We start from the raw sequence: 70,018 nt of genomic DNA on the forward strand, positions 1-70,018 counted from the left end.
TCCTGACAGTTTGGTCAGCTCGGTTGGAACAACATTCGGATGGGCATTCCTCGTCTGCGGACTGGCGGGCTGCGAAAATGCGGCTTTTATTTTATTCAAGTTATATGGAATAGATAACTGAACCGGATTGATCAGTTAGCAAATGTCGTTGCCACTTTATCAAGTTCATCTCGCTTTCGCACGCCACCAATGTAATTTATAAACTCCCAATTTTGCACTACTTTAACAATAAAGTGGCAAGTTCGGGGTCGATCCCACAGAGAAGCGAGTGTATCAAGTGTGTGAGTAGTGAACAGGGGGTTAGCTGCTGCCGCACTTTACTTTTGGGAGTTTTTAACTACTGATTTTAACTTAGGCAGAAAAGTATCTAACTACTTGATCAAGGGAACTTTAACTACTAGGTCAAGTAAATCTCAGACTAGAATGAAAATTAACTACCCAGAACAATAAACACGATGATAAAAACGAAAGCAACTTTGATTAAAACTAAAACTCAGAACAATACAGCGTGAAATTTAAACTAAGCTAACACTTCGGAACTACGGAAGCAAGTAAACCGAGGAGATCCTCGGCGGGAAACTTAAGAATACGCCGACAAATATCAAGTATTCTGCAGCGCTCCTTCAATCGCCCTTTCTAACTAAGCATTACTTTATCTAAGCTATCTAGGGAACTGAACTAGAGAGCTAAACTAAACTAAACTAAAGACGAAAAGTAAAGGATCCCCCCTTTTTAATGTGGTGGCACATCCTCTATTTATAGGCTCGGCATGACCTCCAGCTGGATAACGATCTTGGCAGGGAATATTCGTTCATGCTGAGATTGAGCGACTCATTGATTGCTACGTGCTCTCCTTCTAGAATGACGACGCTTTTCAGTAACACATTCGTGACTCAGCTCCGTCCTTGCATCTCATATATCAGCACGTGTCCCCTTCTAGAACGTTGTCCTTGATAATAGAATGATGCGCACCACCAGCTCATAACCTCATGTGTCTTTCTAGAAACAGTGGTCCCCTCCTTGACTGCTTGATTACTCCCCTTGATCAACTCCCCCGATATTTGGCATTTTTTGCCTATTGTACTCGCTTGATCAATTTGGCCTTGTTGCCTTGGTCAAGCGGCATTCCTGCATATTTAACACTTGCTTTGCGCGATAAACTGATCAAGTAGCGTACATTTTACCCCTAAACCGATGCATGAAATGAGCCTTATTAAACTGCTCACACTTAAAACATATTTGTCCCCAAGTATAAAGAAAAAGATAAGGCAAATTTCAGGCATGGTTTACTCATTTCAAGAACGTAAAAGAAGATGAAAAAGAAAACAAGACTCGAAATAAAAACACATATTCACATAGATGCATTAGATCGAATAAATTTCCAACAATCATACCCGAGGTCGAGGTCAATCCATCTGCCAACAGCTTATGTTTCTTCCTTTTCGCTTTAACTTGATCAAGGTGTTAGTTCGTCAAGATTGCTTAATTTAAAAACCACTGTTGGATTCACTCAGTCACTCATTTCTCACCAGAGATGTTAGGACTGTTCACTCGGTATTGCCACAAATTTAATAGTTCCTTAAGGTCTTTGTCTCGGGTGTAACGGGGCTTAAGGGTAGTAGTGTATTAGGGTAGGGTCCTAGGGGTTCTAAGTTAAAAATATAAACTGTAAACAAAGAAAAACACATGAATCAAGAGACCAAGATTTGAACTATTTATTTCACCACTAGATATCTTACTTGGTCAAGTGGCGACTTCTAGCCTTGAATTTTTGGCTCTATTCTCTACCTTTCGACTTGCTGGGTTAGGTTACAATTTTTTCTTGCCCTCTTTTTCTCAAACTTTTCTCAGTAACAACATTTGTTTTCTTACTTGATCAACCTGATTGACTAAATCGCTCAACCCGACTACCCTTTTATTTTTACTTTCTATCGTACTACCCCTTACTTTGAAATGACTCATCTCTTGACCTCTTTTCCTCACGTGTTTGTAAAAGAAAAGGTGTATGGATATGGGTTCTGGTTTCAAAAGAACGGGTCAAAGTGTATGGGCTCAACTTGGTTAACTAAGGGGTGTCTTGCTTGACGAGGCGGGTTCGTGGAGAGAAAGAAGAAAAGTCTCAAATTGGTTAAGTCCTAATGCCTTTAGTCCTTACTACTTGTGCAATTTTCATCTAAATATCAAAGATTCAGCCTCTCGTAAAATTTTTATTTTTTTTTGTAAAAATAGTAGAAAGTGTTCTACGTTGGCTTATAACTCATATATGGAGATGTTTCACAGTAAGTTTTAAAAATTGAGCATTTCCATCATACTTGCATCGTTCAAACTGATCAAGTTTTTGCAATCAAGTTTCTACATGTAAACATACTGATTCATTTCTCTAACTCTTCCCAAAGTAATCAAGTCTTCCACTTATCCAATTTCATGCATACTGCCTATTTATTACTAACTGAAATTTTGAATTTTTTTTTTAATTTTGACATGAATGATTTTTTTTTTGGAACTAACCCTCCCCCCCTCCAACTGCATATGAACTCGTCCTCGAGGAACTTGAACTCGTACAGGCAACGGCACAAAAGAAAAAGGAAAACTTCTCACACTTAGACCAGACACAGGACTAAGTGTGAGAACGGAAAAGAAAACAACAATTTACACAAATAAACTGAGTTAAGGGTGATACTACAGCCTTTGAGATGGTTGAACAGGGGATGTTGCAAGCCTTCCTTATTGCCTCCATTTTGCAGGCCTTCCTTATTGCCTGCAAGACGTTCACGTTCATTGGAGCTCCTACTTCTTGGTATCTTTTCCCCCATCTCCTTCGCGTGGAGGGGCATGCTGGTTAGCGTTGGTAAACCAAATACCTTGACTGGTAGGGTGGCACCTCTTAGGAGGAGGAAGAACACTCCCTTCCCCTTGCCTCTTGCTCTCACCCGCCTGTCCTTCACAGCCTTGCTTGGCTACACCGGCCCCTTGAGTCGCTTGTCTCTTTTCATCCATGTGTCGCCTCAAAACCGCAGGGTCCTCCAGCAGTTGCCCTATCGTCCGGAGGCGCGTCTTTCCCGGGACAGAGCCATCCTCCACAGTCGAAAAGAGGTTCCATTCTGCCTCCCTTCGTCGTAGTAGGAGATCACTTGGGAGGGGCAGAGAATCCTCCATCTCATCATCATCATCGATATTTACAACCTCAACCGGTTGCGGCAGCCCCTTGGGAAGGTATGTAAGGTTCCCGCCACTAGGTGGTGACTGGATGTTTTGAGTGGGCGTGCCCTCTGCTGGTGGTGGCGAAACGGGGTCCTTAGACCGAGAAATTCCTAGGCGAGCTTTAAGGGAGGTGGAAACCTCCGCGGGGTCAGTGCCGGTGGGAAAACTTCTGAGTATGGAGTCTAGACGCTTTATGCAAGCCGGGTCCACATATTGGAGTGGACCGATGAATCTGGAAGGCGATGATGGGATTCTGGTGGTCGGTGGGGAACGGTTAGGGTTTTCTGGTTTGGCTGGTGATAAGGATCTCTGGTTACCACTGCTGATACCGGCTTCTGAAGCAAAGGAATAAGAATTGAGTTGAGTGCTCTGCATTTTTTTCTGGTGATGATTGTGGGTGATTCCTTGAAGGGGATTTGAACTTAGAGAAAATTAGATGAGGGTAACACGAATGTTCTGAAGGCAGTTGATGAGAAGCGGGATCAGAGAGACCCCTTTTATACAGAAATCTCGACTGTTGAGATCCATGTGGCTGTTCAGATCCTTGCGACTCTTCGCGTACAGGCGCGCCTTTTCAGAGTGCCAGCTGGCTTAGCTTCTCCGATACGCCTCCTCTCTCTCTCTCCAGGACGTCTTTTCACTGTAACAGCTGGCGTCGCCTGACATCTTTTTAGTGGTTGCGCACGTCCTTTCATCACTTGCCCCGATCAACTCAATCACTGTACCACCAATTAAATTCAAATTGCACTGATCAAGTGGATAATTAATTCCAGATGAAAACTCAAATAGTTCTACTTGATCAGTTTCCTTCCTTTTTTCCTACTTTTAATTACCTAAGAATAATAACTTAACACAAGAAAGACTATTTACACTAACTACAAAGGACTTGATCGAGTTCCCCTAGGACGTCACTTGATCAGTTTTAATAGATTAAGAATTTGTTGCTTGATCAAGCAGACAACCCATGAGTACCCGATCACTCCTCTTACCTACTCACTGTCGAGAGTTAGGCATGAGTAGTGGAATGTCGTCCACCACAAATGCCTCCATTCCTTCTCAGTACGGCTTCACCCAGTGACCATTCACCATGAAGGAAGGCGAATCTGGATTGCTCCCCTGGAGCTTCCCTGGCATCAATTTCAGTCTGGACTGGAACAACAGTACCCTCTGTCCCACCGTGAGTTCCTTCTTGCGAAGGTTCTTATCGTGCCACATCTTAGTCTTTTCCTTGTACCACATGGCAGAGTCGTAGGCATCCAGACGGAGCTCTTCAAGCTCTTGTAGCTGCATTCTCTTCTCTGCAGCTCCAACCTCGGTATTCATATTCATTTCCTTAACTGCCCAGTAAGCTTGATGCTCCACTCCCACCGGCAGATGGCACATCTTCCCAAATACCAGCCGGTATGGGGACATTCCGATAGGCGTTTTGAATGTTGTCCTTTTAGGCCCAGAGTGCGTCCTCCAGACGACGGCTCCAGTCTTTCCTCGTGGGATTGACCGTCTTCTCTAAAATAGCCTTGATTTCTCTGTTTGATACTTCGGCTTGGCTGTTGGACTGCGGGTGGTAGGGTATGGAGAGGCGGTGGTGGACTCCATATTTTCTCATCAAGGCTTCGATGGTTCTGTTGACAAAGTGAGTTCCCTGGTCCGAGATAATAGCCCGTGGTACCCCATAGCGGGTAAAGATGTTCGATTTTAAGAACTTCGCCACTTCTCTGGACTCACGTGTCCTTGTTGCCTTTGCCTCGATCCACTTGGACACATAGTCCACCGCCACTAAGATATAAAGATTGCCTTCAGAAGATGGGAAAGGTCCCATGAAATCCATTCCCCATACATCAAATATTTCACAGACAATAATGGGGACCTGAGGCATCTCATCTCTTGTAGATATCCCTCCAGTAAGCTGGCATCGAGGGAACCTCTTGCAGAACTCATAAGCATCTCTATGGATGGAAGGCCAGTAGAAACCGCTGTCCAGTACTTTCCTTGCTGTTTTCTTTGGTCCGAAGTGACCACCACAAGCCAATGCGTGGCAGTGGACCAGTACGTCTTCTTGCTCCCAGTCTGGTATACAGCGTCGGATCACTTGATCTGCCCCCATTTTCCATAGGTAAGGATCATCCCAATAGAAGTATCGGGAGTCGCTTTTAAGCTTTAGCTTATGTGCCCTTGTAGCTTCATCACTTCCAGACAGCTCACTTGTCACCAAGTATTTGGCCATGTCTGCAAACCATGGCTCTTTCCACGTGTGTTGTCTCTTGCTTTCTTGCTCGGCTTGATCAACCTCTTCCACTTGGTTGACCCACGGTCGGTCAGATGTTGACTTGATCAAGTAGAGGTGCTCCTCAGGGAATGCGTCTGGAATAACTTCATCGTTATCTTCTTGTAAAATTCGGCTTAAGTGATCCGCCACTCTGTTCTCGCATCCCTTCTTGTCGATTGCCTCCCAGTCGAATTCTTGTAAGAGGAGGACCCGTCTGATCAGTCTTGGCTTTGATTCTTTCTTAGCCAACAGGTACTTGATCGCAGCATGGTCGGTATAGACTATCACTTTGGACCCCAGCAGGTACGGCCTGAATTTCTCAAATGCGAAAACCACCGATAGCATCTCCTTTTCGGTCACGTCATAGTTCTTCTTTGCCTGATTCAACATTTCTGACGCGTAAAAGATGACGTAACTCTTTCCTTCGATTTTCTGACCTAATACTGTCCCCACCGCATAGTCGCTAGCATCGCACATCACCTCAAACGGGTGATTCCAGTCTGGGGCGCGTATTATCAGAGAACTAATCAATCTGTCCTTAAGAAATTGTAACGCGGCCTTATAGGCATTAGAGAATTCAAACTCCACATCGCTCTGGAGAAGCTTCGTCAGAGGCTGGGCTATCTTTGCGAAATCCTTGATAAACCTCCTATAAAACCCAGCGTGGCCTAAAAAGGCTGTGATCTCCTTCTGATTAGTAGGATACGGCAGCTTTGCAATGACCGCTACTTTTCCTGGGTCGACCTCTATTCCCCTGCTCGACACTACATGGCCCAGGACTATTCCTTCAGTAACCATAAAATGGCATTTCTCAAAATTCAGCACCAAGTCCTTCTGGAGGCATCTTTCCAATACCCTGTTCAGGCTATGCAGCCCTTGATCAAAGTCGTCCCCATAGACAGTAAAGTCGTCCATGAAGATCTCAATGCAGTCTTCCAACAGGTCAGAGAAAATGCTCATCATGCATCTTTGAAAAGTGCCTGGGGCATTACAGAGGCCAAACGACATCCTCCTGTAAGCGTAAGTGCCAAAGGGGCAGGTAAACGTCGTCTTCTCTTGGTCTTCTGGATTCACCGCGATATGAAAGTAGCCACTATAACCATCAAAATAGCTGAAGTGCTGCTTCCCTGCCAATTTCTCCAACATTTGATCAATGAATGGCAAAGGGAAATGATCATTCTTTGTTGCTTGGTTCAGCTTCCTGTAATCTATACACATCCTCCACCCCGTGACCGGCCTAGTCGGAATCAACTCATTTCTTTAATTTTTCACGACTTGGATTCCTCCTTTCTTGGGCACCATGTGTACTGGGCTGACCCAGTTACTATCTGGGATGGAGTAGATAATTCCGATCGATACCAACTTGACAATTTCCTTGAGCACTTCTTCCCTCATGTTGTGGTTGAGTTTCCGTTGTTGGTCGCGGTGTGGCTTGGCTCCTTCTTCCAGTCGGATGTGGTGCATACACAAGTCTGGGCTGATGCCCACCAAATCTGTCAGCTTCCCGCCGATGGCCTTCTGATTCTTTCTCAACACTTCCAGCAATCTGTCTTCCTTCCCCTGGGTCAACTGACTGTTGATGATGACGGGCATTGTTTCTTCCTCCCCCAGGTAGGCGTACTTAAGATGTGCTGGAAGGGGTTTCAACTCCTTCGCGGGCTTTGGCTCTTCAGTAGGCAGAGGATTTTCTGCCGCTTCTTTTTCCAGTGGATTGCCTTGATCAAGCCGCTTCGCTAGGCTAGATACTTGAGCTCTCCCACTTGACCCAGCTGGCTTCGGGCGCTCACAGAAATCCGTTATTGCTTTCGCAATGGCCTGGTCGTCCATCTCTCCGACCTTCATGGCATCATACCACTCTTCTACTTCTTTTTCGACCTCCTCGTCTACAGCGGAGTCAGTGAACTGCCTCTTTAGGATTCTTCCTCCAAAAATTCCTGTACTAAGGGTTCCGTCACATCTACTGAGTATATGTTCTCGTTGTCGGCTGGCCTCTTCATGGCTTCATCGATATTGAACGTGAACTATTCTCCATTGAAGTCTAAGCTTATCGTCCCATTACGGACGTCTATAATGGTGCTGGCCGTAGACAGGAACGGTCGTCCCAGTAGGACTCCACTCGACTCCCTTGCTGCTGGCTCCGTCATCTTGATTATGAAAAAATCGGCTGGGTACAGAAAGTTATTCACCTTCACAATAACGTCTTCCAGAATTCCTTCAGGGTGAATACACGATCTTCGGCCAACTGGATCATTATGTTAGTGTCAACGAGCTTGGCCGCTCCCAGCTTCTCATAGATAGTATATGGCAGCACATTGATGGATGCTCCGAGATCGCACATCGCGTGCTGAATATCTCCGATTGAAATCGGGAGAGTGAACATCCTTGGGTCGGTCTTCTTTGAAGGAAGATCACTCCGCTGGATCACGGCAGAGATTTTCTCATCTGCAATCATTCTACCCTCCTCATTAACCTTCCCTGCCAGGTAGTCTTTAATAAATTTGCTGATCGGGGGCATCTTTAACGCCGTCAAGAGCAGCACCTTCATCTCCACGTCCTTGAACATACTTGCCACATCGATTGTGGCATCCCTCTTTCTTGTCACCATTCCACGGTACGGATATGGCTTAACTTTCTCAGCTTCCTCTCTCTGACTTTCCTCTGAGGATTCACCTCCCACTTTTGCCTTGCCCTTTTCACTCCCTTTTGTTTGCTCTGCTCCACTGGATTCTCCTTCTTTTTCATGGCTCGGCCCAGACATAGATGTTGGATATTCCACAGGTGGAGTAGGGCCCTGGTAGGCTTTTCCTGATCTCAGGGCTACTTCGCTAATGTTTTCACGACCAGGTGGCTGCACAGCGGCTGGAATCCTTCCTTTGTTTCCCCTCAGCTAGCCCAGTGACATCACAACTTGAGAAAGTTGCTTTGTCAGCATCTCCAACGCCGCCCGCTGCTCCTTCTGAGCCTCTTGGATTTCTCGCATCGCATCGTTAGGATGGTGCGGTACTATCATATTTCCCTGGCCATCGTTGGGGTGTCGATTGTATCTTTGATTCGGTGGTCCCCCGGTGTAGTTGGGCTGCGGGTAGTCATATTGCCCATAATGCTCTTGCTGATATTGCAGCTGATTGTGCTGTTGATTTCTAGGGTGCAGATTTCCCCGTTGGTGTGGTGGAACGTAGCTGACCATCTGGTTGTTTGGCTGTCTTCCCTGGTTGTTTGACTATAGGGCCTGAAGTCTGTATCCCCAGTTTCCCCCCGATTGTCTGCTTGACCAGTTGCCTTGAGGTACGCCTTGTATTCTGTTCCCTCCAGTGTTTGGTCTATCCTGGATCCGAGCAGGCCAGTTGGGCTGTCCTTCAGAGGGTTGCATCTGCTGTGTTGAGGGTTGAGGTAGCTGGCTTTGACTCTGATCAGTCCACCTAAAATTGGGGTGGTCTCTCCATGGAGTGTCTCTCTGTTTTCCCCTGGATCCAGTTGCCATTCGCATTCCAATGGCCCACAGCATTCACTTGATGTTGCAGCTCTGCCTCAGGAGAAAACTCGCAATATTAATAGTGATGCTCTTCTAGAGGGGGCGGTGGCGGGACATACTGCGTCTCTTTCGGTGCAGGTGAGGGGGCAGTCTGGCTTTTTCCACTGCCTCAAGAAGCTTCTTCTCCATCTGCTCAAATCGAGCCTCCAGCTTTTTGTCATTCCGCGTCTCTGGTACGTGTACTGTACCTCTTCAGTACTGTACACGGGACGTCTCGTACGAGCGTTTGGCTTCAATGAGCCTCTCCAGGATGTTCTTGGCTTGGCTGAATGGGGTCTTTGAGAAGTCCCCCTGAGCTGCGATTGTCAGTCCACCGTAGAAGATCGAGTAAATCTCCCGCTCCCCCAGCTTGTGGTTAGGGCATGCTTGAAGCAACCCTTGGAATCAATCCCAGTACTGGCTGAGGGGCTCGTCGTACTCTTTTCTGGCTTCTGTAATCTCCCGCTTGAGGGCACTCGTTTTTTACGCTGGAAAGAAGCGATCGAGGAATATCATTCGGAACTCGGCCCATGTTTTGATGGACCCTTCTGGCAGTCTCGACAGCCATACTCCAGCTTCACCCTTCAAAATGAAAGGGATGGCTTTCAGCCTATAATCTTCAGACGTAGATCCAGCCGGTACGGGCTGGATATCACAGTATCGGCAAAATTCCTCCAGGAAGGCGTACGGACATTCTTTTGAAAGGCCATAAAAATGGGATAAAACAGCCAGTACTCCTGACTTGATCACGATGGTCCGCATCCCAGGAGTAACGGCAATGGCATATGTGGGCTCCTTCTCGTCATGAGCGTGCAGAGAGCCAATTCCTGAGTCGTTGTCGACGAGGGCCATCTCTTCTTTTGCTTGTTCAAGTGGTGGTGGTCTAGGTTGCGCGTTCTGCTCTCCTTCTTCTTCGTTGGTCAGTTGATCAGGGCTATTGCTGTTGCTAGTGCGGCTACGCCGGCTTCCTGGACTCTCCAATGAGCGTTAGTGCCTATGTATATAAGAGGGTGATTCCAGTGGTTGCCGCAGTGGTACCTTCTCATCAACAGAAGAAAAAACAAATGAGAAAAGAAAGAAACAAAATTATATACACCTCTGCGCTACACACAGACATAAAATAACACCATGCTTCCCCGGCAACGGCGCCATTTTGGCGGGCTGCGAAAATGCGGTTTTTCTCTTTTTTTCGATTCAAGTTATATAGAAGAGATAACTGAACCGGATGGATCAGTTAGCAAATGTCGTTGCCACTTTATCAAGTTGATCTCGCTTTCGCACGCCACCAATGTAATTTATAAACTCCCAATTTTGCACTACTTTAACAATAAAGCGGCAAGTTCGGGGTCGATCCCACAGAGAAGCGAGTGTATCAAGTGTGTGAGTAGTGAACAGGGGGTTGGCTGCTGCCACGCTTTACTTTTGGGAGTTTTTAATTACTGATTTTAACTTAGGCAGAAAAGTAACTAACTACTTGCTCAAGGGAACTTTAACTACTGGGTCAAGTAATCTCAGACTGGAATGAAAATTAACTACTCAGAACAGTAAACACGATGATGAAAACGAAAGCAACTTTGATTAAAACTAAAACTCAGAACAGTACACCGTGAAATTTAAACTAAGCTAACACTTCAGAACTACGGAAGCAAGTAAACCGAGGAGATCCTCGGCAGAAAACTTAAGAATACGCCGACAGATATCAAGTATTCTGCAGCGCTCTTTCAATCGCCCTTTCTAACTAAGCATTACTTTATCTAAGCTATCTAGGGAACTGAACTAGAGAGCTAAACTAAACTAAAGACGGAAAGTAAAGGATCCCCCCCTTTTTAATGTGGTGGCACATCCTCTATTTATAGGCTCGGCACGACCTCCAGCTGGATAACGATCTTGGCAGGGAATATTCGCTCATGCTGAGAGTGAGCGACTCATTGATTGCTACGTGCTCTTCTTCTAGAATGACGACGCTTTTCAGTAACAGATTCGCGACTCAGCTCCATTCTTGCGTCTTATATATCAGCACGTGTCCCCTTCTAGAACGTTGTCCTTGATAACAGAATGATGCGCACCACCAGCTCATAGCCTCATGTGTCCTTCTTCTGGAAACAGTGGTCCCCTCCTCGACTGCTTGATTACTCTGCTTGATTACTCCCCTTGATCAACTCCCTCGATATTTGGCATTTTTTGCCTATTGTACTCGCTTGATCAATTTGGCCTTGTTGCATTGGTCAAGCGGCATTCCTGCATATTTAACACTTGCTTTGCGCGATAAACTGATCAAGTAGCGTACATTTTACCCCTAAACCGATGCATGAAATGATCCTTATCACGGACCTTGCACCGGGTAGATGATTGGTGTGTACACTTGTTGGAATGTTTCCTTGGAGTAGATGCTTGAAACGAAGCATTCCTCATTCTTCGATGTCTATCTATTGCGACAATCGCATGTGGACACGGTAACCTCTTCAGCATACATCACCTGCAGTTGCATGTTCGGTCTCACAGGTGCACCACAAACTACTCGTCCCGAGCCATATTCACCAGGTAGATCAACTCTCCAACCTCTCTCACCATGCATTCTCCTTTCTTAGACTTTTCCTTCGCCAGCTTCTTCTGGATTTTCGGGCAGAACATATCCTCCATTCTAGCACCCATCTTCCTCCTCACAGTAAACCTTTCCATCAGGTACATCTGAATGCACTCTAGCACTCGAGCAAACAGTAACACCTTGTTATAACATTCATAAATGTTATTGACAAGGATGTTACAGTTTGCATCGAACCCGAAGAAGGCTCTACTCCAGTTCTCCTTTCTTGTGTGCTCCATTAGCCACTTGTATGCTCCATAGTTTTGATTGTTAATATCTTCAAATCGCATTCTCAAACCCGTAAATGTTGGTCGCTCGAGCCTCCTCGCAGATATTGGCCTTCAGTTTGGATGAAGGAAATTGTTTTTTAAAGTTATCCTTCGGCATGTTCAACGCGGGACCTCATAGCGGCAATCAGCCCCTGCTATCAAAGAAAATGACCACAAATAAAAAAAATCATACTCCCTCCGTCTCATAATAGATGGCACACGTGGGGATTGGCACAGGATTTTAGGTGATGTTGTTTTGTGTGTTAGGTGGAAAGATAAAATAGTATATTTATATTAATGTGTGAGAGAGTTTTTTCCAAAATAGGAAATGTGACATCTTTTGTTGGACAAACTAAAAATGAAAGTGTGACGTCTATTATGGGACGGAGGGAGTATTTTTTTATATACACAGAAATCCTAATATGGTTACACAAGAATCAGATTTTATAAGATACGCAGAAACCCTACTTATCTTACCTTTGATTTATCCGAGATGAACGTCCATCTGCTAGAGTCGGTAATTTCCAAATCCATCACAAAAAACGAAGGTATTTTAAGTATGTAATTTTAATTTTTTAGGATTTTAAGTATGTAATTTTTATTTTTTAGGATTTAAGTATGTAATTTTTATTTTATTTTAATTTGTAATAGTAGTACGAGTATTTTTAATGTATTTTTATATTGTATAAATGTTTTTAGTAATTGAAGTATTTAAATTAAATAATGGAATGGTGGGACCCTTGAGCATGTCCTTGCTGAAGAATATGGATGTGGGTGTTTTGCTCTTGGGGAAGAGCAGAGAGTAAAAAATTAATAAATATGGGTCCGGGCCCGCATCCATGCTCTTTGGCAAGAGCATCAATAGCATGGATGGGGATGCTCTTAGGCCATCCACAACGTTGTCTCTATACCGTCTCTTAAACCGTCTCTTAACTACTATTTGAGCACTATTTGAGGGCCCCACTGTCCTTTTTTCCTCCATCTCTTAACTAAGAGACGGAACCTGCAACGCTCCGTCTCTTAACCGTCTCTATACCGTCTCTTAATTACTATTCATTCAATTTAATTTATAATTTTTTTTAAAACCCAATTCAATTTAAACAAACACACTTTATTAATTGGGTTATCGCAGAAGTAGTCGCGTACTAACCGTGCGGCGGCTTCCTCCCGGTTCCGATTGATGTACTTCCGGGAGCGTCGTGGGGGTGGTGCGGCTTCCTCCGCCTCTCGTCGTCGATCTTCTTCGAGTGATTGTTCCATTAATTGGCGCATTTGCTCAAAAGGATCCATTTGTTTGAGTTGATTGAAGATGGAAATTGGAGTGATAGAGAGGATTTGAGAGGAATAGATGTGTGTTTGTGTTTGAAATGAGTATGGAATAGAATTATTTATAGAGTAAAAAAATTAAAAATTTAAAAAATGAAAATAAATATTTAACGGTAATATTACCGTTTGAAAAAAAAAATTATTAAAAATCGATTTTTTTAAAAAAAAAATGAATTATTGCGTCATCAGTGACGACGCCCACTCGCGGGCCAGCGAGTGGGCGTCACGCACGCATGGGGACGTGCCACGTGTCCCTGGCGCGTGGCGAGACATCTCGTCTCGTGTCTCGCCGAGACGAGCTACGCGACGAGACGGTCGCGAGCTGGAGACGAGATGGGCGCTGCAACGCGTCTCGCGGGGGTCTCGTCTCTCCGAGACGAGACGCGAGCCCGGCGCGAGACGCGTTTTGGATGGTCTTAGTACTTAGAATTTTGACCAAATAAGAGTTTAGGAATGTCTTAGCTTATATGTTTATTGTTGATGAGCTTCCCCTTATATTTGTCAAATGAGATGGCTTTCAACCCTTTGTGTCTATGGCATGCCCTAATTAAGTTTTTTTTTTTTCATGCCCTAATTAAGTTTAATGTTCCATTTAGATGGACAATTTAATATGATTGCTGCTCATGACCTTGTTTAATCGACCAACCAAAGAGTGTGTTTTACCACATACCAACATAGAATTCTATTCAAAAAGGGAATTAATGTTTGACAACTCACTATAAGAAATTATCAATTTTAGTCCATTTTCTAATTGACATTGGTTAAGAAATTGAAATTGCTTACATGATTGGGGAATTGATGAGGAGTTCACTGTTATTATTGATAATGTTTCCTCGAAGGATGAAGGATGTTGCATTAATATATTTGGAAGAAGCTAGTATTAGTTAATAGAGGAAAAATATTAGAAATGGTAACCATATGCATATGAGCATTAATCAAATATTTAATTTAGTGGTGCAAGATGGCTTGAAAGAGATTAGGTCATTTGTAAAAAGAGTTAGAAGTGTTGTTTGATTTGTTGGGTACTCAAGTCCTAGGTTGGATTTGTTTAAGGCGTATTGTAAATTGAAAAAAAATACATCAATTAAAATTTTGTTGAGTTTAGATGTTCCTATTTAATGGAACTCAACATTCTTGATGTTGGAAGCTGCAACAACATTTGAGAAAGCTTTATTATGTTTGTTCTGCTAGACCCAATATACATAATTGATTTTGCATCTAATGATGGGGTGCCTCGTAAGGATGATAAGATGAAAGCAAAACTGATGTTGAGTTTCATGCAGATTTTTTAAGAAGGCAATTTCTATATCTTTATGTATTGCCTCTAATTTATTTTTTCATGAGATTCATAAAGTGCAAATATTGTTGAAAGCTTTTATAGAAGGTGGTGATGATGAATTGTGTAGTGACAAAAAAATGAAAGAAATGTTTGACAAATATTGGAGAGGTTTTAAGAAGGTGAACACGTTAATATTTATGGTTGTTGTTGTTGATCCTTGATAGAAATTGAAGCGGCTTAATTAGTTGACATATGTTGTGATTAAAAACAACCAATTTGATTTGTATTTGATTTGTTAAGGAAAAATATTGATGGGCATGGAGAAATGGAGTTAACAAATGTGAAACTTGATGACAATGATGTCTTAAAGAATGTGATGAAAAAGTTAGGATTCGTTCATGAAGGACAAATGTGAGACTTGAAGCGGATGATTTTAAGCATTGTGAAGGACATTTATTTTAGAATTTTGAACTACTTTTGTTCTTGGATTTGTTATGTTATAGTAATTGTTTTTAGTTGGTTGGATACGTGATATTTGTGTTGGTTGAGATGTTATTTCCTCCAATTTTTAAAAAATAAAAAATAGAAATTTTAAAAATAGTACGAATTTTAATGCAAACTTAGTAAAATAAGAAAGATGAAGAGATCAAATGGGTAAAATAAGAAAGGAAGTTGAATTAGTGTTAGCGGATCGTGGGGTCCATTTCCTAAAATGAAAAGTTTCTATTTCAGGAAACAAAGCAAAAACGAAAGAGTTTCTATTTTTAGGAAACAGAGGGAGTATTATTTTTTCATATTTTGGATTATCGACTTTTGCATTTTTGGATATAATTTTGATTTTACTAGTTCAGATCAATTTTCGAAGTTTGGATTTTTGGATAATTCGATTTGATTTGGTTTCAAAATTTGGAAAATTCAGTTTTTAGTTGGATTCAATTTAGGATTAAAAAACGTATGATCACCCCAGGAATTGACCACACACTCCCTTAATATATAATGTAATTTTGCTCAATATAGGTGGATGTAGTTTTTGCATTGCATCTGGCAGATGTAGTAAATGTTTATTCAATAAGAAGATTGCTCTAAGATATTAGCACCTAACTTCATGGAAAACAAATATTTGGAGGGGAAGTTTCTCAATACGAACATTTGTTTTATTGCTTCAGTTCACAGTCAAAACTTGTGTTCAAATTTTTGTGATGATTAACACATTGAGTTTGTATGTGCATAGTAAATTAAGACCAAAGTTTGTGATTCCATGATCAACCACACCAACAATTCAAACATATGGAGCAGGCTTAGGCAGGTTTTGGACAATTCCACACAATTGCTGTGTTTCAGGCAGGTTGTACTCATCCCTCAATGAGCGTTCAGGAGATAGAACACTAAAGTAGAGTTGTTGCCCCAAATAAGCCCTCTCTTGCATCATCGACCTTAAACTCCACATGCCTGCATTGTCCAGCGTCGTCATCACCGCCGCCCATGACTTCGGGTACACCTGAACCGTGTGCCTGCTCACCGCGTCCAACAGATTGTAATTCTTCCTCTTCTCCGGCGTCCACTTCCCGGCCTCCACAGCCACACCGAAAAACGAGTGCCCGTCCAAATGCCATGTCTGGATGCTCTTCTCCTCGTTCTCGAAGATGATCTCTACAAAGTTCCTGAATGTGGCGTTCACCACACTGGGAGCCTCAGTCACCTTCGTCTTGTCTGTTGCCTCTTCATCCTTCACCAGATTGTATTGGAACACCTTCTCTGCCTGTCCGAAGTACTCCGCCAGCTTCAGAGGCGTCTTCCCTTCAACGTGGGATACTCCGTTGATGCCAAACCTCAGCTTCCCGCCCACCTGGTACCGCGAGTTTGCTAGTTTTAACGTGCGGGTGATGTTGATCTGTCCGTAGTGGTACGAGCCCTGAGGGTTGGGCCGTGCTGCGCTGGCTGTCAGGTTCCACCTGAAGGACCGGAACTGGTTGATCGACCAAGCAACACCGGCTGTGTTGTCTGGAGGAGGTGGTGGGAGCTCCGGTGAGGCCGGGGCCTTCCCGTTGGCGTAACCGATAATTACAACAGTTTGGAGTTTCTTCTTGGAGAATCTGCTTGAGGCAACCAAGTAGTAGTCTTTGGGTTCCTGGTCAGCAGTGACTAGGACAGACAAGCACTGGCCGACGTGGAGGTCGAGCGAATCGTACTCGTTTTGAACCGTATGGGAACCTTCTACTTCCACAAGTTTCATTGAATGCCCCTGGAATTTGAAGTTAACAGAGGTCCTCAATCCAACATTGCAAACTCTGTATCTGTAGGTTTTGCCGGCCTCCATGGTGAAGATGCGTTTCGTGTTATCATCACTAACCTGACCCGAGTTTCCATTAATCTGGATGCCATCGGGAAGGCCGATGCTTCTCCCGCCATCCAGTGTGGCCTTAAGAGCCTTGTGGTTCTTGTTATACCAGTCCCCGAGGAGGACGTCGAACTCCTCAGCAGGGGTGTCGAAAGGGACGGGGATGAGGTCGCGGCTCTGTATCCTCAGCATGCCCATGCCTCCAGCGGCCTTGTGGAGGGCGGTGGTGGGGTAGTAATAGTAGGAGCCGATCTGGTCCTTGACCTGGAACTTGTAGGTGTAGTTGCGGCCGGGCATGATGGGGCACATGGTGCCGAGGGTGCCATCCTGCCACGAGTTCTTCCTCTGCTGGACACCGGACCAGGTGAGGAGGAAGGGCTCGTCGAGGTGGTTGAAGACGTTGACGACGATGTTGTTATTGGAGGTGCAGTTGATCATGGGGCCGGGAAATTGGCCGTTTATAAGGATGCCTTGTTGGGGGACGCCGAGAGGGGAGATGTTCCCATACTCGACCTTCCATTCCAAAAAGATGTAAGGGTCCTCGGCCAATGTCCCTGCCCACAAACACATAACTACTGCCAAACAAATTATCTTCTTGGACAACATTGTTATGCCTTTATTTTGCACCCTCATTCAACCCAACCCCTACTTATTTTTATATATATATATTTATTTATTTATTTTTTTTCGACTAGCTTACATGTATATATGTATCTTGGATATATATATATATATATACGGGTAAGCTAGCGTTGGTTTTAGCTGGAAGAAGGTTCACCTTCTAGCAAGAGAGGTTGGAATGGTGGTGGGGTATAATATCATTTGTGTGAGGCTTTTTATACAAGAGATGAATTCAACACAACCACAACATGCCTTGGTTTGCGCTATTCCCACCATCTCTTAATGTTCTCCACAAATCTCGCGGCGCCACATTTGCTCTGTTACCTACACCTCTCATCTTAATTATGTATTTCTAACCATCTACTAAACTATTTTCTCTACTAATAATTAAATTATCATCTATTACATGCTACGTCTCCTTATAGTAGTACTAATATACATTTATTTACTGCATGTCTTTATTGACTAGCTCACCATGCCTGGTATTTGATTACGTCATCAACTTTATATACTTACTTCCTTCGTTCCATAGTAGTGAATGTGTTTCTCTTCAACACGTGATTTCATAAAAATTGTGTTAATTGAGTTAAGTAAATGAAGAATAAATTAAGAAATGAAAAAGGTAAAGAGATGATGAAAGAATAAAGCAAGAGAAAGTAAAATAAGATAGAAGAAATGTGTTGACTTTTGCTAGAAAATGTAAGGACTCCACCATTATGTAACGTACTAAAATGACAAAATAACTTTATTACTATGGAACGGAAAGGGGGTTTTATGCATTTTTCTTTCATCTACCACCCAAAAAAATTCGCTCTTATCGTCCCTATCCCGGAAAGTTTATTTTTCCATCTCTTGTGCTTGTCTTGGAGTTTGAATTTGATCACTTGAAGCACATTTTTATAATTTTCCATGACCCCCTTTTGACATATCAACATAAAAACCCAAAATCTCAGATGATAACCATTAAGCGTGACAGATTTGAAAAAATACATATAGTTAATTTGCTTGTTATGCATGGAAAGTTTCAATCCTATGGGGCACAAAATTTTTATCAAAACGAACTCAAATTTAAGCATACAAAATTGTATATCCATGCTAAAGATTTATCTAGCTAAGACTAAGAAGCTGCGTGGAATATTTAAATATGATTTTCAAATATACTTTCCTTAATTTAAACACACCGGAGAGAAAATCTCTGTTTTTCAAATACAATAAGCAAAGCAAGCGTAAGGAGATACAATTAAGTCGACAAAAATAGGAAAGACGCATTTACAATAGCAATAGAATGGCATTATCATTATATAACAACACATTTGAAGCAAAATGGAAGTGTAAAAATCCATGCTCGAGAAACTCCTGGCTAAGTGGAAGCCATTTGCATTATTCATCTTACTCCCTCATATAATTATAAAGTGCTGTGCACAAGCAGAATGTTGCTTGTTCACTCATAAATAAAAAAAGTTGGATGAGGTTAAAGAAATTACATAGCAGGCAGATAACCATCATCACCACTACAGGAAAACATAAATCCTTCATAGGTAACTGACTCAAGATGCTTCGGGAGTCTCGAATCTTGTAGGAGTATCAATTCCCATCATGCAGCAAAGGCCCGATATCAAAATAATAAGCAACACAAACCCCTGCAACATATTGGATCAATATATTATAGTAACACTTAGCTGTCCAGCTTCAGTACCCAACTTTTTTCAAAAAATTCAAACGAGTGGGTCAAATGCAATCTACTTACCACTAGAAGTCCCTCCAAAAGAGATGACTTAATCTGGCAAACTTCATCACAGCCAGTGGAATTAGATGAGGCATTTCCAACGGTACCTTCAGCGAGGAACCTTTCTATTCCCATGTGCGAGTGATACTCAACAGATCTAAATGGATCAGAAATGTAGAGGAACGAATATTTTGCACCCATCTCACTCACTGCATTGAGTAGTTGAGAAAGAATGTTTCCTGCATATGCAATTTACCTGTTAGTTTACTCCATTTTACAGATTCGACACAATAATAACAATAACAACAACAATAATACTAATAACAATAATCTTTTTTAACACGGCATACTTTCAGAATCTGGGGAAAACATGGAATCTCCAGGGCACATGACAATCAGATCAGTTTGCCCGTCAGAAAACTTTTCAAACCTTGAATTCAGGTAGTCCTGCTAGTGAAGTACACTGTCAATAAATAGGACCAGAAGAAATAACACAGTCAAGTTTAGTGGTTATCAGTGGTACTTACGTTAACCAAGCCAACATCATTTATTTTATCAAAATTTTCACCATCCACAGAACATGACCCCACTAAAGCAATTCTACCGACTCCAAAATTATGCTGACAAGTTTCAGCAAACTCTGAAATTAAAGAGTTCTCTATGGATACTTTCTCCTCTCCAGCAACTACATAAGGAAAGGCCACAGAGGAATTGGAATTGGAAAATGAGTCCTGTCATTAAGTAGCCACAATTCAGCAAGATGTTTCAAATGGTATTGTGCTAAAACTATTTATTCAATAAAAAGTGAAAACCAATTAACCTTAAGCAAGTCTATAAGTGCTGGATCAGTCTTTGCGGAGCTGGAAACTTCTAGAGATTGTAACTGCATACAAAGACATGTAAAAAGTTACGTTAAGAAATAATACAATAATAATGAAATGAGAGTTGCACGTGTTTTTGTAGCTCTTTCGGAAAGATCCCTAATTTTCCACTTATCATGGATGGACCATCATGTATTTGTATTGACGCCTGATGGACAACAAATCACAACCCAAGAATTTATCAACTTGGATTCTGAAAAGAAGAGCTTCAATTGTCATATACAATACACAATATGCAACAAGTAAATGTGCTCATCCCTTATTCCCTGCTTAAGAAATAAGAAATACCATGGATATGCTATTCTATATTCCTTGATTTAGCAAGACATTAGACAGTTAGTGTACTAAGATAACTGATCATTAGAAAGAGAAATTGATTTTTAAAGATGTGGGTGTAGAGCAGCTGAGCAGGATCAGCATAAGATACATGCCTATTTTCTTGCACACCAATCAAATATACTCCCTCCGTCCCACGTTACTTGAGGCATTTCTTTTCGGCACGAGATTTAAGAAAGTTGTATTTAGTGAGTTAAATAAAGTAGAAAAGAGAGTAAAGTAAGAGAGAGGAGAGGGTAAAGTAAAAGAAAGAATAAAGTAAGTGTGATTAGATGTTTTGTTGTTAGCCAAAAAGATAAATGACTCAAGTAACTTGGGACAACCCAAAATGGAAAACGACTCAAGTAACTTGGGATGGAGGGAGTACATCAAAAGGAAAATGGAAAAGGAAAAAGAATAAGAAAAAAGAAAGAGAGAAGAAAAAACATTAATACCTCTGATCCAATAAAAAGGAAGGCGAAATTATTAGATCCTTGCACTTCATCGCTTGAGCACTGCATACAATGAAACCACCAATTATATACTTCCCACTAGATGACGATTCCTATATTTTCATACGTGTTTGCTCTAAACAATCTGAGATACTTGATATCAAAATCTAAATCAAGGATGTACATATACCAGGTATTTCGACCATCCACCTTCAGTCATTGCAGATTTGGCTAAATCCCTAGGAGCCAGGATTCTATAATCAACCATTTCTTTATTCCTGCCACATGGTCGTAAAAATTTAGATAAATATTGTGTGTAAAAAGCTCCAAACGTAGAAGATCCATGGGCCCATCATCACAAAACTAGGGAATGGGTTGGAAGGTCATGAGTAACAAGTAAGAACAAATACTGTCACTAGCTTGTGCAAAGCAGAATAGACATGAAAACTGCTTAACTAAATTCATGATCTTCCATCTGCTCAGTTCCAGATCATTTAAATATGTTGGGCTAAACAGACATAAAAACAGATACTTCTACAAGAAGTTCATTTACAATGGCAAACTAAGATCAGAAGTACTCACCCACGACTAAAAATAGACCAAATACCTCTAGCTTCAAACTAGAAGCGCCTAGATTTATAAGATTGCATGGAGTTTAGTTTAGTAAGAACAGTATGCTGCTACACTGTAATGTGCAGAACTTGAAGAACAAAGTCAGAGGCCAGTAAGATCAAGGGGAGGCATGATATCTAGCAGGAGTAGGCGAGGATCTGAATTATACTTCTGATTGGAGCACTAAAGGATCATATGACAGCTCCTAAAACACTAATCCATAAACATGATAAGATATCAGCATATATCCTCCATTGGATTTATATTTTAGCAACTTTCTAAAAGGGTGTTCAAATGAACAGGTAATTTAAGCTTTTTAGAACAAATTATGTGATGTTTGATAGCTTGCAAGCGCCTCAAAGTGCTTGGTGACCATGTACTTCTTTTAAGATCTTTTTCACTCTTAAAAAATTGATTTTAAGAGCTTATAAGCTCTTTTAAAAAGGATAAAACTTTCTTTAAACGAAACAAATTAGTGTCATAAACAAATTATAGACTAGTTATTACAACCTTATCATCAGTGACATCTTATAAGGTTATCATCTGATCATTCCAAAAACTTATTAATAAGATCTATCCAAAAACTATCTTAAAGGAACTAATATGAAGCCCTCAGAAAAAGGTCCCTCTGAATCAAATTAGACATAGAGAGAAACTAAAGTTACATAAGTAATTAGTTGGATTTGAAACATCAAGCATGCTACCCATTAGGTCATGAATCAACTTGGAGTCTCCAACAACTCTGAGACAATCAGTCATGAATACACCATAACTAAGAAACTGGCAATTAATTACCAAAGATTTAGCAATTAATTACGATTAGAAGAAACTTCAAATATTATTACCCATTCAGATGAGATGACCATAAGAATGCCGGAGAGTAAGTGAGTCCCAGAGGCAACTGAGCCACAACAAGAAGAAGAGCTGACACGATTGCCAACGAAGAAGTCGCCATCCTCATTCTGAAAGTCCAACAACTACACACCGCGATTGGATTGGATTGAATTGGATCACCAGATAACAATACCCCCTCACTAGCGTGAACGATTAAGTTGGATTGAAGTGATCAGCTAGCTATGCATCAAAAAAGAAACGCATAAATTAGCAATTTCGATTCTGAAAAAAGGTTGCAATCCTACAAATCGCTGCGTGACTGGTTGGATCTGAACGCATTTAGGTTACATGAATATGATTGGAACGCAAAGGAAATTGTCAAAATCTCGTAAGAAATATCAATAAGATGAATCTCTCACCGGAATCGAAATCGAAATCGTAATTGCAGTGGCCACGTTGTGTTGGATAGAATATTGCTTTTCAGTTTCCAACAATTTCCCTTATCACGAACGAACCAACATCCGAATTATTATATTTTCGAAAATTAAGATCTTTAGCCTTTCTTTCTTTTTCCTACAATTTGTGTATCAAGAATTATTTTTGTTTTAACTATTTATCCATGGAATAAAATAAATTAAAAAAATTATGGTTATTGGCCTAATATCACGAAACTTATTGAAATACTATTATTTTTCACCATCAAATTTGGAATTTGTAAATAATATCATGAACTTATTTTTTATTGTCAAATAAACTTACGTGTAACGAGGTTGTAAAATTTTGCTTACCTAACTTATTGGGATTTTTGAGTTAGACTTAGGCGGATTGAGAGCTTTCAAAGTGCATAAAGGAGGGGGTATGGTGACGGGGAGAGCTCGATGGGGGATTCGGATAAGGGGCAGCTTGGTTGCTCGCTACACAGTGTTGCTGCCACCGAGCCATGTATACCACAGACTCAGATGTATATTCACCGAGACTAGAAGGATGCTCCTTTGCAGCTATTTAAAGATTAACTCTACAAAGACCCTTGATAACCTGATTATATGTTCTAACGATGGTTCCGCATGCAGAAACGTCGTTTCTTTTCCTCCAAGCTGGTCAGATCGAAGAAGTTTGGTCACTGACCTATGTTTTCCTACATTAACTTAGCTATTCTATAATTTTGCATTTAGGATTTGTAAATTTTAATTATTAATGTTTTAATTTTATTCATAATTAATGAATAATTTGGCGTCATACATTTCGTTATGGTAGGTCCAATTTAAAAAAAATAAGATACTGTAAATTAATATGAGAGGGGAGGGGAGGGAGTCGCCCCAATGTGGGAGTTGTGGCTTGCTTGGCGCATAAGATGAGGAGAATGATGATGTGACGGATTGTTCTGGTGCGGTGGGCGCGTGGGTTGGGAATGCTCAAAAAAAACAACGATGTTTTATAAATATTTATTCACATTTTAGAGAAATGGAGAGATAAATTGATAAACTCATTTAGCATGTTTCTGAGAAATTCATGTATTCCAGTAACTGTCATCGCAAAGCTTTGAAATCTGATAATTAGATCTCCAACGTCGTCTTCCTTGCACGAATCAAGTTGAAATTGCAATTGGTCGACAATGTTTGTTTGACGAGAAGAAGTAATTTCATGATAAAATTTATCAACTTTAAAATACATGATAAAAAAAATCATGATATTAGGACTAATAATTAATAATTCAAATAAATTACTATAATTTAGGAAAATAAAATAAACCCGTTATATATTCGATAAATTACGATAGAAAAATATGCTTTCAATCGAACGGAATATTATGTATACTACGTAAAGGGGATAATCAAATCCTATTATAGCATCACTACCAAAAATCCAGTGGAATTATTGAATAAAGTTGAATGTGTTGTGTTGTTGAGTTAATCGGTGTGAGGGATTGGGGTTGGGGGAGGGAGATGAAGGTTTAAGTTGTTGTGAATTGTGATGTAAAGTTGCAGTAGCAGTAGCAGCAGCAGTTGGAGTTCCAGCAGAATCGGAGGGATATATAATTATAATGCGTTGTGGTGGATGTGGATTGAGGTGGAGAGAGATTGAGAATTGGATTCGTGAGTATGACAACATTCAGCGCCTCGCCATCAAATTGATCTACGCTCAGATTGCCTGCGCCTTAATCGGATCGCTTGGTGCGCTCTTCAACGGCGTATTGCTCGTCAATTTGGGGATTTCTCTGTTCGCACTCGTCGCCATTGAGAGCAGCAGTCAGAGCCTTGCCAGAACTTACGCCGTCCTCCTCTTCTCCTCCATTTTGCTCGACCTCTCCTGGTTCTTCCTCTTTTCTCACCATATCTGGTATCCTCTCTTCTCCTATCCTCCTATAATTCTAACTATCTTTCTCTGACTTGCTAGTTTGTAATCATTGTCTTTACCTTGCAGGAACATTCCATCGGAGATTTATGGAACATTTGTTAGTTTATCACTCAAGCTCACACTCGCTACGCAAATTATTGGATTTTCGGTGAGGTTATCATCTTCGCTCTTGTGGATGCAGATGTACAGACTAGGTGCTTCTTACATGGACAATTCGGTTCATAGAGATGCAGATGTTGATCTGAGATATAGTTTTCTCAGTCCCATGACTACTGCAGTTAGACCTCCCTCTGCCTCTGATGATGTAATTGGAGGTTCCATATATGATCCTGCATATTACTCTTCTCTTTTTGAAGACGACGGGGATGATGCTTTCCTTTCTGAGGTAAGCTCTTACAATTCTAATTAAACATTTTCCACTGCTAGATTCTCTATCAGTATGTGTACTCATGATGTTAAATGATTTAAGGTAGACAACATTATTTACCTAAAATTACTAGGTGAGAAATGACCAGATTACTTATCATATGCTATATTGAATGGGCATCTCTCTGTACTCCTGTTCTTTGAATATATAAGCAACTTTTCCAAAACTTCCATTGACAATTTTTATTTGTGTATCTGTTTGAAGATGGCAGGAGTTGTATCCTATAATTGTCTTAAGTTTCTTCCACAAAACCTCCAAAAAGGGATATAAACATAGGATCTGTATCAGATGTGGTGGTTTTTGGCACCTTAGGTAAGCAAATGACCTCTTAAGTTTCTTCCACAAAACCTCCAAAAAGGGATATAAACATAGGATTTGTATCATAAGTCGCATCTGGTGTTTTCTTTGAACAAATATAATGCACCATTTAGGAGATACGATCAACCACCACAAATATTGGTCACTGCATAAGTTTTAACATTGCCATTATAGAACAGTATGTTGCACAATGGAGCAATGCATCTTATTGCAGGCCAAAAGTTGGGACAACGTGAAATATGCCCAATTAAGTAAAAACATTGGAATTTTCTGACTTTGGGGTCATAGTAGATCGATTGGAGGTCTTAATCACCTCTTTTTACTCTCAACTCCATGCAGCCACTCAATATTGACTATGTATCTCTATAAAAAATCAGTTGTAATGAATTCTCATTTCTTGAAGCTAACATGTGGAGAACTTGTCTCGTACATGCAGTCTCCAACTGTCACTTAATGGTACTAATTTCACTTCAACTTCTTTTGAGGTTTACTACAAGTTTGAAGTTTGAACCATGCAATATATCCAAAATGCCATAAAGTATTGGAATCCGAAACTAGCATTTATGGTAATTTTGCTATTAGCACAAACATTGGAGCACATTCTCCATGTACCAACCTTCTTTAGAATCTTAGATCTAGGGGGGTTGGAACTGCACGAGAGATTGAATAGAGTTCTTTTCCCAAAACATCATTAACATATGTTAGAAGCTATTCGTGTTCTTTTTCTGACTCATGCAATAGTGCGGTAGGTCAAGTATATGTTGTTGGATGCTTCTCTTATGGGGTATCACATTAGACAGCGTTGATGGAAAAGCTGTTGGGTTCTAGGGTTGATGTCATCTCTGTAGGGATAGATAGATTATTGCGTATCCTCACTTTTCTGGGAATACTGCATAAACAATTCCGTTTTCTGCATATTCAGTCAAGAATTCTCTAGGAATTAGATAATATTGTCCTAACTTATCAGATTTAGGATAGTCTTGATCACTTAACAAAGCAAGTAGGACTTCCACTCAATCTTTGTAGAATGCATATACATTCTCTTTCCCATGAACTTTTTTGTTATGAGATTGCCAAAGTGTTCAGACAACAGATGGGAGGCATCCATGTGCACCATGTTACCAAACCTTCTTTGCATAAGATTTTCCAATAGAAAAAAAGAACCTGATACAGAACCGTATACACCTCTTCTGAACCTTTTGAAACAGAATGGCTTTGATCTGGCCGAGCTTCAATATTTTTCTGCTCACCATTTCTTGAGAATCGAGAAATAAGATTTTCGCAACTTCCTCCATCAATAATCACCATGCGAAGTTCTCTACATATTTCTCTCTTCTTCTACCTTTGGAGACAACATGGTTCATTATACAGCTGAACTATTGATCTGCTGGTCCTCATTTGTAATTTAATCCTTGTTGCTCAACGATTGTTTGTGCGGGAGGTGATATTACAACCTTTTAATCTTGGTTGTAACTAATTTTCTTGATTCCCATTATCTTCAGGTTGTAATGTGGAATTTCTAACCAACTACACCATCAATCAACATGTTATCCTTTTCTTTTTTCCTTTTTTGGCCTTTTTATTTTATTATTTTGAATTTGAAGTGAAATCTTTTCCACTTAAAGGCACTGATTGTTGATTTTTAATTATTGATTTGTAAAATATTGACATTTGCAATTAGCTAATTCATATTTATACTTATTATGTTCCTGTCTATGAATAACATCCTTGTTAGTAAAAAGAGCTGGAAGTAAAAACGCCAGGAGTCTAGGACTTCAGTCTTCGACCGGGGCTACAAGATTCCCTATTTCATTGGGGATTTGTGCTCTTCTCTCATTCTCTCTAGCAGATAAAAAATTCTTCTGCACTTTTCTGCTCCTGAATTCCATATGGGCAAGTAGAATACAAATGGCATGTTAAAATTACTCTTGACTGACATAGAGTGGGATTTTATAGGCTATTTGACTGAATATTGAGTTTTTGTAGACTAAGTGCAAACCTATTAACTTCTAGTGTAGCCTGAAAACTTGACATTCTGAAGGTGTGATGGACATCTTACCTATGATACTCATCATCTCAACCCTTCTATACTGGTTGTGACTAGTAGATGCCAGAATCATGTTTACACTTAACAGAATATTGAGATTTTGGGTGACAAAATTGTTTTTATTTTCCATAATCATGATATTGTTCTTGAACTGAAGGGGTTTTAGGGTAAAAACTCGAACGTTTTAGGAGGTGGAGTGCATTTATTTGGATAATGCCAGCTTAATTTACTCCTAATGAAAGTTGTTTGCGGTTAATTTTGAGTTTCAGAGTGATACAAATATGTGTAGTCTTATATATGTTGAAGATTTTTCGTGCGCGTTCACGCTGGCACTTAATTACCCCACTCAAACTCCCCCTCCCCCCACTTTTGTTACGCAAACTACTTATTTGGTGACTTGTCTAAAATCACTTCTAAGAAATATTTGTCTTGTAGTATTTTTTTTTCTTACATGTACTAATAATAATAACTTGTACTAAAATTTAATTATGCATATCGATATCAGTAACTAGCATGAAATCTACTTGTTTTCATATTGCCATGTGATGCTGGATAAAAATAGGAGCCCTGTGGACTGCTTAACTAAGCCTAGCAATGTTTAAGGCCTTCGTGCTGAATATTGTGTCTTCTCTTTTAGTGGTTTGATTCTGATTCTGGTGTGAAATGCAATTGTATACTTATGCTTACTACAGATGACTATAATATTTGTATGCCTTCTTTTTTATGTCAGGGTGGCCCAAATCATGGCATTTCCGTAGGTAACTCTGTATCTACTGCTGAAACTACTTATCCAAATACATCCACAGGGAGACCTTTTCATTCTAACGATGTAAGTTTTGCTACATAGCAGTTGAATAAAACCTGTATAATTGTTAGAACTGACAAAAAAGATAGGCTCTATTATACGATTATAAACCTGTAAATTAATTCTCCATCAGTCCCACTACAAGTGATGGATTTCTTTTGGACACGGGAATTAAGAAAATGATATGTATTGAGTTAAACTGGAGAGACTAAAGTATGAAAGACAAAAAAGTAAGAGAGATAAAGAGAGAATAAAGTAAGAAAGAGAGAGGGAATAAAGTAAGAGATGGTTGATGTTTTGTTTTTAGCTAAAAAAGGAAATTGGTCACTTGTGGTGGGACAACTCAAAATGGAAAGTTGATCACTTGTGGTGGGACGGAGGGAGTAGATATTCTCAAGTAAAATATATATATAGATCGGATGAGATTCTTGATGATGTTGAATATTTGTGAAGTTAAGCCCGGTGCCATATCTCACAGAAGTGGAAATGTTCAATTTCAGGGTGAGAGAGATATGAGAAAGCCCCAGGTGGTCTGAGCCAGTTGTGGATGATTCTCTTAGTGAGATGAGATGAGTCTGATAGATAGGTGGTGGGGAAAGCAAGATTTGTATAGATATGAGTCATGTATTCTTTTTGCAGCCAAATATGATGTGAAGATATGTAGCAACCTGTGTAGATGTATGTCCAAGGAACGAGGCCTGTTGTACTTGCATTTGTATTTGTATGTTCCAAGTAAGCTTTGCAAGTATAACAATGATTTTGCATTAGGCTTTCACGTGAACAAGAATTATCTACTGAAGTAAAAATACCTTCCTAATGCTAGTTTTGGTGCCCTACGACGTGTGTGGATAAGATGAATTAGAAAAAGATGAAATTAAACGAACATCGCTTTTGCATCTTTTCCCTACATAGCTTTTATTTAATAAAATTTGATTTTTGTAATTTATGATAATCCATTAGGAATGGAATTTGTGTATTAACATTCTTAATTTAAGGAAAATATTGTGAAATGATTTACCATGTATCTAAAAATGGTTATTTTGATTGAGTGGATAATGAAAACAAGTAATGGGAAAGGAGCGATGAGAATGGGAGGTATTATTAGTAGGTGTTTTATTGGTGATAATGGGATTGAAGGGTGGTTTGAAGTTGAAAGTTAATGGTAAGGAGGAAGGATTGGGGATTTTATAAATTTATTTTGTTCAAGGAAAAAATGAATATTAATCGCATGGCAGCAGCAGCCTCGGAGATTATTTGGAAAGGATTGCGACTGTCTCTCGGTGGCTTCTTTTCCAATTTTGAACCTCTCCATTGCTGCCGGCAGGTGCGAAAATGGAGCACGGTGGGGCGCGGAGGTACTGGTGTCACATGTGCTCTCAAACAGTGAATCCCATTGGGGAGATGAACTGCCCTCTTTGTGGGAGCGGCTTCCTCGAAGAAATGCCCGACTCTGACCCTGACCCTGAACCGCCTACCCACAATGACCTCGCCCTCTCCCTCTTGGCCCCCATCTTGCTGGGCTTCGTGGCTCATCCCTTGATGGACCCAGAACCAGAGGATCATGCTACTGCTACTGCTGATGCTGATGCTGATGCTGATGCTAATGCTAATGCTAATGCTAATGCTAATGCTAATGCTGATGCTGATGAAAATGCTAATGCTAATGCTGATGCTAATGCTGATGCCGATCAACAACTGGTGACGAGGCAGAACCCCCCGGCCATCCTCCAGCTCCTCCAGAGCATCCGAGCTGGAATACAGGCAGCTGATCCTGATCATAATCAAGACAGAGAAGGAGACGCTAGAGATGGACAGCGTGTGATCTTGATCAATCAGCCGTTTGGCAACTATCTCCTTGGCCACGGCCTTGACTTGCTGCTGCAGCATTTGGCCGAGAATGATCCCAACAGGTATGGCACTCCGCCAGCGCAGAGAGAGGTGGTCGACGCCCTGCCCTCTGTCACCATCCAGCACCCAATGCAGTGTGCTGTATGTTTGGACGACTGCGAGGAAGGGGCAGAGCTTAAGGAGATGCCTTGTAAACATAAGTTCCACGACACGTGTATCCTGCCCTGGCTGCAGCTGCATAGTTCTTGCCCTGTGTGTAGGCATCAGCTACCGGCCGATGACAATAACACAGCAGTTGCAGATAACAGAGCTACTGACAATGGAACGCGATTCTCTGTTCCGCTTCTCTGGCCTTTCACTGCTTTGTTTTCACCTTCCAGTCCCTCCCACCATACTGACAACTGATTACTCAACATATTTTGTAACTACTCAATCACAGGAATAGGATAGTCAACTACTAAGTAGCCTGTTTCTGTAACGCCAACTCTCACCATTACTTCATAGGAGAGTGTATTTGGTGACTGAAAACACCATTATTTTGGAATTGGAATGATATAAGTTCATTTCATCTGTATACTACAACCATGATAGACAACCACCATTTCTCATATTTGAGTTTGAAATATGCCAAATTACATTTATTTCCAGGGTGCAAACTGAAATAACACCCTGTCAATTGTGGTGAACAACACAAAAAGTCTAGCACCCACATAAGGGGAAAAGATAAGTAAAACAAAAACACATAAGAAAACTTTGATGGTTTGTTCACCGGTATTAATCCCTGTCATCTCAGAACAGAAAATCACTTCACAGTGACAATTTTAATGATAGACGCCGTTCCAATTCGGTGAAGAGCCACGACAGCATCCCCGGCCTTGCACAGACCTTTTGTTTTAGCATGCTGAAGAGAAAATTCCAGCGCTTCCTCTGTAGACTCTTCATGAGAAGCCCTCGCAGATCCTGCACAGAGAATCGGAACCAGACCCCTGAATATAAGGCTGTGCCTAGCTGGAGATTCATCACTGCATGACCAATCGAAAGAATCTGTCTTTATTTCAGGAACCACCACTGACAATATCGGCATGCCTGGCCTGTATTTAGCGACCAGCTTAGCAGTACTTCCTCCTCTAGTTAGGACCAAAATGAGAGCAGCTTTTGCTGAGTTAGCTGTCCGAACAGCTGATGATGCAAGACTCTCCAATGGGCTCATGGGGACTGGTGCATTTGACATTATGCGCTTGAATACATCAGAATAGTCAATCGTACTCTCAGCTTCTAAACAAATCTTTGCCATGGTGGCAACTGCGAGTTCTGGATAAGCTCCTGCAGCTGTTTCACCACTGAGCATGACACAGTCTGTACCGTCAAGAACAGCATTGGCAACATCGGTGGCTTCTGCTCGAGTTGGCCTTGGGGACTTGATCATGGACTCCAACATCTGTGTAGCTGTCACCACAGGTTTTCCTTGTATGTTGCATTTGTATATCATCACTTTCTGAGCCAAAAATATCTTCTCAATAGGAATTTCCATTCCCAGATCACCTCTTGCAACCATAAAGGCATCTGAATTGGCAAGAATTTCATCGAAATTTGCCACCCCTTCTTGATTTTCAACCTAATAAAGAACACACAGTATAAGGCGAAGGTGTATGAAGTTAAATATATTAAAAATGGCCAGAAGAGAAAGCCAACAATTGACATGAAAAATAAGTTTCAAACATTCAATACTCCTCGACAGCTATAACAAACCAAATTTTAACACAGCAAAACTTGATTGCATTTCTCACTTACTTTCCACAGTATTATTTAGTCAGTGAGAAACTATACTGGGCACCCAACTCTCAAATCAATCAAGAATGGAGCGATGATATATTCCTTAGTTACAGACTTACAGGATAGCACTTCAAATTTCAGAATTAAACTGGCATTGAAAAAAAGAAACTGGACTGACCTTAGACATCAGAAGGATGCTCTTGGCATGCTCACCCAGCAACTTACGAACCTCCAGTAAGTCGGAACCTTTGCGAACAAAAGAAAGAGCAATCATGTCAATTTTATTAGGAACTCCCCATTTTAATATATCTTCCTTGTCTTTCTCTGTCAAAGTCGGGAGGTCCACAATCACTCCAGGAAGATTGACATTCTTTCTCTCACCAATCATTGCAGTGTTCTCACAGCGACACCGTACCAACCCTTTCGCTTTGTCGCAAGCCAAAACAGTGAAAGTGATGGTGCCATCAGCACAGAGTATCACACTCCCTGGAAAAACATCTTCAGCCAACTTCTTGTAGCTCATGCAAATCATTTTCTCATCACCCTTGATATCGTAGTCGGTGGAAACTAGGATCTCCTGACCCTGTTTAAGCTGAACAGGCTTTCCGTCTTTCAAAAAGCCCGTTCGAATTTCCGGACCCTACATGCATGAAGCTAATAGCCTGATTAACCTCCCTAAAAGTAATTAGAAAAGCATTGAGGAAAGGAAACACATGCTAGGTCAGATTTTGGAGCAGTAAGTACAGGATCGAGATCTAATTCAGAGGTGAATTGCAATTAAACTGATCCGAGGCAAAATCGAAATAATAATAACTCGAAATTGAAGTCGAACACGAAGGAAATCAAACAAGGAAAGAGGCAAAAATGCTCTGAAAAGTGAGATAAAAAACCGAATTCATGGGAAAAAAATATATGTGGGAATTAAGTGAAAACAGATGTATACGAAAATGATAACCTTGGTGTCGAGCATGACGGCGCAGAGGATGCCGGTGTTGTCCATGGCCTTGCGGAGATTATCGAGCGTCTCCTGATGGTATTCATGAGATCCATGGGAGAAATTGAATCGAGCGACGTTCATGCCCGCGCGCAGCAGCTTCTCGGCCATGGGCACGGAGCGGGAGGCAGGGCCGAGAGTGCAGACGATCTTGGTCTTGGGGCGGAGAACGGGAGCGTCTTTGTTGATCTCCATCTCCGGCAACGGCAATCGAAGGATGGATTTGGGGAATCAAATCAAAGTTTGTGTTGGGTCTACTTTCTGAGATGAGAAAAGGCAGTGCAGACGTGATTCGATGAGAGCTATTTATCGTAATGATCCAACGATACACACTCCGACACGTGGCATAGTTTTAGTTTGTTCTCGTTTTCGTTGACGGTTTTCGATCTATCAAGGAAGTCACAATTATTCGCATTGAGTTTTATTCTTGGCCAATACTCCAAGGAAAAGCCAACCTATTCACTATATTTCAATTATTAACATTACTTTTTTTAATTTTTGTACCAAAATAATAATATTCCTAAGGTCATCCACTGCGTTGTCATTATACCGTTCTTTAATCGTCCCTTAAACTACTATTTGAGGGCTCCACTGTCCTTTTTTACTCCATCCCTTAATTAAGGGATGGAACTTGCAACGCTCCGTCCCTTAACCGTCCCTTAAATTACTATTCATTCAATTTTATTTTTTTATTTTTTTCCAACAAATTCAATTAATAAAAAATACACTTCATTAAAAATAAAATAACATTACAACATAAAATTCGTAAAAAAACATAAATTAATAATTTTCTAAAACAAAAATATATATAATTTAATAATTTCATCCGCTAAAGTTTGCCCCAATGTGCTCAATTAGATCCTCTTGGAGTTGGATGTGGGCGCTAGAGTCGCGTGGCCTTGCACAAATAGATAACCGGTCTTGTATAGACGAATGCGCTCCACTTCGAGGCGGACTACTTGCGGTTGAACTTCCGGGGGATTCGGGGTAGAACCAATTTCCCACCTCAGGTCCTTTGTCTTGGACAATCATGTTGTGCAAGATTATGCACGTATACATGATGTCGACCATGCTCTCCTTGAACCACGAACGAGCCGGAGCTTTGATGATGTTGAAGCGCGCTTGGAGAACCCCGAACGCCCTCTCCACATCCTTGCGAGCAACCTCCTGCTTCTGCGCAAAAAGAGTCTGCTTTGGGTTCGCAGGCCTGCTGCACGTCTTCACGAAGGTCGGCCACTTCGGGTAGATGCCGTCGGCGAGATAGTACTCCATTTTATACAGCCGGTTGTTGGCGACGAAGTTGATGGCCGGCGCTTTACCATCCAAAACTTCGGTAAAGAGGTCGGACTGGTGGAGCACGTTTACATCGTTGTTCGACCCGGGGACCCCCAAGTACGCGTGCCAGATCCAAAGCCGGTAGTCGGCAACGGCCTCGAGTACAACGGTTGGGTGGGTGCCTTTGTGGCCGCTCGTGTAGGACCCCGTCCACGCCACCGGGCAATTCTTCCATTGCCAGTGCATGCAATTGACACTACCAAGCATCCCGGGGAATCCGTGCACTTGTTCGTGCAGGTCGAGGAGGAACTGACAATCGGCCGTGCTTGGCCTCCGGAGAAATTCGTCGGTGAAGGCTGTCCGGACGCCTTTGCAGAATTTGAGCAAGCACGTGCGCCCAGTGGTGTGTCCGATGTGGAGGTATTCGTCGAACATGTCGGCCGTTTGTCCAGTCGCAAGCTGACGGATTGCTGCAGTACATTTCTGCAGCGTCGTGTGGCTGGGACGGCCGACCGCGTCGAACCCTTCTCGGAAGAACTCTTCCCGGGCCGCCAAAGTATTTGTGATGTGGAGAAATAGCGATTTCCCCATGCAGAAACGGCGACGGAAGTAGGTATCTCCCCAAACCGGGTTATCGCAGAAGTAGTCGCGTACTAACCTTGCGGAGGCTTCCTCCCGGTTACGATTGATGTACGTCCGGGAGCGTCATTGGGGCGGCGCGGCTTCCTCCGCCTCCCGACGTCGATCTTCTTCAAGTGATTGTTCCATTATTTGACGCATTTGCTCAAAATGATCCATTAGTTTGAGTTGATTTGAGATGGAAAATGGAGTGGATATACAGAGGATTTGAGAGGAATAGATGTGTGTTTGTGTGTGAAATGAGTATGAAATAGGAATATCTGTAGAGTAAAGAAATTTTAAAAAAATTAAAAACGGCTACAAAAAAGGTAACATTACCGTTTGAATTTTTTTTATATTTAAATTTGAATTTTTTTTAAAAAAATGAATTATTGCGTCAGCGTGACGAAACTCACTCGCGGGCCAGCGAGTGGGCGTCACGCATGGCCTGAGAGCTCGCCACATCGCCTCCGCGCGTGGCGAGACGTCGCGTCCCGCGTCACGGAGTGACGTGCTAAGAGACGGGCTGGGGACGGAACGCCCTGCTGCAACGCGTCCCGCCGCGGTTCCGTCCCTCCGTGACGGAACGCGGGACGGTGACGGGACGCGTAGTGGATGCTCTTAGACTGTACTAATAGTCACTATATTACCATATTAGCCAAATTATACTTTTTTTATTGTCTCAGTATAATTAATTTATCTATATGCAAGAATAATATTATGATTTTGTTTTTGAAACACTTCCTAAAAATTTTCATATTGTTTACGAATTTATCATGGAAGTGTCAATTATTCGCAATAAGTTTTATTCTTGGCCAATACTCCATGTAAAGGCCAACGTAATCACCGTTTAAGAATGTAGATAGTACTAGATACCATCCCATAATTAATAATCGCTTACTTTATTTTCTACTATTTTTTTCACTACATTAAAATTATTAAACATTACTCTTGTATATTTTAGTACTTTCATTTAGGGATGTCAATCGGGCCGGCCCGTCGGGTTTCGGACCAACCCTACTCGGGTTGCGGGTCAATCGGGTGCTGGCTAATCGGGTTGTGATTTCTTTCGGGTTATAAAAGCTCGGCCCTAACCCTAAAAGCTCGGGTTTCAGGCTAGCCCAGCGGGTTAATCGGGTTGCTACCGATAATATTAACATGCGATCAATCTAATAAATAATTATTAAAATTACTAATATTCATACAATGTAAAACATTTAATTATGATATATTTGAGATATATGCTTAAACTCAATCATAAACATGATCAAATACTAATATTTGAGATATTTCGTAGAATTTTAATGCATGTTTTAGAAATATAAATATTTTTTTTGAATTTGAAGTTTATAATTTAGTTATCAATTATTATATTAATAAAAATTCAATATATAATTTGTGTATTTAATATAAAATTGAAAGTTATTTTTTATTTAAAATTAATCAATGAAATGTCGAATTAGGAGTAAAAAAAATAGAATAATAGAAATTTTATCGGATTTTCGGGCCAGCCCATCGGGTTTTCAGGTCTGACCCTAATTGGTTACGGGTTAATCGGGTGCGGGCTAATCGGGTTTTGATTTTATCGGGTTAGAAATTTCCAACTCTAACCCTATAAATTTGACGAGCTATTCGGGCGAGCCCACGGGTTACGGACTACATTGACATCCCTACTTTCATTTGTCCCATTAGAGTGCACTAATAGTTACGCCTACTATCTTATCATATCTTCAAAATCAAACATTTTCCTAGTATTAAGTTATACTTCTCCCGTTTCAAAAAAAATATGTACACTTTTCATTTTCGTCTGTGCCATAAAAATATTGACATTTTCATTTATAGAAAGTTGTTTCCAACTCATTACAATATGCTACTCCCTCCGTCCGCGAATAGCAGTCTTGCTTTTCCATTTTGATCCGTCCACAAATAGGAGTCCCGGTTCATAAATACCATAAATGGTAAAGAGGCCCCACATTCCACCAACTCATTCCACTCACATTTCATTTAAAACTAATATATACAAGTGGGACTCATATCCACTAACTTTCTTTCATCCACTTTTTTTAACATTTATTCAAACTCGTGCCGGAAATGAATGGGACTCCTATTCGCGAACGGAGGGAGTATTAGTTTATTTAGAGCATCTCCAATGGCGGCGAGCGGCCCGGCTAGCCGATTTCCGGCGCTCGCCGAACCATTGGAACCGGCGACCGCCATTTTGGCGAAAAAATCGGCTAGCGCTGGCCGATTCGCGAGCGCTTGCCGGTCCGCTCGCCTCCATTGCAGGCTCAGGACCGGCGAGCGTTCGGCAAGCGAATTTAATTTTTTTTTTAATTTTCGAAACACTATATATACGCGATTTGCACGTCATTTTCATTCACACCACTTGTTTTAACGAGTACTCTCTCTATCTTAATTTATGTACAAGATCAATAACGCGAAATGGAGAATAACAACGAAGGTACTCCAGTGACGAGCGGGTCTCAAACTCCCCCGGTACCCGTGGGAGGTGGATGGGGTCCGATGCCCGGGTACAACAACATCTACCCGTGGCAGCAGATGATGCCCGGGATGGCTCTCGGGGGGAGTATGCTGGGGGGTTTACCGGCTATGCCGGGGTGGACACACGGGATGCAGATGATGCCGGGGTGGGGTCCCGGGATGCAGATGATGCCGAGAGGGGTACCGGCGACGCAGGGGACGCCGCGGGGGTACCGGCGACGCAGGGGACGTCTATCGCCCCAGTTTTGATTTTTCGACTGATTCTTCGCACACATCGACCCCAACGGAGGCGCAGTTCACGCAATATGAGACTTCTCTTTAGAGGAGTTGGGGTTTGATCTTCTCGGTGTTTCGGAAACTCCCGTTCAAACGGGGGGAGTAGGGCGGGGTCGGGGCCCCGCAAAGAAGAAGGGCAAGGGGAAGGACAAGAGGGTCGGCCAGTCGTCGCAGCCGGTTGAGGACGACCCCTCGGTGCGGAGGAAGTGGACTGACGCGGAGAACCTCGCGCTTTCCAAGGCGTGGGTGAGTGTCTGTGATGATCCTCTGACTTCGAACAATCAGAGGATCGTCAACATGTGGGCCAAAATTGCTGCAGCCTACATGAGATTTTGCCGGAGGGGAGGCCTCGCACCGGGGAGGAGTGTCGGAAGGGGTGGGACCGAATCAGGGCTGGGGTCTCCCAATTTTTGGGCTTGTACGCCAACGCCCTCCGCATGCAGAGCAGTGGCCAAACGGAGGATGACTGCAGGAGGATAGCGGAGAAAGCCTTCCCCCGGCCCGGGTTGTATAAGGAGTTCACCTACTGGAACTGCTACGAGGTGCTGAACGACTCCGAGAAGTTCCGGGCAGGTGTCGACGCTGGCTGGCCGAAGAAGCAACGACTGAACTATACCGGTGATTACAGCGGCAGCAGCGGCGGTTCCCACGACCTCCCCGAGGATGCGGAGGAGCTCACGTCCCCGCCATCGTTCGCTCACCGAACTCGCTCGGTTGGTCAAAGGCGGGCGCAACGGGAGGCGAGGGGGGCACCGGGGGGTCCCAGGAGGTACAGTCGGCATCCCCCCTTGGCCAGTCGACAGAGGATCTCAAATTCTTCGCGCGTCAACAAACGCGCGCTCAGATGGCCAAGACGTTAGCCGAATGGCGGACGGCGACGGACCCCTAGGAGAAGAGTTTTCTTCACGCAATGCTCGTGAGCATGCGTGACGATTTGAAGACCGGGGGGGAACCGGGGGGTTCAGGCGGATACGGAGGCGGCGGCGACGGTGACGGTGACGGTGGCGAGGGGGGCGACGGAGACGAGGAGTGAGGCGGAGTCGTGTTTTTTTTAAATAATGTAATTTTTTTAAAATTAATGTATTTTTTTAATGTACTTTTTTTTAAATTAATATATTTTTTTATTGTATTTTTTTTAATTTAAAACATATTATTGAATTTTCCCGTATCTGTGTCGTACATTTAATTCCGTATTTTGTGTGATTGTCAATTATTTGTTTTATATAATTAGGGGTGATGTGGCTAGGCTATTGCTGGGCTATTTGCTTGTCCTGATGATGTGGCAGGAGGATTTTTAGTGCTGATGATGTGGCAGGAGGAGTTTGTGGCTGGGCTATTGCTGGGCGAAAGCCACTGGTGATGCCTTTACAATTTATATGACTATGCCTCAGTATTACAACTCGTTAAACACTAATAATAATATGAGTCTAACTAACCACCAATACTACTTTAACTACTTTTTTTCTCATATCTTTTAATATACTAATCGGGCATTAATTCAATGTACATATATTATTTTTGGGACGGATGATAAAAAAAATTAAGAATGATATTGTTTTGAGCCAAATTTTCACAATTTTTGTTGTTGGGACATTTTTCAAAAAATTTCATATTGCTTATAAATTTATCTATTTTCCGATGTGGCATGCGATTTACATCCAATAAACCTCCCTCAAATCATGACTAAGACCGCGCAGGTTTTGATCATGCGCCCATATAAAAACATCGGGAAATATGCAAAGCGAGTTTGTGATTCTGTCATTTTTGAATAGAACATATTGATAACAATTTAACATAAATTTAATTATGTTAAATATTCATTTCGTATTATATATTCCCTCCGTTTCCACGTAGTTGAGTCATTTTTCTATTTCAGAAAGTTTTCTTATATTTGAGTCATTTCCATATATAGTACTCCCTCCGTCCCACTTTCGGAGTCACAGTCACTTTTTTGCACTCGTTTTATAAAAATGATAATCTCTCCGTCCCAACTAAGTTGAGACATAATTTTTGGGCACGAAGATTAAGAAATTGTGTTGAACAGTACTCACTCCGTCCCTCTGTAGTTGAGTCGTATTCCTTTTTAGGTTGTTCAACTACAGCTGAGTCATTTCCTTTTTTGGCAAAAAGTATTTTACTCTCTCTTACTTTACTCTCTCTTCATCTCTTTACCTTTTTTCTTTCTACTTTATTCTCCTTTTACTTAACTCATTTAAAACAATTTTCTTAAATCTCGTGCCGAAAAAAATGTCTCTACTACAAAGGGACGAAGGGAGTAGGAGAGATGAATAAAATATGAAAGATAAAGATAAAAAGAGAGTAAAGTGGATAATGACATAAAGTAAGAGTGATTGGATGTTTTGTTTTTTGTTAAAAAAGGAAATGACTCGACTTAATTGGGACGTATGGAGTAATAAATAGCTAAAGTGGAGAAATGGTAAAATAAGAGTGAGAATAAAGTTGAAAAGACTCTTTACTACATTATTCTCTTATACTTTACCATTTCTCCACATTAATTATTACTCCCTTCGTCCCATAAAAATATGGACTATGATACGAGAATTAAGACAAAATTGGTAAAATAAGAGAGAGGATGAGAATGGTATGGTAAAATAAGAGAGAGGAGAAGAATGATAGTTAAAATAGTGTTAGTGGATAGTGAAACCTACATTATTAAATTGATATAACTTGCCAAAAATGGAATGCACATTTGTGGAACGGACAAAAATAGAAAATGCATATATTTTTATAGGACGAATGGAGTATTATTTTTATAAAATGGGGTGCAAAAAAGTGATTGGAACTCCTAAAGTGGAACGGAGGAGTAACACTTTTTCTCACTCTTACTTTTGTCTCTATTAATTTATTCACTCTCTACTTTTTTCTCTTTCGTGTTTTTTTATCTATTTATTTAACACAGTCAACGTCAATTTTTTAAATTCCGTGTCAAAAAGTTCCGCTTCAAGTATAGGAAAGTATAAGGAAACTGAGGGATAACATGGAATTAGGTGGGGCCGATTGCTGGGAATGGGCATCAATCATTTTTACACCTAATCGACGACCAAGTCAACAAAGTATCTTTTCATTTTGAAGCTAAGAAACAAAATGGAATTCACACACCTCTTAAGTCAACATCCCACACCTTAAACAAATCAAAGAGTGCAACGTTTTTCTAACCAAATTGATCAACAAAGTAATTGGATAGAAGATGGTCAACTATTTAGGCTTGGAAGAGACGGAAACCTTCATTTTTTAGTGTGTAACAATCTAGATTTCACATCTTAAAAAAGCAATGCCAATAGCTTGGATCTTCTTCTTCTTCTTCTTTCTAGTTGAGGCATCATCTTTGGAGTGCAATCAGCTGGACCGTGACTCCCTCCTCCGATCTTTACCCTCTCCCCAGGTCTGGAACTTGTCGTCCCCCTCGTGCTGCCTATGGGACGGCGTAGCCTGCAACCCCGACCACCGGATCACCCGTCTCTCCTTACCCGGGCGAGGCCTCTCCGGAAGCCTCACCCCTTTCCTCGCCAACCTCACCTTCCTTTCCCACCTCAACCTCTCCTCCAACCGCCTCTCCGGCCCTATCCCTTCCTTCATCAACAATCTCCATCTCCAAACTCTAGACCTCTCTGGTAATCGCTTCAACGGCTCCATCGCCGGCCTTGGCAGCATGGCTACCATTAGTGTGAATCTCAGCACCAACTCCTTCACTGGCCCTCTCCCCTCATCCATTTGCACCACCTCCCCTCTTCTCACTATCTTGGATTTCTCTTTCAACCAATTCGTTGGTGGTGTGCCACAAGAATACGACAGATGCTCTCGTCTTCAAGTGTTTCGAGCAGGATTCAATTCCCTCTCTGGACCTCTTCCCTACCATCTCTACAGACTCACTACCTTGAAGGAACTCTCTCTGCCTAACAACGCCCTCTCCGGTCCCATCAACGACACCATTGCCCTCCTCACGAACCTCGCCATCTTAGAGCTCCATGATAACCAACTCACAGGTTCAATCCCTCCTGACATCAGCTCCCTCTCCAGTTTGCAGCAGCTCCAGCTTCACACCAACAACCTCACTGGCCCTCTCCCCCCTTCTATCATCCACTGCTCCAACCTCACCACTCTCCTCCTCAGAAACAACCGTCTCCATGGAGACATTTCCCTCGTTGATTTCTCCAAACTCCAAAACCTACAAGCCCTTGATCTTGGAAACAACACCTTCTCCGGACAAATCCCAACCACCTTCTGCTTGTGCAGGTCTCTCACCGCGCTGCGCCTCGCCTACAACAGCTTCGTGGGCCAGCTTCCCCCCTGCATGGCCTCACTAAGGAACCTGGCCCACCTCTCCCTCTCCGACAACAATCTCTCTGGCGTGGTTGGAGCCTTAAAGATACTGAGGCACTGTGACAATCTGGAAGTGCTCTTCCTGTCTCGTTGCTTCAAAGACGAACCTATGCCGGATGATGATGACCTTGTCCATCTACAGGGGTTCCAGAAACTGCAGATACTAACACTAGGTGGATGCAGCCTCAAAGGCCAAATCCCCTGGTGGATCTCCAAGCTAAGAAAACTCAAGGTGCTCAACCTCTCTTACAATCAGATATCCGGCCCCATTCCGACCTGGTTAGGCGACATGCCAAGCCTCTTCGTCTTGAACCTGACCAAAAATACACTCTCTGGGGAGCTGCCTCGCGAGCTGGGCCGCCTGCCAGCTCTCATCACAGATAACTCGAGCTCCGACTTGAGTAGCTTAGCATTGCCCTTCTTGTTCGACAGTTTGCAGTACAACAGGCTCTTCAACTTGCCGAGGGGACTCAAGGTCGGATACAACAGTCTGAGCGGAGAGATCCCTGCGGAGATAGGGCAGCTCAAGCTTCTTCACCTGTTAGACCTCAACAATAACCATTTCAATGGAAGCATCCCTGCCCAGCTTTCAGGACTGGTGAATCTAGAGAGATTGGACGTGTCTGAGAATCGTCTCACTGGAGAGATCCCTCAGTCACTTACCAGACTCCACTTCCTGTCTTACTTGAGCGTGGCGGGTAATGATCTCCAGGGGGAGATTCCGAGAGGGGGCCAGTTTGATACATTCCCACCGGCTTCTTTTGAGAGGAATCATGGCCTTTGTGGCTACATTTTAGGAAAAGACTGCTCTACGTTGGTTAAGACGACTACACAAGAAGAGTATGATAGTGGGAATCAGTGGTATACAGTTCCCTTTGGGATGGGATACTTTGTAGGATTTTTTGCAGTCAGCATTCCTTTGTTGTTTCAGTGTAAGAGACCATCATAATGTAGAATCTACTTCTTTGGTTTTTTTTTATTCAACATTATCTGATTAGTTAACATTGCATGAGAACACAGAAAAAAAGGCGCACTTAATTAATGTAGAAACCCATTCACTTGTCTTGAATGTAAAGAAACAACGGTTCAAAAATGAGTACACATTGAATGTGGTGCACTGACAGTTCAACAAAAAAAGGCAGAGTGCCTTCATTCTACCTGGAACACTACCAACCAGCCAGTCTAATCCCCTAAGCATATTTACAATTGAATCCCAGCTACTTGAGCTCTTCATCCAACATCTTGAATAATCTGCATACAAGTTAATACACATACCAAGTGAGTGTTGACAAAGCTAACCGCAGTCCGAAACCATCACTATCATTTGGTTCGCAATATATGTATGGCCAAAGAAATGGCAATATAGAACTGCTCATTCAATGGGAAAATCCAACATCATAAATTCTTTTCTCAACTTCCATATCAAAAGATTCAAAACTAGGGTATATAAACACTAGCTTAAAGGGCAATAATGCCAAATCTTGGTGGTTTCATGAAATGGTTTGCTCTATCTAAATGATCTTCAGTATACATTGCTTTTAACATAATAATACCATTATGAATCTTGTGTTACCTATGCCAGATCAACTTCCATGACAAGGGAACTAATGCCCATTACACGTGAACAGGAGGGGCTTCTAAGGCACATGTAAATCCATTCATCAAGATAATCAGTGCAAATAAACAAAATTACTGCTATAGTAATAAAAACTGATGCACACAACACCACGTTGCCATACCATTGCGGAACTTTCCGGAATCCTGTGAGAACAGGGTATATATTCTCAAAGGCAGCATAAGTCTCATCTCTAACCTGGAAAGGTTATGACAAAAGCAGTATCATATCATCATGATTAGCAGAGTACAAAATGATTAATCGCTGATGACCTAGAAAAATGGTAAGTTACAAATAACTACCTTAGCTCCAGTAAGGACAATCTTCCCAGAGACAAAAATGAGCAGCACAATCTTAGGTTGTTTCATTCGATAGATTAATCCAGGGAACAGCTCCGGCTCATACTAAACCAACAAAAGATACAATAAACAACATGAACGTACTTCAGATAAGTCACCTCAAGAATTTAGTGTCTAGCAACTAAAACAAATACATATTTGAACAATCAAGAGAAAAAATTTCAATTCTAGTTAATAAAGCATCTTTTCCCAATATCAAAGTTATCCCTCAAGAAAAACAATTTACCAATTTGGAAAAAAATAGCTATGTCAAGAATGCATACAAAACAAAACTGAATACAGAAAACCAAGATACAGTTTTTAAGATTTGAAATTCAACTATACAACAAACGAGGATAAAAACCTTGAAGAGACTACACATATTAGGACAAGCTGAAATTCTTGTGATAGAATTGACTACCAGCAGACAATTGAGGTACTTGTTATTTGTAGGTCAACATAAAGTTTATCAGCACTAAAGCATTCTGCATAGTTTAAATGGTCTGGTAGTAACTGAAAGCAGAATTTACTCCAGTACATGCAAATGAGGTCCCTAGATTTAATTTGGTCTGATTCAAGCTATCACATAACTTTGCAGATATAAGACAAATACTCAAAATGAGCAGACCCGGTATCATTGGACTAATAGAACATCTTAAAGCAAGATAAACACAGGCAAATGAATCACCCACACTGGAAAAGGCACGGTGAGCAAGGGCCAGCCCTTCAAGTCGAATGGGAAATTTTACATCACATGATCCAACTATGTTCTGAATTTTGAAATCCTATGAGTAGATAGGGAAAGAAGAAATGAGGAAAGAAACTCCATTCAGAAGAGTAAAAACCAATATGATAAGATGATGTTCGCATCAATTGCTTATGAGAACAGAGAATAGTACCTTGAATTTAGCAGGGAAGCCAAGCTTCTGAATTACTCTAGCATACTGAAGAAAATAGTTAGGACCCATGTAAAGTGAGAGAAGGAAAGAATCATTTGAACATAAGATAAATGAATTCCCAGGGTACTTTTACATGATAATTCCAAGTACCAAACCAAAATGACATGTGAAAGGTCTTAGATTGACAGGTTCCTTAAGCTTTGGATCAAAAGGCCCATGATGAAGTTTTCAAGAAACTCCTGAGTTAAGACAGTGTATATTAAATTCATATGACATGCTATACCTTACGGGCAGCCAATTTGGATTGTGCTTCGTTCTTGGCTCCTGTACACACCTGAAGACATGAAGAAAAAAGTTAGCATACAAAGGAACGTCAAAATAGTGCCAGGCACAATTGAACAAGTTACACAGAATTTTCAAGAACTAAATCACTACTTACCATCTTTCCAGATGCAAATATTAGTGCTGTAGTTTTTGGTTCTCGAATCCTCATAATCACAGCAGCAAAACGCTGGAAGCATCCCAAAGTTAGTATGAAGTAGATGCATATTAACACAATCCCCCGAAGAACTATCAGAGAAAAGCAATATAAAATTGAAAAACAGAATCATACCATCAAAAGCAAATATTATTCAATTTACAGAAATTGATAATTATATCTGAAATTTGTAATTTGTATTTGAAGTAGCTGGAACAGTTTAGCACAAGATCACACAAGTACACAATCTGAGGATAAGAAAAGAGGCATTCCTAGTTTCAGGCTCTGCATGGCGCTTGTAGAGGGGATAGAACAGAAAAAATAAGATAACAAAATTATTAAAACAAAAAAGAATGGTTGATTATACTGACAAAAAGATTGTGTGAAAAAGATGTCCAATATTCTACAAAAGTTCTGCAAAAAGAAGGCCCAGTTGCAGTACTAGGTTCCAATAACAAGTTAACCCGTCAAGCTTAAATGTGAAGCTACGCCAAAACAATTCCATGATAACCAGGACAGCTAGTGTTCGAAAGGTTAATTTAAGTGTTGAATATAACAAGAACAAGAATAGTAGATATTACAGTACATAGAATACCTTGGGATTGTATTCTGCATTACGAGCCTGTAATGCTATAGATTTAAGATCTAATTTGCAGTCCAAATTGACAGTAGAGACAATATTCCTGTTAATAAATGAATCAGGAATTTAAATCAATGTGAGTATCGAAGATGTACGAATAAACTTAAAACTTGCAACATAGACAACACTGTTTAAGATGTCCCTAGACAGCCATCTAAAACACAGCGGCTTAAAAAGCAAAACTGAACACATTTTTCATGTGCCCAATTTACATCATAGTTTCCAAGGTCTCAAAGTTCCACTTAGATAGATTAAATTCAGGCAGTTTATATGTCAGATGTAATTCGTGAGAAAGGACTAATTCCACACTACCTCCATAACTTATGTGGTACTAATGCATTACAACAGTAGTTACTCAAATACTACCAATTTATAGCTATCGTTTTCACTGAACACTCTCTAGAATCTCCATCTACCTCCCCCTGTCTTTGAGGCTTTACCTAAATTTACGCACTATTTTTCCCATAACCAGGAAAGAGAGAATGACAAACTTAACCATTTCCTTTTTACCATGTAATGTACTAAAACTCTTCTGTATATTTTTAGGCAGAGGTTATGTGACTTTTGGTGCAGTTACTTAGTATAAACTGAAATCAGTTTTGTTGGATGACATCTGCACCCAAATTATAAGAGGGCATCTTAGCTAATTTTGTTCTTTTTTCATTCAAAGAGGATCAATAATAGTTCCACATCTATTATAAAACAATTATTGTCTAAACATCCAAAGATTTTAATTAAAACCAATGATCAATATAATCTCTGAACACTTGATGCAACAGCAGGTAAAGAGGGTGGTGGACCGAGGAAAATAAGATTCTTTTAGAGAGAGTAAATCTCACTGGAGAGTTGGAACAATTCCGGAGGGATGCCTGGACAGATCAACTGGTTGGCTCCCTTCCAGAACTTGATGGTATTCCATCAAATCACTTGCTCTATCCAATTTTGCACAGGATCCACAATACTGTGGTGCAGAAAGGACAAACAAATTTAAGTCAAATGAACCATCAAATTTGGAAATTCTGAATCATATTGAGCTCATATACAAAATTTTCGATTTATGTTATGATTTTTTTTTCAAACCCCTAATCACAAAAAACGTAGTACTATAATTTTGAGAGGTCGTCGATCCAAAAATGAAATTGAAAAGCAGTACAAGAAGAGAGAAGATTTTAGGTGAATTTCGACAAAATGAAGGAGAGATGGGACCTTGAAGGGTGTGGACGTAGGGTTTTTATGGAATCGTTGATGGGAAGAGATGATTTGGAATAAGAGCGCCTAGAATTCGAACAGAAGGGTTTTATATATGCAATAGAATATATTTATAGAGGTTGAGGAAATAACGATGGCCGATTGATGTGGGAATGTGAGTATGGGTCTCAATCGGGCTAAAACATATTTGGATTCGGCCCAATCTGTCAAATGTTATTGAATTATTCATGGGTTCAACAATTCTATTATTTAATTTAAATACTTTAATTATTAAAAATATTTCCATAATATTTTCTTTAAAAAAATAACTCGAAATACAATTAAAACTTCCTAAAAAATAAAAAATAGTACCTAATTAAAATCCTAGAAATTAAAGAGTACATAATTTTAATTCTAAAAATTATTTAAACTCATATTAAAAATTACATAATTTAAAATCATACTTAAAAATAAAATGATTACTTTTCCGGTCATATTTTGGATGAATTGGGAATAAAAAAAATGAAAAAATAAAAAATTGAAAAAAAAATTTGAAAAAAATGGTCATAAAATGGTCATATTTTGAAAGGTGGAAAACGACGCCCACTCGCTCGGGGCCGCCGGGGGGGGTGGGTATCAACGCCCAGCCACGTGGGCTGGGCGCGTGTGCTCTTAGCTAAGGCACAGTTGTTTGTGCTCTTGCTGCTAGCACAAGCATGCTCTTGGTAGAGAGCACGTCTGTTCCGACGGCACGAGCACAATGGTGAGCTCGTCACCCGCCGTGCCGGTGCTCTTAGCCAAGGCACCGTTGTGGATGCTCTAATTGAATATTTTTAATTCAATTGTTCTATATCATTTTAGGACTAAAACACCAAACGAAAGATATTCAATCGTTTTATATCATTATAAATATAATTTTAAATTTATTTTAAGACTATATTGTTACTTATTAATTTAAGATAATTAATAATAATAATAATTATTATTATTTAATATTATATGATTCATATTTTAAATAATTATATCATAATTATTTATTAATTATGAATTATTAATATTTTAATAATAATTAGATATAATTATAACATCATTTATAATTAAGTATGAGTCATAATTTGAATTATATTAAAAAATAATTATTAATTTATAACATCATCATAATAATATTAATAATAATAGTATATAAGAGAAAGATAGACAAGATATATGGAGTATCATTTTAGGTCATTTTTTCGTGAATGCCCAAAAATGTCATCCATGGAAAAAAAATGTGAAAATGTGTTTTTATGGGTCATTTTTAGGTGAAAATCAGTATCAGATACTAAAAATGCTATAAAAAAGATCAGACACTATTTTTGTACGAAACTGAAAGATCAGGTACTGTTTTTTTAGTTCACTCTGAGATCAACATGGTATAAGTGATTAATCCCTAAAAGTTAATATGAATTTTAGTAATTCTGGAATCCCTAAAAAGTTACTATGAATTTTAGTAATTTTTGGAAATAAATTCAATACACATGCTTGTTTATGATAAAAATATCTCAAATTTGGAGCATAATGTGTATATTTTTCATAAATATTCGACATATTGGATAACAATAAATTAATATGAATCAAAATTTACATGAAGAAAGAGAGAGGGAGTTTATAACTATAGGTTGAACCAATTGTAATGGAGTGAAAAATTTAAAATTGTAGTTTAATTTATTCATTCATGTTTTAGTAATGATAGATGTGCATAACATAATTTAAATACTATAAAACAAAAATTAAAATGTAGTATGTAACCCTCCGTCTTTAAAAAAATCGACAAACTTGTAAAATGAACGTAGTTCTCTGCCACATAATTTATATTTACCATTAGTAGATGGGAGATAGTGAGGAATACTATCCACAAAATTTACATTTACAATGAATTAGCAGATGCGAGAGAGGTTGGGGAAGATTGACATGAAATTTTATTTTTTTTAATATTAATCAAAATGACGTAGTTTTGATTGTCAGATAAAATTTTAATTTTGCCAGGTTAGTTTTGATTTTATATTTTGGGAAAAAATTTAAAAAGTTAAAAGTTCATGTATTTGTATTCAAGAAATAAAGTTTGGGGAAAACCAGAAAATGTTGAAAGTTTATGAATATACAAAAATTAGGGGTCGGTAACCATAAATAAAAATTCTAAGCTAGATTCTAAGTTGCTATTTATAACCAACACTGTCACGACTGCGCCTTGCTAAGGATAGCATTGCTCGGCGAATCGTGACTAGGGGAGGGGAATAAGAAGAGAGGATAGAAAGTGGATGAAAGAATTAAAAATAAGATAAACAAATACTTCTTGATAAGACAAAGGTTCACAAGGCAACGACAGATCATGAAGATCAAAAGAGTGTTTATCATAGGTCACTCGTTACTAATCATTGTTCTTATGACCCATCTAGTACAAAATACTACAATAATGCACATCGGAAGAAGGAATTGCAAACACATGGCCATATGTATGAAGACATATACTACGGAAATCCTACAAAAGAGATAAGATGACCATCAACTCCACTCAGCCACCGTTTCATCACTGCTCAACTAGGACATTTAGAAATACATGCAGGGCTGAGTACGGATACTTAGTGGACACATTGCCGAAAGTTACACATGTAAGAAAAGTTATCATTTATCATGCCATCACAGTAACACACGAGGATTTTTCTTAAAGGCCCGAGCTTACTAAGTTCTTTATCATAAAGTTCATCTGATCAGACTAAGTTCATTCCAATAATCCGTCATATTTGATAGTTCATTGTGTGTCGGGAAGGTGGCCACCTTCCACGATCATATTGATCGGCCAACCCTTACGATGACACACGGTCCATTCCTTTGTGTACACTAACTCGAATAGGATCTTGGTCCTATTGGAGTCCGAATTCGATTCATTCATTCATTTAGCATTGCCAAACAAATAGGCATCATAAAACAAAATCATTTATGGCACGATAACATTTTAAAAAAAGTAAGTGCGATTTTATCAAACAAAAATCATTACATATATACTTATTAATTTTATCCACACTGAATGCGTTGGATATAAAGTCCATCTCAAAGCTTCCAAATAAAACTTTATATAAGCTCGACCTCGGAATTCAAACTCCGCGAACAAGCCCTTCTTGAAAGAGGATATTTATTTAATTAGTCTTAAGAACATTCATAAGGAGCTTGACATGCAATGATCCTACATGGAATATGCATCCTACGTTTGAGATTTAATTGAAAGAAATTCATTCGGTCAAAACTTGCTGCTCTCAGGAAAACTAAATTACTTTAGAAAATAACGAAAAAGACCCATTAAGCCCATAAGTTTCTATCCACAAGAAATTAATTATGATATAGATCGTCAAAGAAAAATAATCAATCATAAGATTAATTATTTAACTGAATTCGAACTGTTCAACTACTTGCAAACAATAATTAGTCCAACAAGCACTACTTTTCAAGATTTGCAAATGAGGTTCATATAAGGAAACGGGGCACCTCTCACTTCACGGTCTCGCTCTCACATCTCCCTCGTCTCTCTCCCTTTCCTCCATCCAAGCAACTCTCTTTCCCACTCTTTGTCATAGCTCTCGGCCGCTTGCGTGCGGGCCTCCGACGCCGTCGCCGATCACCATTCCAGGTACATCGTTCTTATTGGAATCTTGAATTTAAGATGCCCGGTCAATGAAATTTAATCAATAATAAATGTGACAAGATATTTAATTTTGTGAAATTAAATGATGTAGCGTCGATCTACGTTCCGCGTAGATGACCGTAGTATATTCACTTTCTCAAATCCGATTCCCGGTGAGTGAGAAAAATTGGATTAAAGTTGGTCACTTTGTAGCTTTTAATAAAGCTATGAGATTAAAGCTTAGGGAGTAATTAACTAGTGTTAATTATCCCACATAGGAGATGAGACACATCTTTTAATGTGTATTTATTAAGTGACTTTACTACACTTAATAATTATAGTGGACTAAGATGGGTTGAATAGCCCACACGTGCGCACACGTGCGCACACGCGCGCACGAGCCGAGCCGTGCCCGTGCCCGCGCCCTTGCCCTTGCCCTTGGGAACCAAACTTAATATTTTGGACCAACGCTTAGTCAGCGAGACCAGTGGCATGACACATAGTCAACTATGACGCAGTCAAAGTCTATGAGGCTGCCACGTAACGCAGTCCACATGCGACGGATGAACTGGGTGTGTACAGCGTCTAGATTCATCGTCGACCACTCCAGCTTTCAAATTCGTAACGGCCAGCCGTTACAGCCACGCCATGATGAGCCATGATGACAGCCATCAAGGCTGAGTTGACCCCTGCAGTGGACTAGGCCTATAAATAGACTAGTCATTTCTTGCATTAACATAACATACACACAAGCATCATACTCTCTCTGCAGAGTCTTTCTTCCCAAAGCTCTACCCTCTCCTCTTCTAGTTCGTCGGAGCTCTGCTGATAGCGGTGCTGCTTCACCAGAGACATTGCCGTTTTATCTTTGGGGACGACACGCCAAACTGAGAGCACTACCGGGACGTATCTCGCCTTACGGAAAGAGGACTTTCCTCGACTCGGCTAAGTTTGATTTCCAGTTTCATTTTCATTGTATTTTCAGTTTCAGTTCTTCCTTCTTGGGTTGTATTACGTCCGGTTTTGTCTATCCCTTGTAATTCCAGTAATAATCGCAACAATCGCAAGACGAGATAGACTTGTCGTTGAAGGATCGAACCTTAACTGAACTTAAAACTATTGAAACCTAATCATTTGCTTGGAGATGTCGACCAACGCCAACACCTCCGTTGCCACTACTCCGGCCACCGCCGCCTCCACCGTTACGGCCACCACCGCCTCCACTGTTTCGGCCACCGCGCCTTCACTGCTGCCGCTCTCTCATCAACCTTGATGGGTCAAGACACTCCCTTTTCCGCCTCAATTACCTCTTCGGTATGGGACAACGCCTTTGGGGCGTCCACTGGATCCACCTTTGGTGGGTCGATAGGTTCCACTTTTAGTGGTTCCTTTGGATCCTTTAATGGATCGAGTGCTAGTGCCTCTGGGCTCAATACTAGTGTTGGATCTCTTGGGATCAACACGAATGTGGGGCCAACTATGGGCAACACATATGTGGGGGGCAATACGCTCAATACAAATTTTGGAGGCTCAACTGGAGTCAACATGAATGGTTCATATCAAGGACCAAGCTCGGTGCCTTTGATGCCGAGGATGATGCCTCCCGCCGAGAAGCCCTCCGAGTTTGGAGGATCCGACTTCAAAAGATGGCAACAGAAAATGTTGTTCTACTTGACAACATTGGGGGGTCTTGCACTATCTCAAGGAAGACGAGCCACCCACGCCGACCGATCAAGAGACAAGATTGAAGGTCTTCTCCGACTATGACGCATGGCACAAATGAGATTATCTATGTAAAAATTTCATTTTAAGTGCATTAGATGATAGCCTCTACAATGTATACTCTAATGTAACCACATCTAAGCAAATGTGGGAAAACCTAGAGAAAAAGTATCGTAGTAATGATGCCGGTACTAAGAAAATTTGTAATAGCTAAGTACTTGGACTACAAAATGGTCGATTCAAGACCAGTGATAGACCAAGTACAAGAGTTCCAAATAATCATCCACAAACTCGCCGCCGAGGGGATGATCTTGCCAGAAAACTTTACTTCTGGCACGATAATTGAGAAGCTTCCACCTAGTTGAAAGGACTTCAAGAGCTACCTTAAGCACAAGCAAAAGGAGATGACCCTTGAAGAACTGGTCGTGAAGTTGTGCATTGAATCTGACGTGTGCAAAAATGACCAAAAGGCTAAAGGCCATGGCCCCTTTGAAGCCAAGGCGAACTTGTTGGAGCGAGGCGGTCCCTCCAACAAACGTCCTCGCCCAAATCGTCCAACGTCAAAGGACAAAGGCAAGGCAAAGAAACCTGTGAAAGGCGACTGCTACAAATGTGGCAAACCTGGGCACTACGCTAAGGATTGCCGAAGCAAGAACAAGAGGCCTGCTGCCCACGTCGTCGAGAAGGAGTTCAAAGACTGGGACGAGAATGACCTCATTGTCGTGGTCACTGAAGAGGCCAACTTGATTGAAAACAAGGGAAGCTGGTACATCGACACTGGAGCAACTGCTCATGTTTGTGCCGATAGGAGCAAGTTTTCAACTTACAATCCTGTTGATGGGAGGAAGGTCAGCATGGGGAATCAAGCATCATCCGAATTGAAAGGAACTGGAGATGTGATCCTCAAAATGACATCTGACGTCTCTATCACCTTGAAGGATGTGCTGCATGTGCCCGACATCCGAAAGAACCTAGTCTCGGGATCTATACTAGTTAATAAGGGTTTTAAACTTGTATTTGAATCCTATAGTTTTGTATTGTATAAGTTTGGAAAGTCCCTCGGAGAAGGTTATGTAACCGATGGACTTTTTAAGCTTAGTGTGGCTACGCGCCTTGTTCCAAAGCCTTTGGCTATCAATAACAATGCATCTACTTCCTCTTACTTGATTGAGTATTCAAACTTGTGGCATTGTAGATTGGGACATGCAAATATAAACTCCATTAAAAGATTAGTAAATCTTGATTTACTAAAGGCAAGGGAAGTTTATAGTAAAGATAAATGTGAGATTTGTCTTGAAGCCAAAATGGCTAAATTACCATTTCATTCAGTTGAAAGAAACACCAAACCCCTTGAATTAATTCACAACGATGTATTTGACTTAAAATTTGTGCAAACAAGAGGTGGTAAAAAGTAATTTATCACATTTATAGATGATTGCACAAGATATTGCTACATCTATCTTTTGAAAAGCAAAGATGAAGCAATAGAAGCGTTCAAGAATTGTAAGAACAAAGTTGAGAATCAACTTGGTTGCAAAATCAAAATGATTCGAAGTGATAGAGGAGGCGAATATGTAGCCCCGTTTGAAGAACTATGCAACACAAGTGGCATAATTCATCAAACAACTGCTCCCTATTCACCCCAATCTAATGGGGTTGCAGAACGCAAAAATCGAACTCTAAAAGAGATGATGAATGTACTGCTTCTGACTTCAGGATTACCACATAACATGTGGGGAGAAGCGGTTTTGACAGACAACTATATCTTGAATAAAATCTCTCTCAAAGGCAAAGATGTTACCCCGTATGAGCTGTGGAAAGGAAGGAAATCATCCTACAAATACCTCAAAGTGCGGGAGTGTTTGGCTAAGGTAATGGTTCCCCCGCCCAAACAAGTTACAATCGGACCTAAAACGATTGATTGTATCTTCATTGGATATGCACTTAATAGTAGTGCATACAGATTTTTGGTCCACAAGTCCGAAATTCCAACTGTGACTGTAGGAACAACGATTGAATCAAGAAACGCTGTATTTCTTGAAAATACATTTCTTTGTAAAAATAAGGAAAACGTAACATCCAATTATGAGACAAGAATTGAGGATGAAACAACCAGTTCTAAACCATTGGAGATAGAGCCTGATTCATGCAAGCGTGCAAGGCCTGATCCGAATGAGGCAGCACTGAGACGTGGGAATAGGGTCAGAACACCAAAGAAATTTGGTCCTGACTATATTGCATTCATGTTGGATGAAGAACCAACATCGATAAGAGTAGCCTTTGCAGGCACAGACAGGTTGCATTGGAAAGAAGCTGTTCAAAGCGAAATTGATTCAATTTTGCTAAACCACACATGGGTGTTGGTTGATCTACTTGAAAGTACTAAACCTTTAGGATGCAAATGAGTCCTTAAAAGAAAGTTTAAGGCCGATGGAACAGTGGACAAATATAAAGCTAGACTGGTAGTCAAAGACTTTAAACAAAAGGAAGGGTACGATTTCTTCGATACCTACTCACCTGTAATAAGGATTACATCAATTCGAGTGCTTCTCGCGATTGTTGTTGTACACAATCTTGAGATTCATCAAATGGATGTTAAGACTGATTTCCTAAATGGTGACCTTGAAGATGAAATCTATATGGAACAACCTGAAGGTTTTGTAGTACCTGAACAAGAGAAAAAGGTATGCAAACTGATTAAATCCCTCTATGGATAGAAACAAGCGTCGTTGCAGTGGCACTTGAAATTTGATAACTTGATGTTATCAAATGGATTTAAAATCAACGAATGTGACAAATGTGTCTACATTAAGAACACTGATAATAGATACGTTATAGTGTGTCTCTATGTTGATGATATGTTAATCATGGGCAGTAACACCCAAGTGATTAACGACACGAAAGCCATGTTAAAAAGAAACTTTGACATGAAGGACATGGGTCTAGCCAATGTAATTCTTGGAATGAAAATTCTAAGAACATCCGAAGGAATCACCTCAACACAATCTCATTATGTTGAGAAAGTACTAAAATATTCAACGCTTATGATAGCACGCCGGCTAAGACACCTATAGAGCTAAATGTTCATTTAACCAAGAACAAAGGCGAACCTGTCGCACAAGAAGACTATGCGAAGGTCATTGGGTGCATTATGTATCTGACTAATTGCACCCGACCCGATATCGTTTGTGCTGTGAACAAATTAGCACGCTACACGAGCAATCCTAACAAAGAGCATTGGACTGCTCTTGTAAGGGTTTTGAGATATTTAAAATATACTCAAAATCATGGGCTACACTTTACGAGATACCCCCCAGTACTTGAAGGGTACTATGATGCAAACTGGATATCTGATAACAAAGACTCACTCTCTACAAGTGGATTCGTCTTTACTATTGGGGGTGGTGCTGTTTCGTGGAAATCCACAAAACAGACTTGTATAGCCCGATCAACAATGGACTCTGAATTCATAGCTTTAGATAAAGCCGGTGAAGAAGTCGAGTGGCTTAAGAATTTCCTAGAGGACATTCCTTGTTGGTCCAAGCCTGCGCCTCCAGTGTTAATTCATTGTGATAGCCAAACAGCTATCGGAAGAGCAAATAATGGCTTCTATAATGGTAAGTCTCGACACATTCGTCGACGACACAACACCGTGAGACATTTGATCACAACTGGCGTGATTACAATCGACTATGTAAAGTCAATAGATAATCTAGCGGATCCGCTAACCAAATGGTTAAACCGTGATCAAATGAATAAACTGCTAGAGGAATTGGGTTTAAAATCCACAAACTAAAGGAATAATCATAGTGGTAACCCAACCATGATTACTGGAGATCCTAAGAACTTGGTTAAATGGGAAAACTAATCTATGAGAGTTCATGAGAAACACTCATCTACATCTATTCCCCAAAGAGCAATAGAGTGTTGAAAAACATGCCTAAGTGGTGAGGCTAAGTCTATGACTTTTAATGGTTCTTAAGGATCTCAAAGAGATGGAGTTCTCAAATAGACCAAGTAGGGCAAGGTACTTGACTAAGAATCACCTATGTAAATGCGAAGTGTGGTCGCTTCACAAAATGCACTTATGAATCCAAAGTGGTGTCCAAGACCGCAATGGACACAAACTGTGAGAACGGAAGAGGTTGAGGTGTTTAAGTGTTAACATCATTGTCTCGGTACACGCCGTGGAGGAATAGTTCAAAACATCGCGCTACTAGTCCGCCTGTGTATCCGATGGTGCTATCTATGGACGGTTCAAAGCTAAAAATTACATATCCTTATACTTATATACCTCGTGAGGGTTGAGCTTGTGTCTGCATGCATATGCATTTGGCTTTTTCCACTCATGTGGGGGATTATTGGAATCTTGAATTTAAGATGCCCGGTCAACAAAATTTGACTAATAATAAATGTGATGAGATATTTAATTTTGGGAAATTAAATGATGTAGCGTCGATCTACGTTCCGCGTAGATGACCGTAGTATATTCACTTCTCAAATCTGATTCCCGGTGAGTGAGAAAAATTGGATTAAAATTGGTCACTTTGTAGCTTTTAATAAAGCTATGATATTAAAGCTTAGGGAGTAATTAACTAGTTTTAATTATCCCACATAGGAGATGAGACACATCTTTTAATGTGTATTTATTAAGTGACTTTACTACACTTAATAATTATAGTGGACTAAGATGGGTTGCAGAGCCCACACGCGCTCACACGCGCGCCGAGCGGAGCCGTACTCGCGCCCGCGCCCGTGCCCTTGCCCTTGCCCTTGGACTTGGATCTTGGCAATTGGTCTTTGGACTTGGTTCTTGGGCTTGTCCCTGGACCCAAACTTAATGTTTTGGACCAACGCTTAGTCAGCGAGACCAGTTGCATGACACATCGTCAACTATGACGCAGTCAAAGACTATGAGGCTACCACGTAACGCAGTCCACATGCGACGGATGAACTGGGTGTGTACAACGTTTAGATTCATCGTTGACCACTCCAGCTTTCAAATTCGTAACGGCCAGCCGTTACAGCCACGCCATGATGAGCCATGATGACAGCCATCAAGGCTGAGTTGACCTCTGCAGTGGACTAGGCCTATAAATAGGCTAGTCATTTTTTGCATCAACATAACTACACACAAGCATCATACTCTCTCTGCATAGTCTTTCTTCCCAAAGCTTTGCCCTCTCCTCTTCCAGTTCGCCGGAGCTCTGCTGATAGCGGTGTTGCTTCACCAGAGACGTTGCCGTTTTATCTTTGGGAACGACTCGCCAAACCGAGAGCACTACCAGGGCGTATCTCGTCTTGCGGAAAGAGGACTTTCCTCGACTCGGCTAAGTTTGATTTCTAGTTTCATTTTCATTGTATTTTCAGTTTTAGTTCTTCCTTCTTGGGTTGTATTACTCCCGGTTTTGTCTATCTCTTGTAATTCCAGTAATAATCGCAACAGTTCTTTCTTCTTTTTCTTTCTTCTTGTTGTACACACAAACACCACATGTACATGCTATACGAACACACACTCATATTCCTCTCTTTCGGTTCAATTTCAGACACCGAGCTCACCATCGCGAGGGTCCAGTTGCCGCTGTCAGCGAGCGCAAGTTTGCGTGTGTGCGTGTATGCTGCCGAGAGGGCAGCAAATCGTGTGTGTATGCATGGCTGCCGAGAGGGCAGCAAGGTGCGCGTGGCTACCGAGAGGGCAGCAGCGGCGGGCTGCTTCGAGTGAGGCAGCAGCGGCGCCATTCAGGCATCAGTCGGTGCTCATCGTTTGAACCCCTTAAAGCTAAGTCCTCGATTTCACTTTCAATATTATTCTTATTTATCAAAAGTTCATGGTTCTTGATTGATTGCTTAAAGGATATATGTGTGATTCTTAGCTACTTGGATAAAAAAGTTTGTTCATGAACTAATTAATCATAAGCATTGGTTAATCCTAAGTTCACTGCATAGAATAAGGCGATGGTGTTGGGCATGTTAAACTCTAAATGTTCATGCTTTGAATGTGGTATGACAACGGCTATGATGTAAAAGAAGTTTTGGAAAGAAAAATTACCTTGGAGAAAAGGGGAAAGAAACGTGGTGTTGAGATTTGGATCCTCTTCAAGCTCTCACTTGAATCATCACCTTGAGATAATTTAATTTGAAGATTTTTTGGGTGGAACAAAAGTGTTAAAGAGTGGAGTCGGTGTAGTATTTATAGAGGAAATACGTGTGCCATCGTTTGGGAAACTTGCTTGATGTGGTACAAATTTTGTCGAACGTCTTCTCTTGATTTGATGTCAAAAAATTGTAATTAACACAAGACCTATTCTTTCGTTTAGGTAACGGGAGCGCAAAAACATTATATGCACTCTGATACCAATTGTTGGGGTTTGGTGCGTTCAAAAATTATATGCACTCCCGATACCAATAATTTCATGCGTTCAAAAAATTCATGACATGAAATTAATCCACATAATCAGAGCCAAAAATTGGCTCTGATACCAATTGTTGGGTTTGGTGCCCCTTGCACAGCGGAAGTCATGCATACACAAATAAGTCAGATCTACAGATCTATTTGACCGATTATGGGATCAATTAATCACATGTTAAACAATCAATTGCATACAAGAACGCACATTAATTCATGCTTAAGGAATTTAAACCTTAATTCATGAATTCCTACGGTTTAGAATTGCCGATCTAATTCTCCACAGAATCGACGATTGCTTGCGCCTTCTCCACATGAAGATCTTCGTACTCGACCACGAATCTTCTAATCTGTATCCCGAACTCAGATAATGACCTTTGGGTGGGCAAAGCTTGTCAGAATCGTAAAGGGCTTGATTAGAAAGAAGAGAAGAACTAGCTTTTTCGTCCACTCCCAGAGGGGAGCACGAAAACTATCACTAATTAATTATTAAATCTTCTTTCTAATCTCCTTTTATATAAAGATGATAGGCCAGATTAGGGATCCATGGAGGTTGGACTTGGGCCAAACCAGTTGGACTTTTACTAATTAAATTGAGCCCCAATTTAATACAAGTCCAACAAAATATTATATTATCAGCCACTACAGTAAAATAATATTGACTGCCCGTCCAATCCCAAATTACGAGTAATCCGGACTTTACCTCTTTTATTTATTATTTCACGTATTTAAGATATAAATATCCACTAATTAATTTAAGTCTGCTATTTGTCATTAATATCTTTTTCCAAGAGTTGTCTAGTTTAAAAACTTTCTTTATTATTCTGGAATAAATTCCAACCGGCCGGGTTTCTGAATAATAAAACTTTTTTCGAACACCTCTTGAGGATATTATCAAACTGGACTCACCCAGCGCACAATTCATTGCAATAACAATACTAACACCTCTAGATATTGATCACCATTACCCAAGATATCAGGATTCTTGGATTGCGAAAAATCCGCACCATTTGATAAATCAAAGTAGTGCATAATCAACATCGTATGCTCAATGTTATGTCAACAAAGATTAAAAAAACAATCATCGAGACCTCGTCTTTCAGCAAATAGCAAGAAAGACTTATCTCAACTGTTAGATCCTTCAGTGCTATACCACACCAGTGTTGTTTATTTCCTAAGGTAAGAAAACATGCGGACTGACACTGCAACCTTTCACAATAGGTAGTCAAAGCCTATCTAGGTTGTGAAATTCTATTTCTCTTCTACAAAGGACCGACTGCGTCACCTTCTGTGAACGTCGTTCATACTATGCAGAAGAATTAGACTTGTTTTCTTCTTATACATTTAAATGTTTGAGAAACATCTTATAAGTGCATAAGCAAACATTAATGCGATAAAATTAGTTCTTCTCTCCTTGGGTTAAAAGTGAATTGTAGAGTTTATTGTATACAAGCAATTCTATCCGTGCAACATGCTCGAAATATGCTTTTCAGTATACCAATCCTAACAAGGACATGCACCGACCAATGACAAGAGTCATGACAAAGAAATGCATGAAGCACTGAGCGCATTCATTTGCAGGATAGGCCTCGAAGAAAGTGCTCAAGTGGCGGACAACCAAAGACCGAAGATGGTGCTCAAAGGCTCTTGGATGGAGGAGACAGAAGAATCGCCCGACCCGGGCGAAGTAGGAATCAGTAATGCCCGACGGATGTTTTTGAAGTTTTGGTGAAGGAGTCCAGAGAGCTTGCTCGGCTCGGACGGACGACAAAATGGTAGATGCCCGACCGTGCGTTTCATTCGGGATTCCAGAGAGTTCGCCCGACTCGGGCACTGGCGCAAGGAGTGATCACCCGACCGGGCATTTTGTGCGGGATGAGCGATTTTTGAACAAGACTTGTTTTATTTTCTCTTTTTTAGTTCCCTAGTATAAATACTCTTGCTAGGATTTTTCTCAAGGTAGCTTTGAACATTTTGAATACCTCTCAAGTCTCATTTTGAGCATTCATCTTCAACATTGAAGATTTTATTCAAAATCCCTTGTAGTTGCATTCAATCATTTGTCGGGTTGAGATTAAATGTTAAGATATGTTTTACTAGTTTTGTGGAGTAATTAGGTTATTGATTGTAGAAGTTGTCATTGGGTTGTCTTTATTTGCATTAACCTAAATCATAACACATTCATTTTCTTCTTCTTATTCACTGCTTTTATTATTCTGTTTCTTGTTGGTCTTTGTTAGATTTATTAAATATTTTAATAAAATATTCATATTGAATTAAGATTGAATCATAACACTAAGTCTTGAGCTTAAATCAGCAAGATTCATATCCACATTGTAAACAATATCAAAGTAACTATTTCTCCATTATATTAAAATAACGCAAAAAATTTAGAAAACAAAACTTAAATAGCGCATAAACTCGAGAGTTCCAAAAAATTTGTGGTATTTTCATTTTTTCATTGTAGGGGAGAAGTAGTTACTATGAGTTAACTATTTTTAGTTTAGCATCTTAAATTCATCACAGCAAAGAAAATTTGGGAACGTTTGGGTTTGGATAAATTTATTATATATTTTTATACTCCATCCACTCGACTTACAACTAAGTCGAGTTATATTCCTTTTTTAGATGCCCCAACAAAATTGAGTCATTTTCTTTTTGACAAAAACACAACATCCAATCACTTTTACTTTATTTCATCACCTATTTTACTCTCTCTTTATCTTTTCTATTTTATTCATCTCTCATACTTTTCAACACAATTTTTTTTATCTTTGTACTCAAAAATTTTGACTCAACTTAGTTGGGACGGGGGGAGTAATATACTTCATCCGTCAAATAGCCAACATTAAATGAAATAAAAAGTAATTGGAGTATTGTAAGTGGAAAATGAAAGCCACATTTTTTTTATGGAAGCAAAGGCTCAAGCCACAAAACAACGAGCTACAAAAAGGCAAGCCGGAAGGCGAGGCCACCAACAAATTCGAAGCCCCAACCTTCCAGAAAAAGGGATCCAAAACAAGCAAAAAACAGAGCCGCCCCAATGATACACTCGGATTTTGCACTGTTTTAAGGCCTTTATTTGGTCCGTTTTTAATGTCAAAATCACAATTCATGTCCATATTTTACATATTTTATCTATTTTGGTATTTTAACGTGTTTTATGAGCAATGTGCATATTTGAGCCTAAAAAGTCGAAGTTGGAAATTTGGAGCATTCGAGACGCCCAGCGGTCCGCTGCAACCCATGCAGCGGCCGCTGGGGCCCAACGACCGTTGAGCCAGTAGCGGTCCACTTCGGAGAAAGATGTGTTGAAACGAAGAACACGCCCAGCAACCGCTCCAAGAGTTTCCGAAGCTACGTGATTATTCACAGCGACCGCTACAACACAGTGTAGCGACCATTATCCAAGAGGCAGAGGCTACGGATCAACCTGCAGCGACCGCTGGCCAAGGTGCAGCGGCCCGCTGCGAAAACGCGGCGCACATAATTGACCTACTTTCTCCCCAAGATTTACCAAACTTAGCCACTTTTTACCTTATTTGCTGCTGCTCGAAAATACGTCTATATATACCCCCTCAAACCTCTTCATTAAGGATCCTCTTTTTGTCATTTAATTCTAGAGTATAAATTTGAGAGTTCTTCATTGTGCAAGAAGTTGAAGAAGGAATCAAGAGATCATCAAAGAGCTACAAAGATTCAACCTTTGAGTTTTATTTGCTTTAGCACTTATGCTCATTTTGTTTTCCCTACAATCTATGTTTTTAGCTTATTCAATCATGTGTAACTAAATTCATAGGATTCTAGGGAAGTGTTAGTAACGACTTTGGTTATACAATTCCGTTTTCAATTTAATATCCGTTTTGTTTTTACTTCGTTTCTTCCCTAAGTTGTTGGATAATGCTTCACGTTTGAGTGACACATTCGGTGATGATTTAATATAACTTGTTGCATAATCGTGAGAGGAGGTTGGCGAGTTAGGTCCACTTAGTAGACACTATAATTAGCTTCCCTTAAAACGGCACTATTAATTGAGAGTGAGGACTTTATAAGGGTCTTAGGAGCTTTTGGGAGTTACGGATCTAGGATTGACAACCCTAGTGTTAGTAATCTACACTTGTGCCGAATGGGCAAAACTTATGTGACTCGTTCTATCGAAGCATAAACTGTGCTAGGGTATTGTAGTTGAAATTTGTATAATCATAACTGTGAACGCGCATCCCTGGAATTCTCTTATCTCTCATATTTTACATCTTTAATTACTTGCAATTAGTTGTTTACTTGCTTTCAAACTGTTTTTAGTTTTCAAAATTCCAAAACTTTCGGTTTTCCAAATAATGAAAGAAGCTTAGTAGAAGGTAGTCAATTTGCGATTGTTTTCCATGTGTTCGATATCCGGTACTGACCTTTAGCTATACTATATATACTCTGTATACTTGCAGGTTTATTTAGTGCTAATAAAAAGTGCATCACCCAACAAAGCAATAAACCAACCACCCGTCACCAAGACAAGACCCACAATAGTGCCACAGGAGAAAGTAAAACAAACAAGAGCCCAAAGCTCAACAAAAGTCAGGACAACATACCTCTTCGTGGAGCTCTTGTTCCTGCCCAGCCTCTGACAACAAATGGGACCCACTTCATTAGAGAGAAAAAAAAATCTTTAAATAGAATTGGTCTAATTTTAAGGGATATTCCAAAATAGTAAATGCGGTCTATTTTTAAGGGACGGAGGAAATATAAGTTGCATATGTCTTTAGAATTTATAAGTTTGTAAAAGTCTTTAAATAAGTAAGCCTATAAGCTTCAGAAACAGTTATAGACTACAGAGAAAATAGAGCATAGAATATGGATGAGACTATAAGTATGTCAATAGAAAATAAAAAATCATAGTAGTAATTGAACTATTTTATAAAAAATAATATAGCTTTATTTCGTACCACTTTAATGCTTCTATACGTTATCAAATTAATTGTGTTGTTGTTAATCAAAGAACTCGATCAAGAAGAAAACTAGATTTGAAGAAGTATAAGAATCAGAAGAGATAGAGCTCAATTGTAGGAAAGTAAAATGGGAGTATTATTCCATGAAATCACAGCTATTTGAACTAACTATAATGAGCTGCTAAAGCATCATTTATATTCAACAAGAATACAAGATTAAGTGAAAGAGCCCTTCACCAAATCTGTTACAACCGCAAGTCCTACTGCTTCTTCAACAAACTTTCCAGCTCACTTCTTGATCACCTAAGCTAGCACTCCACCTTATCTCCATGCACACTAGCTTCTTGTGATCGACCACATTCTATAACAAATTCTTTACTTTATGTATGATATCTGGTCTCTGGAATCTATGGATTGGATTATATATATAGTAAAATTTGGAAAGATGGTCTCAATTCGTTGCGCATTCAAAATGAGATAGAAATCATAAAATTTGGAAAGATGGTCTCAAAGTTCGAGTCTTGCTAGGTCAATAACCGAGAATTTTCGATTTTTAAATTTTTTTAATTGTTTCTTAATGGTAAGATGGTTACATGGCAATATGTCCACATTATTGGAATTTTACTCACAATAATGACATATTCCAAATTTTTTATTTAGTTATGCAAAGTCATGTAACAAAGAATTATATGTTGAACTCTAGTTCAATTAACGTAGTTTGAGGGATTAACGAGCTTCCATCTCTCGTCACACTTATGTGCGTCATCGGCGCACCGCGCCGCCCATCTCATCGTCTTTCCACCCTCCACTCTAACATCCCAAAATTGGCCCTAGACGAAAAGTGATTTTCTTAAAATAAATTAGTATAATTCAATAATAATATTAATAGATTAAGATTTGAGGATAACAGAATGCTAAAATAATTTAATATTATGAAAATAATTTTAGTAATTAAAGTTAACATTTTTGGTGTAACATCCCAAAATCGACTTAGAAGAAATATAATATTCTGATATGAAATTAGTCGAATTAGGTGTATTTTACTACCTTGTTAAAACAATCATACTTTAATTTCTAATATATGTGTATCATGTAATATTAAAACAATTGCTATGTACTAATTGGGGGGGTGAGAATGTGTTGCTACATATGGAATAATCTAGATATTAATGTGATAGGGTAGTGATCAAGGTATAACTAATCTTAAATGTATAACTAGAGAACAAATCTCAGCCACACATTATCTTAATCCAATGACTAAAATAAGCATACATTTTTAACTCATACAAATTGCATAGGGACATTTTGGGAAATCAAACACACACACCATTCCTGCATATACACACACCATTCTCGTAGACACACTATGCTCTCTCTCAAAGGAGGTGACGGAGCACGACTCCACTTCCTCTCCGGCGACGGGATGAAGAATTACCCGGCGGCGCCGGCGTACTCCATCTTGGACACGAGCTTCGACTTCTCCAACTACACGACCGTCACAATCCCCACCGTGTCGTTCGCATTCGGCGGCGGAGTGAAGATCGACCTCATCCCGTCGGGGATACTGATATCGGTTTGCTCCACGGTGGCGTGCCTTGCTTTCGCCGGAAACGGAGACGCCACAGACACCGGAATCCTCTGTGTGGAGAAAGCAAAGTGGCCGGATTAACAATAACACAACGAATTTATTTGCATTTTATGTCTAGATGCACTACTTGAACAGAAAATGAAATCAGAACCTTTTCTTGATTAATTATGTTTTATTTGAGATTTTAATCTTTTTTTTGGGGGGTGGGGGTGTGATACGAGGAGGTTTATCCTATCAGGGTGTTGAAATTTTTTAGTGGAACGGGTGGTTTAGTTGTTATCGGAGAGTAATTACTTAAGTCGAATTGAAAATACGATTAATTTCTTTTAAATAAAATTTAAATTGGGATTGATTTAATTTGATATTCTATTTGAGAATGTTGTTAATATTTTCAGATGAAACACTAAGCAAAATACCAGGACGGTCGTTGGACACCTAAAAGAAAAGGTGAAAAAAATATATGGAGTACTAAAGAATTGAAATAATTGGAAATAAATAAATTGAGACATGGAAGTTAGATTTCATTTCACCGTAACGTGAAGAGTACTATATGTAATCATTTTATTTGTGGGCTACACAAATCACTCTTGTTTACAAAACACATCACTCTTACTCAGATTTTACTTCACTCTTGTTCACAAAACACATCACTCTTACTCAGATTTTACTTCACTCTTGTTCACAAAACGCATCACTCTTACTCATGTTTTACTTCACTCTTGTTCATAAAACACATCACTCTTACTCAGGTTTTACTTCACTCTTGTTCACAAAACACATCACTCTTACTCAGATTTTACTTCACTCTTGTTCACAAAACACATCACTCTTACTCAGATTTTACTTCACTCTTATTCACAAAACACATCACTCTTACTCAGATTTTACTTCACTCTTGTTTACAAAACACATCACTCTTACTCAGATTTTACTTCACTCTTATTCACAAAACACATCACTCTTACTCAGATTTTACTTCACTCTTATTCACAAAACACATCACTCTTACTCAGATTTTACTTCACTCTTGTTCACAAAACACATCACTCGTAGCATGACTTTACTTCACTCTTGTTTACAAAACACATCACTCTTATTGTGATTTTACTTCACTCTTGTTTACAAAATACATCACTCTTATAGTATAAACAACAACAACAAAATAAGTAATGAAATCAATATAATAATAACATCAAAATTGGTAAGAACTTACGGGCAATATGATTTGGAGAAAATGACAATTTTATACTACTTATCCTAATTAACATCAAATGCACAGTATGAATATCTAATAGTGTGATACACACTGTTAGAAGTCACACATAAAAATGTCGAATGAATATTACAAACCGAAAAAGAATTTCAAAAACCCCAAACACAGCAATTCAACTGATCCAAACCCCCAAACACCGCAAATCAATATATATTACATACACACTCCGCCATAGCCTAGAGAGGAAAATAAAAACTCAGGTCCTGAGCGCCACGCCGACGACGAACGAAGCTACGGCTACGGCGACGGCGACGGCGACGGCGAGCGACGGAAGCCAGCGCCGGTGCGGAACCTTCCTGCGCGGCTGAGCTACCGATGAGAGCGAAGACGGTTTTGGCAACCGCCATTGTCGCCACCAAAACTCTCTTCTGCGACACCGCCAACTGCGACGAGAAGAGGAGAAGAGAGAAGAAGAGAAGAAGACGCGACACGGTTTGAATTCAATTTTCAAAATTGGATTTAATTCGCTGTGCAATGACCAAAATACCCCTGACTTGTTATTATGGAGTAAATTTGTGATTGAGGGAGCTAATATCTCATTAAATTCGAAAATTAATATTAGCCCTTGATTTTTTTGATCTTGTGGCTATGATTTGTTCTCTAGTTATTTGCTTAAGGAGTGTTTGCCGTAGATCACTACCCTAATGTGATATGTCTATTTATTACTAATAGAAGTATTTATATATTTAATTTTCATTTTTGATAGTGGGCGTGTGATGTAAAAAATATGTGGGAGAAGTGGGTTTTCAATGCTTTGTCTATGTAGAATAATCTAGAGAATGGTTAAATAATGTACCAAATTAGATAATGACATCTGTCCACTCTTACCTCCACAAAAAAAATAGTGTTGAAAGGAGTTTATATATATGTACACATAATACAAAAAGGGGAGGTAAAAAACAGTTGCTAGAGAATTTTATAATTAAATTTGGCAAAATAAAGAGCCTTACTTCCTCATATGAGGGGACTCTCGGTTCCCCTCTCTCTCAACATAAAAAAATTTTCAGATAAATCATGTATTTGGAAACTTAACCCGAGTGGACATCATATGAAAAAAAGTTACCTATTTGATTGTTTATGTATTTGGAAACTTAACCCGAGTGGACATCATATGAAAAAAAGTTACCTATTTGATTGTTTATGTATTTGGAAACTTAACCCGAGTGGACATCATATGAAAAATAGTTACCCATTCGATTGTTTGTTAAAGAATGCACTTTAAACCGTCTAATATTTGTAATTACATCTTCAAATATTTATGCATCCAATATGGTTGTCTGAAACAATCACCATTCTCGGCAAAGAAGACAACAAAGGTTGTGAACATTGGGCTGAATAAGATCCGAGATATCTTCACTGCCTCACTATCTTCCAAGACGCTATTGTCGGACGTCGTATTCAAGAGAAAAGAGAAGGCGAGTTCTGAAAAAGTAGAATATCAAATCGATATTTCAAAAGTCAAGGACAAGAATAAAGAGTTGAAAATGGAAAGTGGATGTGGGGATAAACTCTTCATTGAGAGATATTAGAAACTTATGGGAGAGTTTGTGTAATAACAAAGACCTTTTCATCTGTGTTGGTATATTAAAAAAATAAAGTTTATCGAATCAACACAAGGTAATGGATTTCTAACCGAACACCACATCATACTCAACGTAATGAAAACCTTAACACTATTTTACAAAAATCAAGTTAGATTGGCCTAAATTTTAGGATGTGTGGTCAAATTCACAAAACGTATGCAAAGCAAAATCATTTTGGAAAGTAAGCATCACAATCACACAAAACACCAGATTATATGGTTGCGTGTGGCATAATTCACCAAATCAGTGAGTTTATTAACAAACAATTTCACAATGCCCGTAACTTGCGCTGATGTGCGAACCAACCACAATGTTTTGGTCGTCGAGGAATTGGGTTCTGCGATTGGCAGTCCTTTAGTGGGGATACCTAATCGGCCTTCTCTTATGCCATCGGTCACTCTGAACACTGTTTACACGGCGTCTTCCTCACTAGGAATTTTGTTGCAATCATGACGGGTGTCCATGCAATTGTAGCGTGTTATCGTGACCATGATTTCAAAGTAGATTTGATTTGTTCACCCACAATTTTTTTTTGGATTATAATCTACCCAATGGATTAACTCCATCTAATCTAACTTAACCTACCTATAAATCACACCCTAAGTATTATTATTAGTATTTTTAGCAATTTGTGTGTTCAAGACGTCGAATGCTCGTATTAGAGATGGAGTGGATCTACCACAAAAGTCTAATGACAACCCATCAAAGTAACTTAGATAAATCTATCATTGCTCGGCCAATTTTTTGTGGTGTAGTGTATAGTTTGTTCTTTTTATATACGAAATAGTCTAAAATCATAAACAGAAATTTGTTTTGATTATTGATTCACTACATGATTTTTTTGCATTTTACTGTATGTTTTAAATTACTACTCCCTTTGTTCCATCTGTTTCCACGTTAACTGAATCATTTTTCTATTTTGAAAAGTTCCAAGATAACTGAGTCATTTCTATTTTTCGACAAAAAGTAACTCACTCTCCTACTTTACTCTCTCTTACTTTATTCACTATCCACTTAACACACTATTCTGCCAAACATTGAAGAGCTTATGGATTTACTCCCTCTATCTCCAAAAAATCTTTCACTTTTGCTCTTTTGGTTCGTCCTCCAAAATTAGTTCCCTTTCATGTGAAATGGGTATTAGAATGAAAAACTAAACACTGCCCAATACCTAAGCCAATCTGCCAATGAAACTTAATTTGATATTGCATCTTCATAACAGAACCAATATAGTCCAAATGATATGCCATGAGTGGGACTACTATACATTGCTAGAATGAAGCTCAAAACTGTTTTCACTCACATACAATATCCAACCTACAACCTCAACTATTCATATATTCTCTTACACTGAAACATTTTGAGGCTCATCCTGGCCATTTTCCTTCAACTCCTTCAAAAATGTCCTAAGACACCCGTTTATTACACGAGGGGCTGCCCCGTCACAGAACCTCTTTGCAAGGTCAACAGCCTGTAAAAAGCCACATATATTGTAGGTTAACACTTCATTTCAAGTTATTCAAGATAAAATATCTCTAGTGTCTGATGGATTGAGTGTCTCCAAGAAGATGTTACTTGAATATAATAAGCTTAGGAAAAACTGTTCACTCAAACTTTCCAAACATCAATTCATTTCCAAAAAGAAATGCTACACATACACTATAATCGACCTTGCAAAATGTCAAAAGTTTTCTGAGTAGAGAAAACAAGCCTCTAAAAATTTATTCCCTTGAAAAAAGTACTCCATGTACATTTGGTTGTTTCCTGAGAAGCTCGCAAGATATGAAATGAATAACCAACCTCATTTATGACTATTTGGTGCCTTGTCCCAAGAACTGCTATCTCTGACATTGCTAAGTGCAGTACAGAAAACTCAAGGATTCGAGTAGCTGGTTC

General features: G+C 40.0%; 8 protein-coding genes across 13 annotated transcripts in view; 3 read left to right on the plus strand and 5 right to left on the minus strand.

Annotated features, from left to right (window-relative positions):
• Positions 1–15,568: 15,568 nt before the first annotated feature.
• LOC121757384 (L-ascorbate oxidase homolog) lies at positions 15,569–17,568 on the minus strand. Its single transcript, XM_042152936.1, has one exon. It carries the CDS (start codon positions 17,405–17,407, stop codon positions 15,716–15,718), a length of 1,692 nt encoding a protein of 563 aa, XP_042008870.1. The 5' UTR covers positions 17,408–17,568; the 3' UTR covers positions 15,569–15,715.
• A 1,095-nt stretch (positions 17,569–18,663) lies between these two features.
• On the minus strand, positions 18,664–22,792 carry LOC121758075. Its single transcript, XM_042153513.1, has 9 exons — positions 22,635–22,792; positions 22,227–22,455; positions 20,960–21,047; positions 20,773–20,832; positions 19,942–20,004; positions 19,649–19,852; positions 19,472–19,568; positions 19,143–19,360; positions 18,664–19,035 (listed from the first exon to the last, which is right to left on the minus strand). The coding sequence occupies exons 2-9, from the start codon at positions 22,340–22,342 to the stop codon at positions 18,943–18,945; spliced, it is 939 nt and encodes a 312-aa protein (XP_042009447.1). The 5' UTR covers positions 22,343–22,455; positions 22,635–22,792; the 3' UTR covers positions 18,664–18,942.
• A 1,228-nt stretch (positions 22,793–24,020) lies between these two features.
• On the plus strand, positions 24,021–28,942 carry LOC121759724. 3 transcript variants are annotated; one of them, XR_006041706.1, is made up of 5 exons: positions 24,021–24,552; positions 24,637–24,955; positions 25,202–25,309; positions 28,093–28,191; positions 28,668–28,704. XR_006041706.1 is itself a non-coding variant. In XM_042155406.1 (5 exons), the coding sequence occupies exons 1-5, from the start codon at positions 24,257–24,259 to the stop codon at positions 28,701–28,703; spliced, it is 666 nt and encodes a 221-aa protein (XP_042011340.1). In that variant the 5' UTR covers positions 24,021–24,256; the 3' UTR covers positions 28,704–28,942. The 3 variants fall into 3 exon arrangements, 2 of the variants coding, with proteins under 2 accessions (XP_042011340.1, XP_042011339.1); XM_042155406.1 differs by lacking the exon at positions 25,202–25,309 and having other exon boundaries at positions 24,637–24,667; positions 24,752–24,955; positions 28,668–28,942; XM_042155405.1 differs by lacking the exon at positions 25,202–25,309 and having other exon boundaries at positions 28,668–28,942.
• Positions 28,943–29,379: 437 nt separating this feature from the next.
• LOC121759417 (E3 ubiquitin-protein ligase SIRP1-like) lies at positions 29,380–30,623 on the plus strand. Its single transcript, XM_042154988.1, has one exon. It carries the CDS (start codon positions 29,500–29,502, stop codon positions 30,418–30,420), a length of 921 nt encoding a protein of 306 aa, XP_042010922.1. The 5' UTR covers positions 29,380–29,499; the 3' UTR covers positions 30,421–30,623.
• Positions 30,601–33,065, minus strand: LOC121759416 (pyruvate kinase, cytosolic isozyme-like). Its single transcript, XM_042154987.1, has 3 exons — positions 32,744–33,065; positions 31,967–32,428; positions 30,601–31,630 (listed from the first exon to the last, which is right to left on the minus strand). Exons 1-3 carry the CDS (start codon positions 32,975–32,977, stop codon positions 30,818–30,820), a joined length of 1,509 nt encoding a protein of 502 aa, XP_042010921.1. The 5' UTR covers positions 32,978–33,065; the 3' UTR covers positions 30,601–30,817.
• Positions 33,066–40,583: 7,518 nt separating this feature from the next.
• Positions 40,584–42,796, plus strand: LOC121758782 (receptor-like protein 3). The gene has a single exon (XM_042154175.1). It carries the CDS (start codon positions 40,746–40,748, stop codon positions 42,741–42,743), a length of 1,998 nt encoding a protein of 665 aa, XP_042010109.1. The 5' UTR covers positions 40,584–40,745; the 3' UTR covers positions 42,744–42,796.
• Positions 42,797–42,813: 17 nt separating this feature from the next.
• On the minus strand, positions 42,814–47,067 carry LOC121758783 (TATA-box-binding protein 2-like). 4 transcript variants are annotated; one of them, XR_006041557.1, is made up of 11 exons: positions 46,971–47,067; positions 46,604–46,725; positions 45,720–45,807; positions 45,086–45,157; positions 44,930–44,980; positions 44,647–44,691; positions 44,440–44,532; positions 43,712–43,813; positions 43,534–43,607; positions 43,368–43,431; positions 42,814–43,045 (listed from the first exon to the last, which is right to left on the minus strand). XR_006041557.1 is itself a non-coding variant. In XM_042154179.1 (10 exons), coding segments are annotated over exons 2-10 (606 nt in total). In that variant the 5' UTR covers positions 46,684–46,725; positions 46,971–47,067; the 3' UTR covers positions 42,814–43,044. The 4 variants fall into 4 exon arrangements, 3 of the variants coding, with proteins under 3 accessions (XP_042010113.1, XP_042010110.1, XP_042010111.1); XM_042154179.1 differs by lacking the exon at positions 43,368–43,431; XM_042154176.1 differs by having other exon boundaries at positions 43,368–43,607.
• Positions 47,068–69,304: 22,237 nt separating this feature from the next.
• The window catches only part of LOC121757233 (transcription antitermination protein NusB-like), a 2,372-nt gene continuing 1,658 nt past the window's right edge, over positions 69,305–70,018 (minus strand). Inside the window, exons 6-7 of the mRNA XM_042152748.1 lie at positions 69,923–70,018; positions 69,305–69,593 (exon numbers count right to left, since the gene is read on the minus strand). The exon at positions 69,923–70,018 is cut by the window's right edge and continues 3 nt beyond it. Coding sequence (XP_042008682.1) covers positions 69,468–69,593; positions 69,923–70,018 — 222 coding nt within the window. The 3' untranslated portion in view covers positions 69,305–69,467. The remainder of the gene's footprint in view (positions 69,594–69,922) is intronic.

The sequence above is a fragment of the Salvia splendens genome, chromosome 12, assembly GCF_004379255.2.
Source record: "Salvia splendens isolate huo1 chromosome 12, SspV2, whole genome shotgun sequence".
NCBI lineage: Eukaryota > Viridiplantae > Streptophyta > Magnoliopsida > Lamiales > Lamiaceae > Salvia > Salvia splendens.

What these genes read in the sequence shown, in the direction of transcription:
- LOC121757384 (XM_042152936.1), bottom strand. Translation starts at nt 17,407, where the DNA reads ATGAGGGTGCAAAATAAAGGCATAACAATGTTGTCCAAGAAGATAATT.
- LOC121758782 (XM_042154175.1), top strand. Translation starts at nt 40,746, where the DNA reads ATGCCAATAGCTTGGATCTTCTTCTTCTTCTTCTTTCTAGTTGAGGCA.
- LOC121759417 (XM_042154988.1), top strand. Translation starts at nt 29,500, where the DNA reads ATGGAGCACGGTGGGGCGCGGAGGTACTGGTGTCACATGTGCTCTCAA.
- LOC121759724 (XM_042155405.1), top strand. Translation starts at nt 24,257, where the DNA reads ATGCGTTGTGGTGGATGTGGATTGAGGTGGAGAGAGATTGAGAATTGG. An exon ending in CTCTTTTCTCACCATATCTG is followed by an intron (nt 24,553 to 24,636) that starts GTATCCTCTCTT and finishes TTTACCTTGCAG; the next exon opens with GAACATTCCATCGGAGATTT. An exon ending in GACCTTTTCATTCTAACGAT is followed by an intron (nt 28,192 to 28,667) that starts GTAAGTTTTGCT and finishes GTTCAATTTCAG; the next exon opens with GGTGAGAGAGATATGAGAAA.
- LOC121758075 (XM_042153513.1), bottom strand. Translation starts at nt 22,342, where the DNA reads ATGAGGATGGCGACTTCTTCGTTGGCAATCGTGTCAGCTCTTCTTCTT. An exon ending in GTGGATGGTCGAAATACCTG is followed by an intron (nt 20,833 to 20,959) that starts GTATATGTACAT and finishes CATTGTATGCAG; the next exon opens with TGCTCAAGCGATGAAGTGCA. An exon ending in TTTTGGAGGGACTTCTAGTG is followed by an intron (nt 19,036 to 19,142) that starts GTAAGTAGATTG and finishes AATATGTTGCAG; the next exon opens with GGGTTTGTGTTGCTTATTAT.
- LOC121758783 (XM_042154176.1), bottom strand. Translation starts at nt 46,683, where the DNA reads ATGGAATACCATCAAGTTCTGGAAGGGAGCCAACCAGTTGATCTGTCC. An exon ending in TATTTGCATCTGGAAAGATG is followed by an intron (nt 44,981 to 45,085) that starts GTAAGTAGTGAT and finishes TCATGTCTTCAG; the next exon opens with GTGTGTACAGGAGCCAAGAA. An exon ending in GCTTCCCTGCTAAATTCAAG is followed by an intron (nt 44,533 to 44,646) that starts GTACTATTCTCT and finishes ATCTACTCATAG; the next exon opens with GATTTCAAAATTCAGAACAT.
- LOC121759416 (XM_042154987.1), bottom strand. Translation starts at nt 32,977, where the DNA reads ATGGAGATCAACAAAGACGCTCCCGTTCTCCGCCCCAAGACCAAGATC. An exon ending in CCGTCATGCTCGACACCAAG is followed by an intron (nt 32,429 to 32,743) that starts GTTATCATTTTC and finishes TCATGCATGTAG; the next exon opens with GGTCCGGAAATTCGAACGGG. An exon ending in GCATCCTTCTGATGTCTAAG is followed by an intron (nt 31,631 to 31,966) that starts GTCAGTCCAGTT and finishes GTTCTTTATTAG; the next exon opens with GTTGAAAATCAAGAAGGGGT.